General features: G+C 45.9%; 2 protein-coding genes across 2 annotated transcripts; one reads left to right on the top strand and one right to left on the bottom strand.

The window, feature by feature from the left end:
* Positions 1-23,875: 23,875 nt before the first annotated feature.
* On the bottom strand, positions 23,876-62,517 carry LOC122375869 (tolloid-like protein 2). Its single transcript, XM_043355442.1, has 22 exons — positions 62,502-62,517; positions 59,789-60,200; positions 53,750-54,085; positions 52,089-52,267; positions 45,243-45,349; positions 44,615-44,738; positions 44,174-44,245; positions 43,618-43,764; positions 36,938-37,060; positions 36,412-36,557; positions 35,524-35,612; positions 35,096-35,202; positions 34,583-34,705; positions 33,956-34,125; positions 33,312-33,498; positions 32,575-32,704; positions 31,664-31,787; positions 29,495-29,592; positions 29,024-29,139; positions 27,951-28,089; positions 27,320-27,431; positions 23,876-26,921 (listed from the first exon to the last, which is right to left on the bottom strand). The coding sequence occupies exons 1-22, from the start codon at positions 62,515-62,517 to the stop codon at positions 26,775-26,777; spliced, it is 3,204 nt and encodes a 1,067-aa protein (XP_043211377.1). The 3' UTR covers positions 23,876-26,774.
* LOC122375870 (sphingolipid delta(4)-desaturase DES1-like) lies at positions 30,853-43,202 on the top strand. Its single transcript, XM_043355443.1, has 8 exons — positions 30,853-30,928; positions 39,415-39,551; positions 39,962-40,141; positions 40,534-40,673; positions 41,057-41,270; positions 41,722-41,878; positions 42,280-42,412; positions 42,826-43,202. Exons 2-8 carry the CDS (start codon positions 39,467-39,469, stop codon positions 42,901-42,903), a joined length of 987 nt encoding a protein of 328 aa, XP_043211378.1. The 5' UTR covers positions 30,853-30,928; positions 39,415-39,466; the 3' UTR covers positions 42,904-43,202.
* Positions 62,518-65,000: the final 2,483 nt, after the last annotated feature.

Here is a 65,000-nt window from a genome sequence, read left to right as displayed (position 1 = left end):
TAGCGAGGGATCGTATGCCGCCGGATGAGTAATGCCCCGCGAAGAAACGTGTAATGCCGCAGGACGGGGGTAAACATTAAATACCGAGTATTCGAGTCGGGTGATCGCAGTCAGACGGTGCTGGCCACCCGCAGTCAGTCGAGTAGCTCCGGCCATGCTCTGGTCCTTTCGAATAGATCTGTGACGACAGTTTAACTACCAGCCACGGATAGATAGGGCTCTGGGCACCTATGTGCTGGTAGTCGATGATGGATGCCGAGTGCAGGATGTCCCCGAGAGGACCTGCGTGCGTGGAAGACGAGTGTCGTCTTGATAGATAGCCGACGTAGGCTAACCCGTTTAGATCGCCGGTTTGGCCCGGAAACCCTGAACTATGGCTGGTGCGAGATGCGGTCATTAGTATCACGGACGGACCTTAGTAACCCAACCCGGTTTCAAAATTTAATGAGTCCCCCGTGGAAAGCCGGACTAAGGAGTCTCCTGCGAGCCCTGGTCTCGGGGCTGCGGGCCGGAGACGTTTTCCCTTTCTTTGTGTAGGCATTGGGCATGGTCAACTCAACTCGAGTGCCGAAGCATGAGGTGGTTCGTAATATTCTATTCGTGTGTTACGAGTATAACGAAGCGTTCGGCTGATTTACGGAGCATAGTAAAGGAACAAACCTTACGAAATTAAAACAATGACCCATTTTGAAATCCATTGTATGCACTGATACGTAAACGGAAGTTCCTGTCTTCAAACTGTTTTTTTTTGGGGGGGGGGATAATTACGCGTATAGTGATTAGTCTGAACCTGGGTACCACTGGGGGATTGTAGGAAAACGGGGGAGGGACAGGTTTGCCACCTGAAATATTTTTACGATGCATGGAAGAATGAATGAGTGGCCGTGTGAATGGAGAATTAATGGTGAGAGCGTGAATGAGTTATATCCAGTGGGAGGAGGCACCCTCAACTCAGGGGATAACTTAAGAACAATAGACGCACAATTGTGAGATTTCGCTGGAACATTGATTGATAGACATTTTTTGAGATTTCGTTAGAATATAACAGAAGGGAGCGTAGGCAGAGAGAAACATCAGGCAACCTTTTAATATCCCACCGTGAATGCCCACCAACCCTGTGACCCATGCCGCTGTACTGTGTGTAGCAGTCTATGTGCCCGCCAGTGAATGACCAGCCTCGCACACACACTGATCAGTAGCCCGACACCCCGCTACACAATTTGGCGCCCAACGTGGGGTAGGATCAATCAAAGGAATCATGAAGTCGGTGGACGGACGTGCATTGCCGAACCCAAAGCTAAAATTTCAGAGGAAATGCGAGCGTGAGTGAGAAAACGTATTATGTCTGAGCTAGATGCAGTGGGAGCTGGTCACTCAGTGCAGCGTTACTCGGGTTAAATTGATTTGATTGAAATCAGAAAGCGTGGATTGCTGGAGGGTGTATATATCATGAAGTGATAAGGGTAAATCGAGGATCAATTTTAAGTGACGGGCGAGCGGGCTTGGTATATTTTTTCGGCTACAGGTATCGCTAACTAAAATTATGTGGCTCACATCTAGCGAACCCTAACCTTGAGTGAAATCCCGTGATCCAAAGTTAGAGTAATCACACCGAGGATGCCATTTTTAACCCAATTTTTAAGAGATTGTACCCATCCTATACCAAAAAGGTGCAGTGACCTATGTGTGACCCGTGGACTGACCCGCCTCTGGAGAGAACTGACAGGAGACCGGCAACCGTCCACGAGCCGTTCTCCGTGACGGAAACCCCCGTTACAGAACAGGCAGTCATGTATGTTGCCGAACCCAATGAACGTACTAAAAATACGACTGAGCACGACGCTATGAAGAAATTGAATGTGCTGAAATGAAAATCAGGATTGAAGAAGGCAAAAGTCACCAATAGGACGCAGCATACTGAAATGAAGGTGACAGCGCAGATTGTAAATGATTGAGGCACGTTTTAGAAGCAGTATGGAAAGCTGAATTGCGATAAGAACAAGAAGGACAACACACAGCCGAGTGACGGCGAGAAAGAAGACATTGAAGTAGTATACCGATGGAAACGACGTTGATACTAAATGGCAATGGATACATGCAATCACAGAAAGGAAACGACAGCTGAGAAGAGTAAAATGCAAATGATTGAAGAACTGTAACATCACGAAGCCATTTGGAAGAGCAAACGTGCAGCACAGAGAAGAAGAGACGCCGACAAAAGAACAGAAAAAAGGTAGTCATCAACAGCGACTGCCTGACAGCCAGTGCCCAATGGAACTCAAAATGAAGGCAACGCCGGAAATAAATAACAACAGAAGACCGGAAGAAGGAGAAGGAGACACGAATAGAACCAAAACTACAATGTTGTCAGCAGTTACATCGCACGTCTGTGACGACAAAATCAGACGGCAACCGGAGTAATGGTGACGACAACTACAACCATGAAGCATCATTAGACACGACCATTCAGGGACACTTCAATGCTGCCTGTTTCAACCAAAATGGACAGCTGTAATGGACCGGGTCAGTCTGCGGGCCGATTTCTGGACCGCCCGCCGCACTGGCAGGCGGTGATCCGCCGTTCATCAATTGCAGGTGGCTCCCATTTCCCAAACTTCGAGACCGATCATGTGATCTGCAGCAGGCCGGAGCGATGTTCTCAACGTCACAGCCAAGTAATCATGGAGCAGGCTGCAGTGGAACCACACCTGCCGCCAGATGTGACAGCCAAACCATCATCGGCAGTCTACACCAGAGCGCAGCCTCTGCGGCCACCAGACCAGCAGAAACAGCTTGGAAGCCACGTTCAACCCAGGCTCAGCCACAGACGACGAGTTCTGGGCCGATCATAGCCAGCCCTGACAGCTCACCAGGGCAGCTGCGTACGACATCGATGGTCGGCGAGGACTACGACTACAACTACGAGACTGGGGAAATCCGGAACTGGGACACGACTACAGCAGCAGCCGGCCGGTTCGAGACCAAATCGCGGACGACCGCCAGTCCGTCATCGCGGCCATCCCGGACCGGAGCTGTCGTGGCTCATGGAGCCACCATCAGGTGCCGGGCTCACTTCTTTGGCATACCACAATCTGCACCGGTATGTTATCGCTAATTTGATCGAATTATAGTGACCAAATGTACCAATGTTATTTTTTTGTATTGTCATGTGTTAATTATTTCAATGGTTTCATTCAATTTCCATTGTTTTGCGCGCAAATAATTTGATGTGTAGTTGGTGGTGTATTACGGGATAGTACGTGAATGTTTTTAATTCTGGAAATGTAAGGATGGCCTGAAATACTGTGCAATGACACAAAAACCCGCACTCCTTTTGTCCCAATCATCCAAGCTCGTATTATGCCATCCTCCCCAACCGAACACTCCTGTTGAATTAGCTACCAATCCTTTAGAAGACGGCCACCCGCCCTCGTCACAGAAGTCACCAAGAAACACGACGAAACGGCACCAAATAGCACGGCAGAAGCGGGCTCTCAAACGTTTAGTCGCGGGGCGCGACTATAAAAAGAGGTCTGAAAATGTAACGCAGATGCGTTACATTTTTTTCATCTTTCATGCTGAACTGCAAGCTGTGCCACAAGCTGAAACACGGCCATCTGCGAGCGCCGCACAGACACGGTCAGCCGGCTAAATCGGCTGTGATACCCTCTCTCCGTCCCAGCTGCCGTCCACACAGACGGCGCAGTAGGCTCTGACAAACAGGGGTCCTCTATAGATGACCACCCCACTTCATGAGAACCCGGATCTGAAGCCAACAAATAGCATACCGAAACGCGCCATTCTGCCAGCCTCGAGCCATTAATCAGTTTAGCCTTTGGAAAACAAGACTCTGTCCCACGCTCGGCACCCCGCCAGAGAACAAGGAGAGGGGAGTGCAGACCGGCCCTGATTTGAACCAAAACAAGAAAGGGGAGAGACGGGGTCGGGCTGATTCCGGCTCCGAGTGAGCGGCGGTAGGCCGGAATTGGATTATTATGAATACTGCGCATGCTATACCGAACGCTACAGTGCGGCACCTCATGGTGGAAAGTGGATGACGTCACACGAGAAGGTGTTATCCCACCGACAGAGGATCATGATTAGCACCTGAGTTAAATAGAAAGGCTAGTTTAAAATTAATTATTTAGCGTTAATATGTTCAGCGACACGCGTTCGATGGTGAATATTAAATGAAAATTAAATCTTAATTATTAACCAATCTGCACCCATACATTTTACATTTTCATTATATTTCGTACTCAAGGTCAAATGCTAGCCTGATTTCAGCTTGTAAGCCGTAAGGATAGTAGCACTCCACATCTTCCCATTGAGACTAGAATACCCGACTTTGACTCAGATAGCGAGGCCGTAAGTCTATGCATGTCGCTCCCCTGTGAGTGATATGCCTGCCAACGCGACTCTCGCACTTACTTTAGGTATTGGGAACAGGGCATGGGTTGCAGTTGCCTACTGATAATTTTTTATGGGAAGGGAAACATTGCTGACTAAAATATTTGCCTTATTTTGTTGGGTTACCGTATGTTTTTGAAGACGGTCGTGCTAATTGTGGGTTTCTGATTGAATGACGGGCTGGTGAGATAATTGCCCTTATTATCAGTTTGTTCCTCGAAGGCGCACATGGTTCTAGCGAATGTCCAAGCAATAGGGTTAAGGAAGGGATGAGAAGCGAATGAAAGAGGAGGGAAAATATGCAATAGAAGAAATGGATTTCCTGAATGATGATCAATAGGGATCGACCCCACTAAATGTTAGGCCTCGATTGAGTTAGCCCTGGGGGGCGATAAGGTCACGCGAGCCGTCGCTTGGGATGTGTATCGGCGGGTTGGTCGCCGCGAAAGGATGGTGTTTCTCGGATTGACAGCCTCGGAGGCTGGGCAGATTTTAGGCCGCCGGGTTGGCCCGGAACCCCTGAGCTATGGCTGGAGCGAGATGCGGTCATTAGTATCACGGACGGACCTTAGTTACCCAGCCCGGTTTCAAAACGTTAGGTATAGGTCCGCTATCGGTCCCTCAAGTGAGCGGCGCAGGACGTCATTTGAAGAGCGACGTAGATAGTTTCGGAGGTGGTTAGGACCCCAGGCGTTCTAGCGAGGGATCGTATGCCGCCGGATGAGTAATGCCCCGCGAAGAAACGTGTAATGCCGCAGGACGGGGGTAAACATTAGATACCGAGTATTCGAGTCGGGTGATCGCAGTCAGACGGTGCTGGCCACCCGCAGTCAGTCGAGTAGCTCCGGCCATGCTCTGGTCCTTTCGAATAGGTCTGTGACGACAGTTTAACTACCAGCCACGGATAGATAGGGCTCTGGGCACCTATGTGCTGGTAGTCGATGATGGATGCCGAGTGCAGGATGTCCCCGAGAGGACCTGCGTGCGTGGGAGACGAGTGTCGTCTTGATAGATAGCCGACGTAGGCTAACCCGTTTAGATCGCCGGTTTGGCCCGGAAACCCTGAACTATGGCTGGTGCGAGATGCGGTCATTAGTATCACGGACGGACCTTAGTATCCCAACCCGGTTTCAAAATTTAATGAGTCCCCCGTGGAAAGCCGGACTAAGGAGTCTCCTGCGAGCCCTGGTCTCGGGGCTGCGGGCCGGAGACGTTTTCCCTCTCTTTGTGTAGGCATTGGGCATGGTCAACTCAACTCGAGTGCCGAAGCATGAGGTGGTTCGTAATATTCTATTCGTGTGTTACGAGTATAACGAAGCGTTCGGCTGATTTACGGAGCAGAGTAAAGGAACAAACCTTACGAAATTAAAACAATGACCCATTTTGAAATCCATTGTATGCACTGATACGTAAACGGAAGTTCCTGTCTTCAAACTGTTTTTTGGGGGGGATAATTACGCGTATAGTGATTAGTCTGAACCTGGGTACCACTGGGGGATTGTAGGAAAACGGGGGAGGGACAGGTTTGCCACCTGAAATATTTTTACGATGCATGGAAGAATGAATGAGTGGCCGTGTGAATGAAGAATTAATGGTGAGAGCGTGAATGAGTTATATCCAGTGGGAGGAGGCACCCTCAACTCAGGGGATAACTTAAGAACAATAGACGCACAATTGTGAGATTTCGCTGGAACATTGATTGATAGACATTTTTGAGATTTCGTTAGAATATAACAGAAGGGAGCGTAGGCAGAGAGAAACATCAGGCAACCTTTTAATATCCCACCGTGAATGCCCACCAACCCTGTGACCCATGCCGCTGTACTGTGTGTAGCAGTCTATGTGCCCGCCAGTGAATGACCAGCCTCGCACACACACTGATCAGTAGCCCGACACCCCGCTACAGATCCATCAACCCTGACCGAGGAAGGGCCTGCTATAATTTGAAAGTCACCGAACCAATTGACCTGGGGAATGGACGAGGATATCCATTGTTTCGGTGACTAGCAGTCCTTCCTCGGTCAGACTTGATGGATCCACTGTTACTTTGCGCGGTACTTTTAACCCTCGCCGGACCTATTGGTTTTCTACATACGCGCCGGCCGAGGGGGGGGGGGGGGGGGCGGGTACGACCCCCCCTCGCCGTTTCGCCCCTGGTGGAGCTAGCGCGTCGCGGAAAAAACGAGCGTGTGCGCCGTTACGAGACGCAGAGATTGGTACCCGATTTTAAGGTCCTAGGTCAACCGGTGACCTCTGAGGTCAGGTCAAGTGCCCCAAGGTACGGCTCAGTTTTTGGTGAATAACTTCGCAAAAAACGGCCGCAGAGCCGCGATTTTGGCAGCATCGTGTTCGCCTCGCTCAGGCGCGTCGAATGATATACTTTTTGTCCGGGTCAGGTCAACTTGGGGTTTTGACCTCAGGTCAAGGTCAGGTCAGCACCCCCAGGTCACGAAGTTGGTCGAAAGAGGTCATGTCGCATATCATTCGATTCGGCAGGTCTTCCTGAGTCCATTAGTTGCTTTCCCGACTCGCTAGCTCAATTTGATCAAGAGTTATTGACAAAAAACTAATATGACCTTGATGACGTCATAAATGACGTCACGGAAGGTCAACATTGCAAAAGTAACGCATCTAACCTTGCAAGGAGTGCATCAAATCACGATTCTGTGTGCTTGAGATAGTTGGAGATCGTTCCCGGCGCCAGAATAGCAGTTTTCATTTTTCCCCATTGACTTATAATGGTGAGGTCACGAAAATGACCTGACCTCATATGACCTTAAGGAAAAATCCGAGATATACAAGTTGTGAGACTTATAATGGATACTAGATCCTGCAAGTTTCATTTCCCTGTGACATCTCCTCTGGCAGTGAGGGCGTTGCGAAGTTGCGACATCTGAAGACCGTGCAGAGGTTCACTTATGACGTCATAGGTCAGTGACCTGACCTGACCCAAAAATGCGGTTGGTGGCAAAAGATCCGGCTTGAATCAAAGGTCAGGTATGCCAAATTTCAGCTCTCTATCGCCAGCGTGTTTGGAGCTATCGCGAAAAAACCCTATGGGGGGGGGGGCGGCACCCGCCCCCCCCCCCCACCTCGGCCGGCGAGGGTTAAGACATACTGTGCAATGACGTAAGCTTTAAAACCTACCACGTGGAGGCTTGAGATCGTAAATAAATAAATATAGATAAATACCTAAAAGTATATGGTCAAATAACTAGTCTAGCGGTGACACACTTCCCCTCGCCAGTATTGGTGTTTTGACAGCCGCAAACGTATAAGGGCGGGGGAAGTCCGTTGGACCCCCTTGCCGTCTCACCCCTGATCGAGCTAGAGCTTCGCGGAAAAACGAGCGTGTTTCCTGTGACAAGAGGAAGCCGATGATACCCAATTTTAAGGTCCTAGGTCATTGGTTGACCTTCCAAGCCAGGTCATTGGCCCAAAAGTCGGGAAAATCGAGACCAGTTAGGTCGTAAAGTGTGGCTGCTACGGGGTTATTCGGGGTTCTGATCACGAATATCATGTTAGTTTTTATCACAGATGATGTCTCCACATGCTTTTAGGCCAGGTCGGGTCAGGTCAGTTCAGGTCAACCAGTAGTGGTTTTGCCGGGTATTCGTAGTAGGTGTCAACCGCCTCTGACAGCTTCGTAACATGTTACGATGGCACCAAAACTACTTCGTAAATGCTTATATGGTTGCTAAATTCGAATTAAGCTTAAAAAACTAGCCTAGAAACATGTAAAAGTTAACCGAGCTCATTTAAGGTCAGTGGCCTGCCCTGAGCTTCAAGTGAACTTGACACCCACCCAGGGGCGTCGCCACGGATTTTTGAGTGGGGGGGTCGGGTTTCCGGTCTTCGTCTTGATGGGTAGGGGTGTTTTTAGCCACACTCCCGGTTTTTTCGTGTGCCCGGAGAAAAACCTCGGCGCGCAGCGCCGCGAAGGCAGCGGCATATCTTATTGCACATCAATTTTGCATCGTGCATAAAAATCAAGCAGAGGTCACCTGAGGTCAGGTCACAATGTCATGTCAAGTTCAGTTTTAATGCCTCTTAAAACTGCAATCTTGTCATTCCTATAGATTATCTCCTGACTCCTATAAGTCTGAAATTCGGTGTAATGAATGGGATTATAAGTGCCAACAGTTCATGAATCTGGGATTTTACATCTGAGAAGCGAAGTCAGGTCAAATAGGTGTGTGACCTCACCAATCATGATAAGATATGGGAAAAAGCACGATGCCCTCTGCTTTGAAAGAATATGCTAAAAACGCTAGATACTTTTGTAGCCATGGCACCTTGTTCATTTTAGAGATAAGGTGCAGCTAATGACCAGTGGTGACTGAAATGGTCAGTCATTAGGTCATCAAAGGTCTCTAACACATTTTCGACAACAACTTTTGATGGAGACGTTGTAGAGCGATGACAGCACCTGGAGTGTGTTCAGCTTAGTAACACAGATCGATCCATATGCAGCAGGTTCTTTTCCGGTCAGGTCATGACCTTTACCTGATGTCAAGTTTTCTATTCAAGTTTTTAAGTTCAAATTGTAAGCCATGCGACGTGTTTCGACGAAACAAAAAACAATGGTGATAACATGAATATCATACACAATTACTGAATCATAGGTTGTTACAGAACAAATGTTTCGGCAAAATCCGTCCGTTTAGCTATTTGGACTCTATGGTACACAAGCCATAGACCCGAGTCCCGAAGTCATATCTGAGGCGAAGTTGGCGAAAGAGCTTTAAAAAGCTATCGAATACGTTTTCTGTGTTGCTGTAGCTCTTATTCGTATTTTGCAGGTCGCTAAGGTAAAACGTTTACCAACGTAACGCATAAGGCATGCTTTCGGCCCCTGATCGAGGTAGAGTTTCGCGGAAGAGCGAAAATGCTGCCCGTGATGAGAGAAAGCCGATGATGCCCAATTTCAAGGTCTTGGCCGGGTCATCTTAGGTCAACGCCCAAAAGTAGGAAAAATCTGGCCGCCTGCTAGAACTTAGTGAGCCGTAGCTGTTATCGGGGTCCCGAGTACGAGTTCGATGTTAGTCTTGAACAAAGATGATGACTCCATGCATTTTGGGTAGATCGGGTCGGGTCAGGTCAGGTCGACCAGCAGTGAGCAGGCTTCCTGCCGGCCATCTAGAGTGGGTGACTGACAACCACCAACGATAGCTTCGTAACATGCTACATAACCATCATTTATCAAAACTACTTCAAACGGTTCAAACGGGCGCTAAACTCGAAATCAGCCCCAAAAACCACACTTGTAAGTGGAAGCAAATAAAACTTAAAAAAGTTAACCAAGGTCATCCATATTCGAATCAGGGCCAATTTTTTTTTAGAATAGGTGTAAAATTCATTAACTCGAGGTCACTGGAAGTTTCGTTGCAATATACTCCTTTTTTGCGCGTCTTATTAGGAAAGCCCCAGAGGGATCCACCATCTGACCCCATTTCCCCTATGCAGGCAGGTCCGAGGGTAGCAGGGCTGAGGCTAGCCAGGTACCTCGTAGTTACTGATACGTCATCCGACGAATCGACTGCAACCATTATTTTGACAATCAGACGAACGCTTGGGTCAGTTTTGACGCGCTCGCTCATTTGAGGAATAAAAAGGGACTAAAATCATATTGTCATGCTGATGTTCTAGCCCACAGCTTATTGACCTATAAGCAATAGGGACTAGGGAGCTCTTGATGCGATTCTGAATCTGACGTTGTATTTGTTGATGTTGCTGACGCCAACTTCCCTGACATGATAGCTAAAAAAAGCATACTCAGCATCGCCAAAAGTGGGGGGGGGGTCGACCCCCCGGTTCTGACGAGTGGGGGGTCGCGACCCCCCCCCCCCCCCGACCCCCCCGTCGGCGACGCCCCTGCACCCACCCTAACGCATAGGAGCAATATCATATCACATGTTTGAACGCTTGAAATCACGAAAAGAGTGCAAACGCGCGGCTAAGAGGAGACGATATACGCCGAATCGCGATTCCGGCCAAACATGGTCTCGAAAAGTAGGTCACAGGTCAAGGGTCATTTGCGTCAGGGTCATGAAATTGTTAGGGTAGGTGTAAAATTGATGAACGCGAGGGTAATGAAAGTTCCGTCGCGATCAGCGGGTTTTTACGCGAGTTATTATCGAAAACCGAGAGGGGGCTGTTCGACCCCCCCCCCTTACACCGGCGAGGGCTAAGGGGGAGGGGCGTTTCTCACGGTTCTTCCTACCTAAGATCATTGTTAAGATCTGAAATGAGAAATCATAAAACATGGCTCACAGCAGGGCTGAAGCGTGAAATACGCAAGCATGGCTACTCAAGCTTGATCAGCTCAACGATAAAAAAAAAGCAGTTCAGGCTCTCCGCCGATGATGACAGCCTGGTCGGGTAGTTCTCTCCGCGACAGGGTCCGTCTGCTTTGTGCGGCGCGGCACGGCGCGGTGGGGGGGGGGGAGGCGGCGATGCGTCTGTAAGGCGACGCTCGGACGTCCCGGGAATCACCTGTCACCATGCGGCGCGGCGGTCGGTCCCTCCGACCCTTCCCATTGTTACCTGACTGCGGGTGCCGGTTCCCCCGGAAGGGTCACTTTGGTATGCGAAATCTTCACTCGTTAATCGGACAGGAGGGGAGCAGTAGACATTCGATGGAGTAGGCGATTCGGGCGTAGGTCAGCCGGGCGTAGACATTCGATGGAGTAGGCGATTCGGGCGTAGGTCAGCCGGGCGTAGGTCAGCCGGGCGTAGACATTCGATGGAGTAGGCGATTCGGGCGTAGGTCAGCCGGGCATAGGTCACCCGGGCGTAGACATTCGATGGAGTAGGCGATTCGGGCGTAGGTCAGCCGGGCGTAGGTCAGCCGGGCGTAGACATTCGATGGAGTAGGCGATTCGGGCGTAGGTTAGCCGGGCGTAGGTCAGCCGGGCGTAGACATTCGATGGAGTAGGCGATTCGGGCGTAGGTCAGCCGGGCGTAGGTCACCCGGGCGTAGACATTCGATGGAGTAGGCGATTCGGGCGTAGGTCAGCCGGGCGTAGGTCACCCGGGCGTAGACATTCGATGGAGTAGGCAATTCGGGCGTAGGTCAGCCGGGCGTAGGCCACCCGGGCGTAGGTCACCCGGGCCTGAGCCGTTAATTTTATGTTTCAGTATCTACTCTTTATAACGGCTATTTCTCACTTGAAATGACTAAATAACAAACATTAAGGTGGCGTTTACATGAGTCAGTAGCACTATCTCATCTACATAGTTATACGCTGCAAGTAGGTGGACCACCCAGGTGACTCGTATACCTACGTGACATCACAAATCATCACAGCAAGCATCCTTGTCACCATACAGTAGCCACACCATCCCAGCCACTTTCACACACGCGCGCACGTGGAGTCTGAAGAGCAGCGAGCGAGAGAGCATCTCTTGACCAAAGGTGGAGCCTAATCTACCCAAGTCACGTAGTCGCCAGGAGCCACGGAGGTTCAGAACGCACGCGCTACTGCGGTGAACGGAAAGGAAAATCATGGTTAATGTCCCCGCAGTTCACTTGGTGGTCATTCACCAATTTCACTAGATACACGATTTCTTGGCCGAATAAATCCGCAAGTTTTTTATTACCGCATTCGAAAGCGACACGACACGACACTTGATAGAATTGGTTCCCATTGTTCATGATAAAACCACTCAAGATCGTGGCTAGACAAGTCACGTGACTGGGGATTCTGGGTTGTATTGAGGTCACGTGACTAGCGGTTTAAAGGTAGTGTGCCACCTTTGAAAGATTTCCCATTTTATTTTTCCTAGGATAAGAAGCTTCTGTTTTTACCTAATATCGCAAAAAAAATCAAAAATGGGCCTGGAATAGTGCCTTTTTCGCCTAAAAGTTTTTCGGTTTTTAGATATGTATAACAACTGTAGTGGGCTCACCTGCAAACAGGCGTCGGGCAACAATCGCGAATGCGGCGCACTTGTGACAATAAGCAAAGGTCATTATAGTGTTACGACCATACGACGTACGGGAATGAGTTATCAGCTGTCTAATCGTAGACAACACAATGTCGAGCCTTAAACTGTAAGCCCGTATTGGTATTGTTTCTTTTATTTGGCTGTCGAACATTATTTATGGTTTGAAATATGATTTTATGTAAAATAATTGATATGAAAAAGCCGTCTTATAAGTTATGACCCCATTTCACCACACGCAAGTGGCAGAAATGACAATGATCAGCTGACGCATTTTTCTTGGCCGAAGTCAGAGCGCGCGGCCCGACGCACCACGCGTATTTGGAAATTCCGACCTCGACGAGCATCAGAAGCCACCTAACAGGCGTGTTCGAAACCGCAGGAGATGATGATGAACGGGTTTATCGAAACTTGATTGGATGAGCATATCGGTAATAGCGATTTCAGTGTGTGCATTTATTGTTCATAGTGGTGTGAAATGTGGTTGGGGTACGACCGACAACCCGTCGGGGCGAATTTCGCACTGGGGTACCCAAAATTTGAAGAATTTAAGACGCTTCCATGAGTTTTGAAGGTATGGATAAGTTCTAAAAATCCGGTTCTCCTTATCTGGGCCATTAACTCCATACGGTCCAAGAAAGCTGGCACACTACCTTTAAGTCAGCAGAAAAGTCACGTGCCTTCAATGGGTAAACGTTGAAGAATATCGGTCACCGATGTAAATTGCGGAGTCATGTTTACAAAAAGGGCAGGGCTGCTTTCTAAGCAGACCGAAGCAGACACAAGTGTGACTTATTTGGCCCATGGCTACACTCGACAGCTTACTTTGTTGATTTAGCCGTTTTACTTCTTGTGCAACTGAAGCTTCCAGCTCAGCAACTAGAATCCTCGTCAGTTCCAAAGTTGCTGACCTGTCAGTTTGGTCCACCCATACCGTAAGCTGTGGTCTATACTGTCAGCACGTCTGGTTGGACCAGATCCAAAGGAACCAGCCATAAAAGGCGAGAAAACTGCTGGCCGTTATGGACCAGTCATAATTAATGCTAACTGGGCAGCGACCTTTTCCAGCACAACACCGCGCCGGTTTGAGATGTTATCTAACTCGCTCCCGAATTTCACCACCCCAAAGACGGCCCGTGAAGATTCATCTCATCTGACAATGCTCTAGATTCTCCTGACCTCAGCACATCACCAAACATGAGATAGCACTGAGTTCGTGTGACCCAGCTATGCCAAAGCTCCTTCTGGGATGAATCCAGAATCGGAGACAATAAACCGTGCTCGAAAACGCACGAAGAGACACACGGGGAGATACCAAGAGACACGAAGAGAGACACGATGACGGAAGTGACTCCAACCAGAGCAGAACGGCACGGGAACGGCCAAAGCACGCCACCCTAACAGGCGTGCTATGCCGTGCCCGAGCCAGGAGAGACGAGAGACCCCAGTTTATGGGTCTCGGATGCTCAGCTTCACGATAGTTCACAAGTTTCACCTACATAGATCCAGCCTGGCCCGGTGAGCCAGCACTTTTCGTCGGCGTTTTCCTCATCACGAGGTCTGTGCTTCTGCAGCGCACGTGATCGTTTTATTAGCCCGCAGAAAAATGGCGAAATGTAGCACAAGCTAAATCGTGCTGTTATTGGCACGGTTCTTCAAAGAGAAAAAGTGCGGCGATAATTATTCCCTCCCGATTGCATAGTTGTTCAGCGAATAACTAGCCGCGTACCAAGCGAAAATAATTGGCATATCTATTTCTACCAGCTAAGGGAAAGGCCGTGAATAATTACCGATAGTTTACTAAGGTTTGTTGAATAACACACATGATATGCCAGATGCTGTGTCTGTTGTGTTGCTCAATTTTCAACACATATTAAATTGGTAAATGCATCATGGGTAGCGTTACATAACGGTAAATTTGTGCCACGAATGCCACGAATTTCCTCAACGTAGTATAAAGCTCACTCTCGTGATGCCCAAGTCCAGTGTTTGCATGTAAGGGTGCATACTACTGCACTTTTAACTGTGTCATAGTAAGCGACCCAGGAAGTCTGTTGAACGCGGCGTGCCCTCAGCACATTAGCACACCAGAGCGGAAAATAGCACGTGCAAAAAACGGAAAGTGAAAACATCCCGGAATACAGGAAACATGACGAATGGGTCATCAGGGTGTGTGGAAAGCAAAGAGGAAAGTGTAATATAGCAGTTGTCATTTGATTTGGAAGCATAAACCATGCACTCAGGGCATCCCCTGAAGGCTGTGAGCAGTACCTATAGGCTATAGATTTGCCATCCGGCAACTGACCCGTTGTGTTGAAAATGACGATACGCATAAATATGGAACATGGAATAAGTAATAAAAGCTAATGCCAACTGCCAAGTAGGTAAGCTTTCTCAAGAATCCTTTCAAAATAAACTGACTGGATGCAATTCTAACAAATCAACAATGCTTACATCGCACATCAGCTGGCAAATGATAATTAAGCATTACGCAATTAAGCATTAAGCAAAAGATAATTAGCATGGTCCAAATATTTTCGTTAGGCGCAATGCTCCTACCCAAACCATCCCCTCCTCCGGTGTAGGCATGTAGACATGTAACAGCTCTGATTATAATCAATAATCCATGTCCCCAGTAGCGCATCCCAATCGCTCATATTCACGTAATGAGCGCACAACCATGGCCTTTCGGACTGCAGCTATTTGGGTCAACTGCTTCTTTGACGAGACAGCCATGTCTTCTATGACATTTATGTCATCTATGTTATGTATGTCATGAGACATCGGGAATTCAAAAACGTGGAATAGGGTAACTATTGCTGTGAATTATCGACGACATTGCACGTCTTTTATCAGCCAGTGATATTGATCTTTTATTTCATTACATATAAAGCAAGATTCGGTTCTAAGTCGGTAATTGGTTTCCTTCACTTTCACCTATATTATTAATTGTTTTCCTAATATTCTGAACAGTGTAGCTTAGCAGTATAGAGAAAGCGCTTCAGGTAAATCTAGCACCGCTGATATCTTTTATCTTCGTACTCTAGTTATAGCTCATCCACTAAGCTCGTTTTCCACCACATCAAACGATCATTATTCATCGACATTGGTAGATGACAGCTCCCGTGGATAAGTCTGAACGAGCGCTTGTTATCTCAACAGAAATAATTTAACATGATAAATTATTTCTGTTGAGATTTATGCATAAACCACATTCGTTTTGCAATTGAGCGACGGTATATCTTGAGCATTATTGAATCAAATTCTTGTCATTAAACTGAGATTAAGCGTTTCTCATACACGCAAATACTTATGAGAAACGGTAACATATAGATTGCTGCGCCACTCAACAAACGTTTTTCCCTTCCACCACCCTTTTTAAACTTCGTAGCTTCGGCCTTCGGTTAACCACACCTCTAACCAAGGACGATACACCTTTGCTGGCATTTTCCAACAAAGAAACACGATTCACACAACTCTACGTCAGCGTCTCTCAACAGGCACTCCAAGCCTCGTGACCTCGATTTCCGTGAGCGTGCGGGCTCGGCGCGTGCACAATGCGTCGTGCACACTACTCACCCACGGAAGGCCAGAGATGCGTGACGGAATGTCACGAGCGTCACTCGCAGTCGATACTCCTTTGAAGGAATGGCTTACCTAGTTATTGTGGAAATAAAAAATGCACCGAAATACTTTGGGAATGTACCTAAAAAGTGAAGCAATTTTATGCGATACAATAGCGATGGTGTGAGCCATGGTTTTGCTTACCTTATCTACAAATAAATGTTGAATATTGGATTTGTTTTCCAACAAAACGACAAAAATGATGATTAGTGAGGGTGGTCACTTACTATTTGAACGCTGTAGGAATTTTATGAAGACCCAGAACGTGATGCAGGGGTTCTGATCAAATCCAGACATACGAGCTTCTAAGATCCATTTTTACCTCGTTAAACAGTATAACGTAATGTGGAATCCCGGATTAATTCCATTATGAGGACCTGTTTAATCGTTACAATCTAATTAGTTAATTCACTAAAATCCATCTCGCTGCCAGGATCCAGCACGATAACAACAGAACTATTGAAGGTCATCAGATGCAGTCATTTTTACGTGCGTACTGATACACAATTCTCAGAAACTATCAATACTAAAACCAGTTTGTGTGTAATTCAACAAGCGAAATTCAACTGTCATAAATCACTGAAGCTGGTTTTCACATTGATTCTAGTTCACATGGCCGTGAACTCCCGATATTCTTGATTCTGACGTTTCATGCTACTCGGCCGTGGTAAATCCTGCAGCAGGATCCTGGTATAGTGTCCTTCATGGTGACATTCAATGGAATGCGGATTACTTAGAAAAATTCAGCCCTGCGACACATGAACACAACTTCAGCCAGATAAGGAGCAATACAAATAACTGAAACATTGTTGTTCAATACCCGGCATCCTGAAACTGTCGGCAGCCTTGATAAATCGGGCAGGTGACCTTCTGATTTTGGCCAGATTTCCTGCAAAGGTCCTCTCGGCTAGCACGCAGGCTGTGATAACGCTAAAATAGCCATTGTGATAGCCGTTTGACAAAAGTTCAATAACTTCACCCTCACTTGTCACCGGCACGGCATATTGGGCTTCTGTGATCAGAAATGTCCTCTGACCAAATGAGGCTGAGTTGCAAAGCCCATGGTGTTCGTTCACAAATACATGAGTTTCATGCTGCGTTTCAGTGAGGGAATGTAGAAAAAGCTTTGGATAATGGCTTGTTGAACCATGCACTTCAATAGGCTTGTGTAACGCCCAAGAAACAATGGCATACAAAGGACGGATTTAGTCCTTGGTACGAGCAGGACCAAAAATTTTGACGACATTGCGCTACGTCACAAACTCAAGGTAAATGCTTCCCAGCCCCTTGAACAATCGTGAAGAAGTCCTGAACTTTTACCCATCCGCAAATCGTGTAGAAGCTTCTAGTTCACAAAACGCATTAAGACGGTGACACCATGCAGCATGAGCACAGCCAATTTTTCAGAAACAATTCATAATAAAACAATCAAAACATGGCACAAAATGCCCCCAAGAATAGTAAAAACATTGTTTTCAGATATTAATCAAAAGCAAGTATCGTGCTGCTCCTCATTTTCTATTTACCGGATAATGATACCACGGAAAACGTATGCATGTGCGTTTCCTCATTGCATGAGTGGATGCTTTCATAGTAAGGCTAGGTATTACAACCGTGCACCGGAAAAGACAAAAGGAAAACGGCCAGGGAAGATCAAATTCATAATCCTCTCGATGCTAATTCGATCAGATTAATTAATAAGTTGTATGTTACTGGGACTTTAGTAGTGAGCAAAGCTGTCAGCAAGTTCCTCATTCTCATGATTCTCATATAGGTGTGCTTGGTTTAGCCAGTAGTGTTATGTTCAGTACTTTTGGGCAAGATTCTTGCATTGGCACCAGGACCAGGATATGAATCGGCTGGGGTCAAATATGCTGTCATCGAAGTCTGCGATTATGTGGGAATGCCTCTTGATCATCGAGTGTAGGATAACAATCGAACGATTTAAGTGGCTATTCCCATTCAAGCTATAATTCGTATAGTTCGTACATACCTCTTGAAAAGTGTAAAATAGCGTCTAAAGACAAAACAAAATCACCTCCCCTCCTCATTATCTCCTGATTTCAGGAGCTAAAACTCACCTGTCTCAGGATCGATCCTTGCTCCTGCTGTCTTCACTGCCTCCCTCTTATCCTCTGTTCGCACACTCACGAGTTTTCACACGTCTCACTCCACTACTTGAATCACACTAACTCGAACTCTGGCCACAGGTACTGGTGACATACACTTCTCAAAGCCCTGACACCATTTACCGACACTCCTTGGCTGTCCTCGCCCTCTTCACACACTCTCCGAGCCCCTTCTGTGAGCACCTCTCACACCGTCTCAGAGCGGAACTAACGCCCCACGAGGTCTCTCACACGCCCTCGTAGATCTTCTCACACCTTGCAATCCTTCCGCAGTCACAGCGAGCACGGAACTCCGAGTTACTTCCGCGGTGTGACACGACCAGGTTGTCTCACAGTGACACGTCGCAACCGGAAGATGTCTGCAGATCAATTATGAAACCGTCACAGATGCGAAAATGTTGTTGATGTCTTCTGTGATGTGCTCGTAAGTCTTATAGGACGTGATTTTATTGCTTAATAACTCCGCTTAAGAAGAAGCTTAGTGGTTCAGTTTTCACAGTAGCTCAGAACTCAGCTCAGCTCAGCTCAGCTCCGGAGCTAATCCTCAGCTCTCCCAGCGGTAGCTAACAGCCGTCCTCACCTGCCCGCCACCAGAGACCGGGTAGTTTCACGTGGAGCCAGCGGCGGTGGATGACCACACCTCACAGGACCTGAGAGGCTGGACCGGGTCCACTCTCAGTTTCACCGAGACGAGCCCCAGGCTGCGGCGGCTGCTTGCGGCACGTGGGAGAGGGCCTTGGAGATGGAGACCTCGAGGGAAGTGCAGGTGGAGATGTCGTGAAACCACACCCAAGTTCACTTCAATGCCGTCTTATCTTTTTTACGGACAGCACTACAACCATTCAAGACTATACGCACCGTGTGGTTCACCCGCTGGGTTCTTGACTTACTTGGCTATTGGCTCAGCTCCTTAGCTCGCATTAGAATTTAGAACTGACAGATATTTTGGTGTTTTGATCAGTCGTCACACGTAGACTATCCGTTGTCACTTGCCAGGTGATTAGCTCACTTTTCACTCGGTGATTGTCACTTCTTTAGCTCACATAATCAATCACGATTCACGAGTGTCACTTCTCTCAGCTCACGTTATCACCAATCGCCGAGTGACAGACACTGGGTCATCACCGAACATCACTCCGTAATACGGGCTCCCCGACCCGACCCGTACCGAGCCCGGTACGATAGTGAACACGGGAGCCGGGCGGCTGCCGGCTGGACCGGCTCGTACCGATAGTCAGCCGCAGCGGCCGTCAGCTGACGCGCAGTCGCGGGGGTACTAACTGCGATGGCCAGTCAGATGCTCTAAAATTCGATCGGGTTTGCTCAACGTGGGGAGCTTTTGATGGCAATTATTCTTCTAAAAAGAAGCAGAAGCGTTGGTTCCCTTAGCAAATGTTCTATTTAGTTACACTTCTTACATAAAACAAAAAATGAAGAAAAGGAAACGGGGCTGACACATTCGATACTTTACGAATGGTCCAACTTCAAGGATCTGTCTTTCAGCTAACGAAGTAAATGGATACATGACTCATTTGGAGTCATTGATCCCACATATCCAACATAGCCAGCTGAACAATTAAGCTTAATGAGTCACGTACTTGCAAGTAAACCGCACCATATTCCAACAATTCTCCCATCATCAGAGACTACCTCGGTAACCCAGACATCCCCACAGTTCCCGTGCTTTGGGTCGGTCAGGCGGCGGAAGTGGCCGACAAGGGTCCAGGTGCGTTGGGGAGGGAGGGGAGGAAGGGGAGGCCTCCCCTGAGCCCCACAGGAAGCGAGTAGCGACCCCCGACCCGTATATACCAACGGACAACGGAAAACACCCGGCCCGGATAGGCCCGGTGGGAAGATGAGTCATAGCATAGGCGGCGGAACGGGGAGGGCACCGGGGCACCGTGCCCTCCTTTGATTTTGGCATTTTAACATTAGCCCTGTGGGCGTTGCATGGAAAGAGTGGGACCAAAAGTAGGCAGTGCCCCCCTTTGATTGAAGGTGTTCCGCCGCTACTGAGTCATAGTTCAAATACTGAGGACGCAAGGGCTATGAACTGTGGGGCACAAAGGTGGGAAAATGGACTGCTCCAGAATGACCCTTCGGTCTAAGGGATGATTCATATTAGAAAGAACTGTGATGCATTGCTCCAGAAGGTGTATATTATATACTTTTTTTATTTCACTTCAACCACTGAATCATTTAACCTATAAAAACGTTTAAGCGGTGGCTAAAATGCCTCAAAAACACATTCAGCTGACATTTCGCTGTTCGGTGGGGTGTGGGGGGGGGGGGGGAGGGAGATCATACAGTTAACCCGAACTCACTGACAATCACGATCGCCTAATCATTCAATCACCCAAACACGATACATTCATCACATAATATATCACGAGCACCACACCAATATCCTTATTAGTGTGTAATTACCCGATTACCCGCGTGAACAGCGTCGTTACGCAATTTTGACACCGATTTGTTAGCGACGTGAAAGTTACTCGTGTTAATCATGGTAGAGTCGCTCGTGAAACATAGTTCTGGTGTTCCCTAAGGCGAGGAATGTGCTTAAAACGGAGCACGTTTGATGGAGAAGGACAAGTGTTACAACGCTCGTCGCATTTGGTGTCTGAACTGAGTGTTTCGGTGTGAAGAGAGAGAGTGAGAGAGAGAGAGAGAGAGAGAGAGAGAGAGAGAGAGAGAGAAAGAGAAAGAGAAAGAGAGAGAGAGAGAGAGAGAGAGAGAGAGAGAGAGAGAGAGAGAGAGAGAGAGAGATAGAGAGAGAGAGAGAGAGAGAGAGAGAGAGAGAGAGAGAGAGAGAGAGAGAGAGAGAGAGAGAGAGAGAGAGAGAGAGAGAGGAGAGAGAGAGAGAGAGAGAGAGAGAGAGAGAGAGAGAGAGAGAGAGAGAGAGAGAGAGAGAGAGAGAGAGAGAGAGAGAGAGAGAGAGAGAGAGAGAGAGAGAGAGAGAGAGAGAGAGAGAGAGAGAGAGAGAGAGAGAGAGAGAGAGAGAGAGAGAGAGAGAGAGAGAGAGAGAGAGAGAGAGAGAGAGAGAGAGAGAGAGAGAGAGAAAAGACTTGGAAACAAAAGACAAAAGACAAATTACACTGACGCTGCTAGACCCAGACCATGACCGCATGAAACTCCGGCCCCATTGTGTTCCAACGCGGCAATTTCAACAGTTGCTCCCTCCCGGTGGCCTGACCTTGTGCGCGTTGATGGGTTAATTACTGGGTTCATTACCGGCCCTCTGACGGGACAGTTTTCGTCAGGAGCTGCCAGCTCTAAGTCACGATCCTCCAGCGCGTCCAAGGACGGTTACAAAGCTCGAGGGCTGGGAAAATGGATGTGACATGAACAGGCGCATTGTCGAGCAAAGATGGATGGGGAGGGAAGAGTCGGGCTTGTTGTGGTCAAGAGAAAGCCTGCTGCCTAAGCTACGAGTTAAAGAACCAATATCGTTTTTTATACAAGTTACGAGTGATCTTGAAGTGATTTTATCCTTAGTTCACCGAGTATGTCTTTGGCCCTGACACCCTTTCTTTTAGCCCCTGCCTTAGTCTAAGCATTTATACAATCATTAGGGTAAGATGCCTAATTAGCGACCCCCTTAATTTGAACCGTCACTGGTCACGCTTTGTGGGTGCCACTGTAAAACTGGGAATTGATTTTCGGAGTGATCGTTCATTTTCCTATCAGGATCTATGCATTTTCTGCCCCGATATCCACAAATTTTTTATAGTGAGTATTTTGGCAAACCATTGCAAAAAACGCTTATAGGGAACATGTTCAAATTAGCGACCAGTGAGAGTCGCTAATAGGTCTATGGGTTTCACCATGGGTAGTACAAATGGCAAAAAATGTTACGCTCGAAAACAGGAAATAAAATACTTAGACATAGCATATACGTCAATGGAACAGGAGCATTTAGCCAGCGTTTGTGGAAGCTGATCACGTAATGCACCAAAGGCGAAAATAAGGCGAAAAACCATTTTTGGAGGTAATCCCGCATTGTATTCGAGGACCGCGCTGGATTCGGCTCCTCTGCAGTCTGCCATGACATTTGGTATCAACCGCTACACATCGCAAGCTTCAGCAACGCAACCCATCACATTTTCCCTTTTTTGAAGCTTTTTGAATGAAGCTTTTGAATGAAGCTTTGAATGAAGCTTTTTTAATTTTGTCGTGTGACCTTGCTATGCCACCGATTAAGGCGAATCATGCCTCAAACGAAAGAGAAAGAACTGAAATTTTGTATTTTCATGCGTAGAGCACCACTTTAGTCAGGTGGCCCTCGTTGTGAGTCGCACAAGATTGAGCACGAGAGATCACGTTCTTCGCTGCCGCCAAGATCTCCCGGTTTGCGAAACACCGGTGTCGCCATGCCCGTTTCTTGTCAGCTTCAGAGTCTTATTCCCTGAAGCGAGCGACATAATATTAGCGACATATATTTCCGACGGGTTGATATTTGTTTTAACCCCATAATAATGCGACGAATCAAAGGATTACAACGGGCTGTTGCTTAGCGTGCTCAAGCAGCTGAGCCTTATTTCCGTAATGGATGCATGCAAACATGTCAGGAGACTTTCTGATCAGTAAATCATTATGTTGCTAATGTTTTCTCGGAGATCCAATACTCTGTTTCCTGGCGGCTGGCTCGCTTCATGAAATGAGGCTCTGAAGCTGACCAGAAACGGGCATGGCGACACCGGTGTTTCGCAAACCGGGAGATCTTGGCGGCAGCGAAGAACGTGATCTCTCGTGCTCAATCTTGTGCGACTCACAACGGGAGCCACCTGACCAAAGTGGTGCTCTACGCATGAAAATACAAAATTTCAGTTCTTTCTCTTTCGTTTGAGGCGTCATTTGCCTTAATCGGTGGCATAGCAAGGTCACACGACAAAAATAAAAAAGCTTCAAGACTTCTGGGACACCCTATACTCGTATATGCGACCATGTCGGGGGCAAAGAGGAAATATGGGCTGCGATACATTTTTAACAACCATGCAGTGGACATTCAAGAGTTCACTACGGGAAGGCTGCAATCAATTGAAAAATGATTGTCGATTCAAAGTAAAAAAGGTGCATCATCTAAACGTGCATCGCTTTCATCAGACATGGCACAAAAATACACGGTTTGGATAAGAAAATGGGCATTTTTATTTAATTGGGTAGCTAGTAAGCAACCTCACCCTACATATCTTTGTATTTGTCTTGTCCACATCAGACCGGTAGATCTCGTTTCCAACAGCAACAGCGACAACGCAGCAATCTGGCAAGTCTTTATTTGTTCTTTGTTGCAGATACTGTCCTATTGTGTAATGTGTGTTGGGTGGCCTACGTGAATGCGTTTTTGTGTTATAAATTTCGAATATGTTTGTAAATGAGTTCACAGTCAAGCACATTTTAGGTAAATGACGCTCTTGGCGAGCAGGTGTTGCAGTCTTAACGTATAGACAATTTCGTTGGTGTTTTTCTACATTGCCATTCCGCCTTTTATTCGCTAGCTTTTAGTATGTTTTCATTATCTTTTAGCAATTAAGGAAAAAAGTTTATCTTAGTTGGTTCTGACCAAATATAATAAAAGCTACCTTTCGGGGGTGAGTGCAGTACACGAGCTGAAGGGCCAATCCCTCCGACCTTATTTCGATTTTGATTGCCTACCCTTTTCATCCCAATAGAACAGCAGCAATAAAAAATCGAGCTCCAGGTGAAGAATAGCACGATTCGCGCAATACCAAAGCGGCACGCAAGTCAACAGTAAACACACAAAATCGAATTATTAGATTGTATTTATACAGCACAAATGACGACCAGCAGAGGCCACCGACGACTAAAATTAACCCGCGCCCGGCTGTGGGTCCTGGATTTCCACGCCCTGCTGGGGGGGGTGTTTGAACACCCCCCTTCTAACTCGGCTCCTGGGCCACGTAGCGATACGCGGAAGGCGGCGTTCGAAAGAGCGTCAAAAATAATGAGGAAATCACTTCGGTCAATTTTTTGCTCAGGTCAAAGGTCAGGTCACCAGAGGTCATTGAATGCAAAATTTCGCCGATTTCCAGGTCGAATGTCGAAAATTTCCAAGAAGCCAACGCATAACTCGGGAACCAAAAGAGCTACAGCGCCGCGGAAAAGCGCATTCGATAGCCCTATTAACGCCCTTTCTGAGTAATTTTCTCAGATTTGACCTAACGTCAACGGTTTTGCCTGCAGGGGGCAAAAACTGCAAAAATAGCCGATTTTTTCGGAAACAGTTTTTCTGCAATAACTTTTGACCCAAGCCTTGTACGAGCTTACTTTTACCGGCATCGTGTTCCTCTCGTCAAGACGCATCGAATGAACTATAACTTGACCTTGAAAGGTCAACTTGAAAATTTGACCTCAGGTCAAGGTCATGACCTGACCAGAAAGGGTCATGTTGCATATCAGTCGATCCGTATCGTCGAGCTGAACACATCTAAGGCGTTTTCATCGCCCTAGCATGCCTCTATCAAAAGTTATTTGCGAAAAACTGTTAGATACCATTCGTGACCTAAGATGACCTCAGGGCATAAACAGGGGTCACGGACACCATTTTCATGTTCAGTGTGTCTAAACTACTTGTAATTCAGTGTTTGGGAGTGTTTATAATGTCTTTCGTCCAAAAGAGGCGCATTTCAATTTTCTCCCATTGACTTATAATGGGGAGGTCGCAAAATTGACCTGACCTTAGGTCAACGATATTAAAATTCTGAGATATACGTTTTGTACATGCCATTGCTCTTAGCAATCGCTGAAAGTTTCAAAGCAATCGGTCACTCGGTGTAGCTATGACAGACATTGAAACTTTTTATGAGGTGAGGTCACTTCAAGTGACTTGGTGACCTGACCTTGAATGACCTTGGTCTGAAATTTTCACAACATGTGTAGAATTGATGTATGATAAGGTGTACCAAAAACGGCGGCGCTCCGCGCCGCCGTTTTTGAGATATTCGCGAAAAACCACAAGGGGGGGTGTTCAAACACCCCCCCCCCCAGCAGGGCGCGGGTTAATGTACTTGAACAGCCTTGTCCGTGACATGTTTATATGAAAAACGGAAAGGAATACCAGATAAGTCACACATCGAAACTTGAGCGAGTGGTTTACTGAAAATATTACATAGGCATTACACGATTTTCGTAAGATATTTTAGACGGGCGTTGAACATACGAGAAGGCATACTTGTATACTCATGAGAGCCGCTTTTCACCAATCGACATAACAAACAGTCTCTCTAGGACAGAGGATTGTTATTCACGCAAAGACAAATTGATAATGATGTTGTGCATCTTGAATCTACCGTTCCAACCAACCCGTGAGGCGAAGATTCACAACTATGACTGCCTAGTTTAGGAATATTGGATACAAAAGATCCTCAGCGCAGGAAGGAAAGAGTGGTTTAGGCCAAATTATGACGCCACGTTTTTGAGGAGGAACTCTTTTTCAGAATGATTATTTTCTTATTTATTTCTTTTTTTGACAGAAGAATGTCTTGCACGGAAAAGCGCAATAGTTTGAACGAAGAGACACCACTGCAATATAACCGAGCCTTGTCGATACGATCTTCCGATCTTTATAGTTCACATACCCCGCTCGTTGCGGTTAAAAGATCAAATAGTCGACTCTCATGACACATTAGTACTAAACATAAACATGACATGGCACAGTTATCCACTAAATCTATATCGATATTACCTTGTCGACTACACACTCAGTCGATAGGGTTTGACACAGGGTTTGGCACAAACCTGGTACCTCCTTACCCCATCCCATTACACTCCCCCCCATCTACCACCTCCCCCAGTGTCTCCCAACAGCTGACTACCAGCTAGGGAGTCGCAAAAACGAAGCAGGAGGGTGGTAATACCGGCTTAATTTTGATTTAAAACATTGATCAAACATTAGCGAATACGCTAAGTGGCACACAACGGAACAAATGCGACGGGATTCGACCCGCGAGGGTCGCAATTGAACGCAACACTCGTCACTGCTAAAAATAAACTCCTAAAGACGGAGCTCATCAGTCCTCTAAAACATCAGCAAAGAAGACAGCGTTCTTATCTCGTCTCATCAGACCAATATATCTAGAAGACGTGAAGTGACCGTGAAACTGCTGACCATGGGCTTACATACATCATCACGTCCAAATCCACTCCCACCAATAGACAGCGCCATCTGTGCCGTTCCGTGTTCGCTCTTTCCAAGCACTCATCATGGTCTTGTTGGACAATAAGTACACTCACGACGCATCTTGCGTCTCCGATTCTTTCACGTGCGATGGATACAGGACTTTTCGGCGAAGTACCACAAGCGACCGACAGAGGTCAGCTTGGTGTTTACAGAGTCCAGCATTGAGGGTTTCACGCAAAAGAACTTCCAGCGTCCTTCCGCATTCCGGAACAGCGTCGCTTTTTTCAAACCAGTGACATCATCGGAGACTTCAATCACATGGCATCACTAAAACATCAATCCAGTGACGTAATCAAAACACCGAACTTAAGATGTCATCGTTGCCAGCTCGGTTCCAACTCAAACCTCAATCAGATTTCCAAGTTATTCCAAAACCTCAGTTGTATACCATCATGACAACAACACATCACATGTCAGAATGCGCATTCCAGCAAATCCCAGCACGACCCCTCCAAGCCAAATCCTCAGTGTTTCTTGCTGCCCTCCAGATCTGGTCGCTGGTAGGCGTCGATTATCTCGTAGGAAGCCGAGAATCCTTTAGCGTTCATAGTGTCGTCCGTTTTGAAGATCACACGTAACACCTCATCGGTGGACACGATCGGAGGTGGAATCTGGGGAAGAAAGAAAAAACGGAGGTGGTGAGACAAAATGGAGGTGAGATGGTGAGACAAGCTGTGAAAAGGCGTAACGAATGAAAGATTCGTGAGAGTTCATTGAACGGAGTGCGCTGGATGTATTCGAGACAAAGTTAAAAAGTTGGAGAATTCCTATAATAAGGGTACCTACAAATTATACATTACTAGCTTCTCTGAACTTTTACAAACTCCAAAACCCCGCATTCTCTATCTCCCCCTCCCTTTCTCCTGCCCTTCTCACCCTCCCATCCTTCTCTCTCCACCCTTCCTATCACCCTCTATCTTTCCCTCCATCCCCTGCAGCTCCCTCCCTCCCCCAGTTTCCTCCCGCCTTCTCCTCCCCAGCTCGTGTCATCCAATGACATCACATTTACCTCGTTACCACAGTACTTGTGCGGCATGTGGGCCGTCTCGTCAAAACCGTCCACCACTTTGACGTTATCGTATCCACAATCCTGTTCATGCTCCAGCTCGAACGTCAGGAACCTGTCACAAAACCAAATGTAACGTTAAAGTAACGTATGACTATGCAAACGTTAAAGTAGCGTATGCATACGTTACTTTAACGCATACGTTAAAGTAACGTATGCGACGTTACGTGAAGCCTACAAGGAAGACATGGTAAAAAATGCCAGCTATTGAGAGAAGAAAAAGCATTGGTGAAAAACAGCGAAAGGGCAATACTTGGCAAGATATCATCTGATCCATCAGTGCACCCTGCTTTTGTGCTGAAACTTCATAAAAACAATGGGGAATGCTCAGCTTTACGGGAAAAGTCAAGAAAATCGCAAACAAAAGCAATGATAAAAAGTTACAAAATCCTTAATATCTATTGACATCCCAATGGTATTCGGTGATTTTAATATCAAATCAGAAATGCTGTAAGGTCAGGGTCAGGGAAAGGTCAGGTCAGGGTCAGATCCGGGTAAGATTGGGTTAGATCCGGTTCAGGTCAGGCTCCAGTCAGGTCAGGGTCAGGGTCAGGTCAGGTGATTGTTATCGTACCTGAGTCGCACATAGTAGCCCACTGGCGCCTCTATGGTCCAGGTACACTCTGCTCGATTGCCGTAGTTTTCATCTCCGTACTTGGCGTGAGAGTAGAGATGTTGTACCTCGTGCTCAGCAAACAGATACCCGCCGCACACTGCAGTACAAAGGGGTACACAGTGGTCAGTAGAAATACTGGTACCCGGTACACATGGGTACGCAGTGGTCATTGGAAATACAGATACCCGGTAAAAAGAGGCAGGGCTATGCCCGTACCCCCGTGTACCGGGTACCACTGTGTACCCCCGGTACACAGGGGTACACAGTGGTCAGTAGAAATACAGGTACCCGGTACACAGGGGTACACAGTGGTCAGTAGAAATACAGGTACCCGGTACACAGGGGTACTCATTGGTCAGTAGAAATACAGGTACGCGCCGTGGTACACAGGGGTACACAGTGGTCAGTAGAAATACAGGTACCCGGTACACAGGGGTACACAGTGGTCAGTAGAAATACTGGTACCCGGTACACATGGGTACGCAGTGGTCATTAGAAATACAGATACCCGGTAAAAAGAGGCAGGGCTATGCCCGTACCCCCGTGTACCGGGTACCACTGTGTACCCCCGGTACACAGGGGTACACAGTGGTCAGTGGAAATACAGGTACCCGCTGCACACTGCGGTACACGGGGGTACACAGTGGTCAGTAGAAATACAGGTATCCGCCGCACAAAACCTTATTTCGAGGTTATTTATTGATCGGCCAAAATTATGGCACAATACGCGCTAGCAGACTTCATAAGCATTGCCTCTAGAAGGTGACACATTAGGCCAAGGAAGGTGATACGAAGGTTAACGACTAACGTACATAGCGTGTGTTTCCACGGACTAACACAAATAAAGTCAACAATACAAATTTCGCTAATTGCCAAACACATTTTTAAACATATTCATAGGTCTTTGTTGCTAATATTACATAAACAGACACATAAACATGCGCTGCAGAACGCAGTCACTACATGTCCTGTCCAGGTCTTTGACCACTACCTGAGCTGCGGATGCCTGTTTCCGTCTAACATAACGTTACCTGTACTGTGAGTGCCGATGAATCCCTTCCGCTGCACGCTGGCATCCGATGTGAAGGTCATGTACATCTCATTTCGGGAGGCGATCACTGGGTGGGGCGTCTTGGCGCCGCAGAACCTGGCAATGACACAGAAAGACAGTGAGATAGACCCTGGCAGTGACAGTCAATGACAATGAGACAAAACCTTACAGACAATCGGTTATAATGAGACAGAAACCGACAGTTACCGGACAAACATGAACAAGAAAATGCACATTACCCGATGAGAGCAGTAAAAAGAGATCATCTGGCAAGACAAGACAAAAAAAAATGAAGATCGCACACCAAACATATCATAGAATGATACGCGTCAATAACCCTGCCCCTCCTTCACTGAGTGAACGCATATAAACACGGTGCAAGACAAAGGGCCCACTCAGCCCTCTTTCTGTATGAGGTGCTCTCTCCCAACTCAGAGTAGGTGTTACTCACGTGCCCAGTACGGTAGAGTTCTCAGAGTCGCCGTCGTAGACTGTCACGTGGTCATAGGTACACTCCTGGTGATGCTCCAGGTCAAACTCGTTGAACACCTGAACGGAAAAAACAAATGACGTCATTAGTTGACAGATTTTTCGTTTGTTTGTTTGTTTTGTTGGGTTAGGCCCTTTTGGTCTGACAAGACCATTTCAGAGCCGGAAGGATGATAGGATATAGGGGGAGACATTGGTCTGGGCAGGCACCCTAGTGAGTCGCCGGTAGAGGTCTGCACCGGCCGGCTGCAGCCGCGGCTGGCTGCAGCCCCACGGCTGTGGGCCGGGGCGGCTGCAAATATCTCCAAGAACACGGCTACGGCTGTGGCCACGGCTGTGAGATTTCAAGCTCAATCTTAAGTACTCAAATATAAAATTTTAAATCCTTAATCTTACATTCTTATAAGCAGTCTAGCCTGTAAAAATCATGCAAAGGATGCCCAGCAACATTGAAAGTGGTGAAGCCTTTGAAAACCTGTAATGGTTTTACCATTTGCTGTAGGGGAGTTTGCACTCTGGTACAGAATACTAATTATAGGTACCAAATGTTCCTTCATCACCAAGACTTTACAGTTTCAGAAAATGCAACATGTTGCATTGTCACATCCCTCTCAAATCAATCTCACCTGGTCATTAGGAGAGCACCTTACAGCTATTGAAGACGAGCGTTCAATGATTCTTTCAGGTAATAAAAAAAGAAATCACGCCTAGGTAAGGGCAGGTAAAGGCTTCATAAAATATTATCTAAAATAACTCTTAGATGTAAGATGTATTTCTGGATTTTCGGCAAGTCCAATTACATAATATAAAACTGGTGCTTTATGTTCTAACTGGTGTGTGAGTGACCGCTAACAGAAAATGCTGATCAACGAAGCCAATGAAATTAGATAATAAGTGAGCATGAACCTTACTTACGGCTAATTTACATGATGGTGAAAACCCTGAACACGTAATTCACATGACGGTGAAAACCCTGAACACAATATTTCTTACGCGAGCTGTTGACTTTACTAATACAATGACGTCTTCTTCTGAAAATGTTAAAATTTGATAATTTATCTTTGTTTGAGAGCGAGTTTTTAACTGTACAGCATTATTATTTATTAGTTATAATTTTTATGGCTGTTTATAGTGACACAAAACAATTTATTGCCACTTCTTTGCTATTGACGTCATTAAAAACTCAAGTAAAATTTTTAATTGAAAGAGGCAATTGTGGCGCGCACGTCCTTGGGGATTTGAGCGAAGATCATTATTTGGAAAAATCAAAATAGATGAATGTGGTTCTTTCTTGGATGCTCACTAGTGTTTTGATGCCTTGCATATCAAATTAGTTTGAGACTTGCTCAGAAGGCTGCTTCAAGCCTGGCATATCACACCCCAGAAAAAATGCAAGGTAAGAAAGAAGCAAGAGTTTTGACCAGACAATCACTGTTTGACAGTCCATCAACTTCAGTTCAAGTTTCATTTTCCATACCTAACATTGATCATGAAAAGCATCAGAGTCTGTTGTTCTGTCCCACAACCATGCTTCAGGATTTGGCATTAGATGTCTACACTGCTAGTGCTTCTATTCTGGTTCGTTGTTTGTTTTCTGTTGATGTAGGTATACCTACCTACCTACCCATCTTTCTTAACCCCTTGCAAGGGCTTGTGTACCTAGGTACCTATGCGATGCGCATCAGGCTTCAGGCCTTCAGCCTAAAGCCAGATACACAACCACTTAACCTATGATGCTTCATGAGCTTGAGAATCTGTAGCCCATTGCAATGTGCTTTTAGCTAAATGTTTCAACTAAAAACAACTTATTTTGTACTATTTGGTTGCATTTCATTGAAAGTATCCACGGCCGGCTGACGGCTGGCTGCCCACAGTTTGCCACGGCTGTGGGCGGCTGTGGCTGTGGAGCCACGGCTGCGGGGCGGCTAGGCTGTGGAAAATTGCAGCCGTGCAGAACTCTAGTCGCCGGGGCTGAGCCGGGGCTGAGCCGCTCCAAGGGAGCAGCCCGCGTGAGAAAAAGTTGCCTGTCCAGCCCGGAGGGGGGTTGCGGCGTGGAGAACAAGGATTTGAATGTCCTGAGGATGGAAACGACGGATGGGTGTGGCCACTGTCAGTATGATCCGGTACGTACCAGTCTGATCCGGTGACCGGGAGTGGTACTGAAATGCCACACGCAGTCCTTTTTGCTCGGATATGTCTCCGGATATTCCGGACTGGATACCTCGCCAGACGGAGTGTCGATTTCGTGCTTACACCTGGCGGCGAATGGTGGAACTAATTATTACAGATGTCGCCACCTATCCAGGGTCAGGCTTGGGTCAGGCATTGTAGAGCAGATTGGATACCACAAAAAAGGTCTAACACATGAAACCAATTGAATAGCGAACCATCTACAATTTAATCACTTCAGGTCATTCACCATCTGTCTCTAAGCTGTCTCTTATTTTCATCAAAATATCCTTCCAAAGCCCATCAAAACCAATACAACTAGAGCCACACATCATGCGTGCGCTCGGCATCCCGATAATCAGGGATAATTTTCCGGGATCACCGGGATCATTCAGTGTTTTAGGCTGACACCGTGCACAACGGACATGACAACGAGTAAAATAGCCGTTCGTGAAGCAAAATCAGTCTAAAAAAGTGACTAATTGTATCAATGGTCCCTGCAATACCAAATAATTACCGGTGATCTGGGATAATTATCCCTCATTTTCCAGATGCCGAATGCACGCCATTCACTTGGCATACACACCAATGTACAGCGCACCGCTAAAGTAATGTAGGGTTTTACCAATCTCAACGGTTGGCTTTGACTGGCGATTGTTTAATGCGGAGTGATCGAAAAGAAGATGTCAATAGCTAAAGTTGCAGCTGCAAGGGTGACGATACATATAAGCTACATTCAAAGTTTCATTGTAGTCTGGCTAATCGTTCCTAAGCTTCAGAAGCAGAACATACCCATGACTGAAAACCCACATTACTTCTGCTGTGGACTGTAAGTACAGCCACCGCCGTAAAGTACGGTTCACGCCGACTCACCCGCCTTCCTTGCAGTCCTTGCCGTTCTCGTGCAGCATAAAGCCGTTGTCACATGCACACATGAACGAGCCGATTGTGTTGATACAGCGGTGCTGGCAGCCTCCGTTGTCGTCCCAGCATTCGTCCTTATCTGCGGAGGGAACAGAGCTTTAGTGAACGGGGGGCTCAGTACAGGAGGGATGGGGCTTTAGTAGAATTAATTGCGGACAAAGGGATCCAAGATTTAGGATCGACCTAACAGTGTGAACGAGACACTACTGGTAATTCATAGGCCTCCAATGTTGCTTTCATACACTAACCAACTTCATGTAGGTAATCATAACCGTTAGTTGCACAACTTCTGTTGATCCGGCATTATATTTATAAGGTATTCTCCCGAGCATTTGAATAGCTTTACTATAAATCACACCCTTCCTCTCTTTTCGCTTTTTTCCTTTTAGTTTGCCTACCCCTCCCTGTCCCTCCTTCTTTCCGATCGTCCGTCCCTCCCTATCTCTCCTTTCCTCCTCTTCTCTTCTCTCCTCTCCTCTCCTCTCCTCTCCTCTCCTCTCCTCTCCTCTCCTCTCCTCTCCTCTCCTCTCCTCTCCTCTCCTCTCCTCTCCTCTCCTCTCCTCTCCTCTCCTCTCCTCTCCTCCCCTCTCCTCCCCTCCCCTCCCCTCCCCTCCCCTCCCCTCCCCTCCCCTCTCCCTCTCCTTCCCTCTCTTCCCCTTCCCCTCACTTCCCTCCCTCCTTCATACCAGTGATGAAAACTCCGGCGAATCCCGTCTTCTCCACGGAGCTGTCAGTTAGGAAGGTCAGCTGTAGTTTGTTTGTCTCGCTGGAGATGGCTGGGGGAATATTACTACCGCAGAATGTGCCGTGTGGACGCAGCTTACCGCCAGGGAGGACGCTGGACACCTCCAGACGGTCGTAGTCGCACTCTTGCTATAAACGACAAAGGGGATACATTTAGAGGGTGCTTGGTGCGTACTCTGCGTAGCTTCGTTCGGTTATAACCTAGTTACAGCATTTCAAACATTGATGTCGTCTTTCATAGCAAGTTTCTTGCTTTACATTTACTACTGAAAACGCATTTATGGGTTACAAAACAGCGATGTTGGGACAAGTTGAGCATCTAAATTGTAATGAACGAAACGGAGATTCCTTTGCTATTCCCGTCAAAAATGCGTTCTCGACGACATGCTCATAAACTTACACAAGCAGCAAAAGCTGAAGGGTGGAGATTACTAGAAGTGAAGGGTGAGTGTACAAATGAAGATATGACTGACAAGAGAAGCCTTAGCCAGCAATCTGACATCAAACCTCGCCATGTTTGTTGACATCATGACACCTATTTCATCCCATGTCCAACTAATTCCTACCACGTCGCCCAACAACTCACGTGACTGACGTTGCTACCCTCCAGGTCGAAGTGCGTCAGGTTGAGTGTGATCCGGTGGTTGGGGGCGGCAATCAGCTCCCAGATGCAGTACTTGTTCCGAGGGTAGAGGTCCGGGAAGGAAGGCGATGTCACCGTGCCGTTGTCGGCTTCGATTGTACCGCCGCAAGCCTCTGTGGGAGGGAGGGTTGAAAAAAGGTCAGAGGCTGCAGTACTCATATAACTTATACTCTGTTCGAAGGAAACGGTGTAGTAGGGTTACATAGTGCACAGACTAAGACGACAGTGTCAAATGCACTACACAGTTTGAATCTGACCCTTGACTTTTTGAAATTGTCCCTAAACAGGTGAAATATAAGTTCGTGAGCTACGAATGAACAAGACGTGGCTAGGAGTAAGCTTGTGACGTAAGAAGTTGAGTTTATAAGTGAGTCAAGAATGCACAGAAAACAAAATGAAAGCCAGACTTGACTTACAGACCCAATGCGTCCTTATATGTCAGGTAGCTACCATATACAAGGAGTCTAGATGCTTCCTGTGCTGTACAATTGCATTATGTCAAATGACTATCAAGCGTCTGACTACAAGTACCCCACTTATGCACTACATACTTCTCAAAATTTGTCATACCTTCGCAGCGTTTTCCATCCGAGTGGAGCTCGTACCCGATGCGGCACGAGCAGCGGAAACTGCCGCGCGTGTTGACGCAGTTGTGTTCACAGCCGTGGTTCGGGCCCGAGCACTCGTCCAGCTCTGTGGAAAATGCGGGGGCGGTGTTCAAGACCAGTGGTCGGTGGTCGGTATTGCATTGATGAGATGATAGACGGATCCTTTTCCCACTTCTGCAATATGCACGATAATCCTCCAGACCCTTGCAAAAAAGTTTACGAGCGAATCCCATGCAAACCTGGAGTTTGCATCTGCCCATCCCGTTTTGCCCTTTCCACCCCATTCTGACCCACCATGTCCCACGCCTTCCAGCCCTATCTCGACCCATTTTCACATCCCGGCACGTCTCATTCCATCATATCCCGTTCCCACCCCATCGCCATTCCATCCCATCCCATTGTGTCTCATCCCATCCCACTTCATCCACCCCATCCCATTCCTTACCATCCTACTCATCCCATCAGTCGTCCTCACCTGTCATAAAGTGTGCCGCGAATCCCGGCTTGGGGACACTGCCATCCGACACGAACCGCACCCACAGGTGGTTACCAGAGCTAGTAATCGCTTCCGGTACCTGGTAACTGGGGGGATAAAACAAATGACGTCACTGGAGGCAAAATGGCGGCATGGAGGAGCGAGACTTGTGCTATTGGGTTACGAATTGTTGGCTTGTTTAAAACGGCGAGACATTTTTGGTATGAAAGTTTGCCCTCTTGACTGATGTTGTTTCTTGTATTGAATGCTCATTTAATCATAAACATATATCGAAATAATAGTATATTAACGTATTATAAACACGACGACGGATTCTAAATGAACGACGGATTAATAAAGAACGAATAACGAACGATCAAACAGCAGAACCAGAGAGAAGTCGTGAACATTTAGAGATGCAGTCTTACCCGCAGTATTTGCCCACGAGCGGTGAGTCGCTCGTGGGTCCATTCCGCACCTCCACATAATCGTACAGGCAGGTGTCATGGTTTTCCACCTGTGTGGGGACAATAGGCGCTGTCAGAGGGTGTAAAGGTTGGTGTTAAGTATGTCAGAGACAGTACACATTCAGTATGTAGAGTTGACAATAAGATTCCATAATTCGATTTCTTCTAGTGAGTAGTGATAATCTGGTGATAATTTAAGGAGGAATGCAAGTCTTATTCAATAGAAGATTTGATTGAACCACGGCATGGTAATTGACAATATTTATAGTCTTTTTTTGCCAATCAACATATCACGAATGCCCTATGAACGGCCTACGAAATCTGAATATAATCTGCATGCATTCATGAACAATAGCACGAACGAGCTCATAACCATGCAAGCGTCGGAAAAACGTCAGTTCTGACTATAATACAGGACGCTCGGTTAAATAATACCACAGACAGAGACTCAAAACATGCATCAAGCAACGCGGTTTTCGGTCATTATGTAGATTGCAGCATCACAGCATGAACCACCAACTCCAATAAGCAAGGCTACTTGGAATCCACTTCATTGCAAACATCCACGCAAAAACTCATCAGATATTCGCAAAAAGTCAGAGAGATCACTCATTCAGTCTGTCACCGTTAACCAAATAACACCCATCCCGCATAAAAACCTTATCAGTCCATACTTTTATACAAACTCTACGGTTTCCTCACTTTCGTCAGTTTCCCACCTACCGTTCTGCGAGCATCCACCACGAAGGCAATGCACTCATCACTTAACAAGCAAACTCAAGGCATTTCTCAACTCTACGGCTTCCACACTATCATCAGTTTTCCACCTACCGTTCTGCGGGCACCCACCTCAAAGGCGGTGAACTCGAAGGCCACCTGGTGTCCCTCCTCGACTGTGATCAGCCACACGCAGTCCTGGTTGGGTCGGTAGTAGTCGGGGTAGTTGGGGGACTCGAGAACGCCCTCACGCAGCTTCAGCTCGCCGCCGCATACGGCTGGAAAAATGACGGCATAGAATGAGAGAATTGAAATACAATCAACTGATTCGCTTAATTGTCATAAATGGTTCAGAATGATCCCAGCAGAGGCGCTACTATCTTGCAAAGTTGATCAGTGTAGTTTTTACACACCACTGCATTGAGATATGTGTTTAAACCGTGAGCTTGTAGTTCACAAACCGCGCTAAAAATTCATTGTAGAAGAATTATTCCCTACCATGGACTCAAGGAATCTGCAAGTTGTGTGGAACTTTAGTAACAACGGAAAGGACAAAAAACGTCGATGGCTTCATGTTTTAATATTTAGTTTGCTGTGAATCACAACAGCTCCACCGGTTATTCCATGTCCATATCATACCCCACAATTTCCACCATACCTGTATAGTTGGCGGTGAACCCCTGTCGCTCTGCCGACCTCTCCGTGACCACATAGGTGACTAGCAGACGGCGGCCGGTGGAGACGACCAGTTCAGGGACGGAGCCCGAGCCGCAGAAACGACCTGAGGGGGTAAGAGTTGGGTGGTCAGATCAGAGAGGGTCGAATTAGGGCTTAGGCAGTTAGTTAGGTAATGCCTGATGTGGACATCACTCTGGATGGATAGTGGATGGAGATAAGGAGATAGAGGAGGAAAAAGACCAGTACGAATAACAAGGCATGCAGAGGAAAACACGAACTAAGGACTATCTTATAAACAAGAATGCAGAGTAATGAAAACTCGAGTAGAGTAAATTGAAAATAGCTCAGCGGTTTATCAATGACAAAAGCGATCACAGCACAAAACAAATACACGACGACAGTAGCAATAATATCCAACATTGACCCAGCATAGACACTGGACAGCCATTGTGTAACAGCGATCAGCTGACTGACAGCGCTGAAAGCGATGCGCTTTGAATGAACAACTTTGATCCACCTGTGCTACACCTGAGGTCATTAACGCTAAATTACTGACGATTGATTCAATTGTACAGGCATGATACCTATACCAGTATAACGCCTTTTGGGGCGACTAACGGAGCGAGCGGAGGGTGGGCCTTGCACGTGCGAAATTGTGAGGGGTACCTCCAACTGACTTGTGCACGGCACCCTACTAGCCGGTTTCTACCGACGTGCCAAATTTGGGCACAATCGGCCCAGCCGTTCTCGAGATCTGGAAGCGGCACCCTGCACGTGCGCACGTGCAAAATGGGTCCCAACTGACTTGTGCACGGCACCCTACTAACCGGTCCCTAACCTTGTACCAAATTTGAGCGCAATCGGTCGAGCCGTTCTCGAGATCTGGAAACGACCCCTGCACGTGCGCACGTGCAGCAGCACCCTAACTCTGGCACATGGATATGCAGTGCCTAGTGGGTGCCTACGTACCTACATGCCAACTTTCAGCGCAATCGGCCAAGTAGTTACCGAGATATTGCAACAATTACAAAACGGACACCTCTTCGTTTTGCACGTGGCACGTGCATAAGGGGTCACCCACATGCATCAGGAATAGTCCAATACTTGGTAGAAGGAATGAAGCTACCCTACAAAAATTACCGCGTGTAAATCGGTCAAGTGGTTGCTGAGATATAAGCCTCGCAAAAGCGTGACCACGGCCGGCCGGCCGGCCGCTCATACTCAGAAATTTCCGTTAATCTAAGGAAAGACTACGCTCGCTTCGCTCGCTCCGTAACAAGTAACAGCCGGAAGGAAGTACAACGCATATCGTCAAGTCATTCAATCGACTGAAAATCAGAAACATTGAACGGCTATTCTCCGGCAATGAAGTCGTTCAGAAGGTTCATTCTTCTAACGCTAGATAACAGGAGTACTAGCGCCTGGAGGTAGGCTGTACCGCCAAGCTTACAATCTTGCCGCTAGGTGGCAGGCAGTGACGGCGCCTGATGGTATGCTGTACCGCATTGCCTATAGGCTTATTGCGTATCAGCCGCCAGCTGCCCGACGGAAGGCATAACGGCTAATGCTTGGTGTCATGAATAAAGCTAATAAAATAATGTATCATCAATTCATCAAGCGGAAAACGTGATCAGTGGGCTTCGAGAATCGAGACGGTACTGCGAGAAATAATTAAGCCACACATTGTACGTAATGAACTATTATCAAATGTGGTGAGAATATGAGAAAACCTTACTTTAAAAAAAAACACCATTGGCATACTAAATTTATAGAATGAGCAAATGATGAAAAAAGTGGTGCAACTGTTTTCAAAACATCAGTCGACCTTTTCTCTCGCCCGTTGTATAACAGTTCTCTGCCGTTGTATAACCCTGCTCCACTGCCGTCTGCTCGGCGCCACAGCTGTCCCTCTTTGACCGGCTGTGACGGCCTAATGCGCCTCTAATGGGTGTCACAGAGGTGATAAAGAGGCCACTCGGACCGACCCTGGCTGTGTGTCAGAGCGGTGAGCGCGGCGGTGGGTGACTCGGGTCGAAGGGAACGGGACGAGGCGTACACAGTGAGAGTATGATGATCGGTCTTTAGGAGGTGGTAGGTAAAGAGATAAGAGAAGAAGCCGTGCTCCAAATGAGTAAGAGAATCGTACGCGCTACGCATTTGTTGGCTATTCTTCAATTGATTACTGGAATATGTAATAGTGAAAAAGGATTACGCTTTTCCTGCGCCGTGGATTGTTACAATACAAATGCTAACTTTTTCATTTCCATCAAAAAATATAGTTCGCTGACCAAAAAAAAAACTAACTGAAAAGATAGATTTGAAGACAACGTCTAACCTGGAGGTAAAAAGCAGCGTTGTGATAATATCGTATCATCACCATTTAGCTGTCCGTGTCCCAACTCCAAATTTTTACCATATCCCCCCCCAGAATATTCTCACAAACATTTTACATTCCAGCAGTGTCAGCCACGGCGGCAGCCCTCGTTCGGAGGACCACCACGGCGCCACCATGGGTCAGTCGGTGTCTCTGACGGACTTCGACTGGCAGCTGGACAGCGAGGAACCGCACGCCGTCCGACGCAGGGAGATCCTCAGTGAGTGTCGGAGATTCAGTGAGAGATTTTAGTTTCTAGACAAATTTAGATTAATATTCTAGAATTTCTAGAATCTTCTATAATCTAGGGATACTTTTGTGCAGTGAACAATGGACGGGCAAAATGGTCGAATAAGATGCACTGCTACAGAACGATCTGCGGTGTAACGTAGCGGATGTCACGCATTTTTAAGAGTTGATCATTAAAGATCGGATCTTCATTTACCAAATGAAATACTACCCCTCTGCAGTGGACCAATATTTTCCCTAGGAAGAAGCGCGCCTAACTTCAAATAATATTACAAATTTCATTACATCTTCAATTATTGTAAAATTGCATATAAAAAATGTCAGCGCCGTTCTGGCGTTAGATCCAAAACCTGAGCCTCCCCTACCTGCCCATTATCACAGAGAAACACCCCGAGATCAAGTCGCTGATGGCCAAGACGGACTACAAGATGGTGGTGATGACGTACGTGTGCGTCATCGCCCAGCTGGTCACCGCCTACATGGTCAAGGACTCCAGCTGGTTCAACGTGGTGCTGCTCGCCTACACGTTCGGCGGCTGCATGACACACCTGCTCTGGTCCAGTAAGGAGGAAATGAGAGTTTCGACGGCGATTTAGATGGGCGATTACATTATGAAAGTAGTCAAACTACGTCTTGTGTCCCTATAATAAGACCTAAAATGTGTTTTACTCGGACAGTGTGCTTATTTCTGAATGATAGCAGACTAACTAACTTTCGTGCTAACTCGCTTGAAATGTTACGACTTCTTAGCTTATGCTTCGTGTCGGTGAAATTTATTGTCACATTCAAGTTTTTTTTCTCATCCACCACCTGTGCGCGAGGCGTCCCACTGGACCTTATTTACACCCTCATTGACCCATTAGTCTTCCAAAACCTTTTTAGGCCCACAGTGATCATTTTTACTACCTCACTGACCCTTTTCAGTCCCCCACTGACCATTTTCTCGCCCCCAGTCGTGCACGAGGCGTCTCACCGCACCCTGTTCGGCCGGAGTCGCCCGATGGCCAACACCCTGACCGCCATGGTGGCCAACACCCCCGTGGGATTTCCCATGGCCGTCACCTTCAAACGCTACCACATGCTCCACCATAGGGTGAGTGAGAGACGCCGGTAGATTTATATCTGACAGACATAGAATGTAAACCATCAGACAAAAAAGGGCTAAAATCATCAACTATTCTTTTGTAGTTTTTTAGTTATCTGAATTTCTATATCGAATTACTGGACGACGGCATTAAAAAGCGTTTGAAACAAATTTGAAATAAAACGGTTGATTTTTGCTTGTGACTGTTTTATACCAATACCCTAACTTTGTGCCTCTAAGTACCCACCAAACCTTTCCCCTCATAAAACTCCCTGAGTTACATATGTACAGTGTTTCACCTCATAAGCCTTCGCAATTTCCTCCATTTGATCAATTCATCGTTACCACAGTTTCACCAGCATATCCTTTCTCTCCCCATTTCTCCCGTTCAGTACCAGGGCGATGGGCGCTACGACGTCGACCTGCCGACCTACTTCGAGGCCAAGATGTTCTCCACCACTCTGGGCAAGGTGCTGTTCTGCATCCTTCAGCCGGTCTGCTACTACGTCAGACCTCTGTTCATGTTGCCGATGACACCCACACTGCTGGAGGTCGTCAACGTTCTTCAGATTCTGGCCGTCAACTACGCCGTGGCACACTACTGGGGTAGGGGAAAATGGATGGTATTGTGGGGGCCAGACGGAAAGTGGGAGAAGAGGGATAACGGGTCATGGGCAGGAAAACGGATAGCAGGGGTAGCGGATATGAATCATGCGGAGAAGGGGAGAAGAATCGTGTGGTTAGGGGAAACAGACTATAGGGGGGTGACAAAGAAGTACTGAGACAAGGAAAACGAATCGTGCGGTAGATGAAACGGAAAATGGGGCATGGCGATGGACGATGGAGTATGTATGTACAAAGAACGGGTAATACGATAAAATAAATGGATAATGGGAAAATGATCCTGGAAATGAGATTGGAATAGAAGAGACGATAATAAGGTACGATGGTTTGCTACTAAGTCAAGAGGACTGGATTTGTTGAATTTGTAGTGTTCCTTCCTTACTCTCTGACCAGAGGAGCCTCAGACCTAACGACCTCTGACCTGTACACCCAGGTGCCAAGGCGTTCTTCTATCTTCTGGGCGGCTCGCTGATGACTCTCGGTTTCCACCCTCTGGGCGCACATTTTATCGCCGACCACTACCTGTACGAGAAGGGTAGCGAGACGTACTCCTACTACGGATGGCTCAACATGTTCGTCTTCAACGGAGGGTGCGTGGGGTATTACACTACACAATAGGTGCACCACATCGAGATGTGAAGATATTATACTTTGTTTAGGGTAGCACGTTACTCGATATGGTGAGGTGTTTTGTAGTCGAGAAATGGACGATACGATCTTTGATATAATCTAATGACAGCCATTTTGAAATTTGGGAAAATGACAAAAGAATTTCGATAGACCATCCTTCAAACTGCAATGCTGTTTTTACCTCATGTAGCTTGCTACTGTCTGTAGTTTTCAAATACCCGCGGGCTGGCACGGGGCCCTCTGTAACCATTTTTTTTTTTTTTTTACTGGGCTGTTGGTTCATACTCCCATCCGTGACAATGTTAACCCTAAGAAAGTGTCGAAAATACTTTCTTAAAATCGCCCTTCTGCCTTCTTTCAGCTACCATAACGAGCACCACGACTTTCCATCTGTGCCCGGCTCCTACCTTCCGGAGGTGAAGAAGATGGCGCCCGAGTTCTACACCAACTACATCCACGACAGCTGGTGGACCTCCATGATCAAATTCATCAAGGTCAGGAAGAACAGGAGGCATGGAGGTGTCTGATGATAGGAGAATGTGTTGAAACAGTTGTAGTTACACTGAAGCAAACCGGGTAAATTTGTCGTAAATTAATGTAAGTGAGCGTAGAGCTAATGTGAATTTTACTTTAGTGTTGACCTATCTCGGAACTCCTAGTGATATACAGCTACTTATAGATGAATAGCATGGACTGCCAAGACTCACGTCTCACACGATCCACGAAGCACAATACTATTTCTCAATGCATAGATAGATAGCAATGACATGGTAGCCAACACTTGCGTGGGATTTCCAATGGCTGTCACTTTCAAACGCTACCACATACATACTCACCTAATAATGCCTGATAATATTTTCTAGATATCATTGATGTTATTGTTCACGGCACTTTTTTTGCATTTCAGGACAAGGACATGGGCATGTACTCGCGAAGGGTTCGTGAGATCCCCAGCGCCCTCAAAACCAACAGCAAGGACTCGTAGTGGACCAAGACGCCGTTAAGTCGATATGAAGGAAAACGAAGAACAAAAATGATATTTCCATCACCTATTGCCGTTTTGAAGACACCGTGGCATATGACATTGGACTGCATCCTGACAATAATACTCAGAGATTGAGCGTGTTCAGGGATGTTGAAAAGGAGCATGATGCATTGTTGTACGTGAGTTATGCTAAGTCTGTGACTGCAAGAAAATAAAATGCACCCTAGCAAACTGTTGTAAAATATAATAGGAAAGATTCCTTGGAACGACGCATCAATAAAACGTTCCATATATTTTAATACGTGTTTCACACAAATAAAGAAAAATATTAAAAGTGTACAAATCCATGGCGCCAAAGTTGCTACGCATTTATCTTATGCGAACTAATCCGAATAATGCAGGGAGGACATCAGGTCATAGTCTAGCAGAGCGTCATGAAGCCAATATCTCTCCTTTGGTGTAAATTAGTAAGGTTTGTTTGTAGTCAGTACCTCGCCTAGCAGGACACTGTTGTGCCAGTATAGCTCACTTAGCAGGGCCATGTAGTGCCATAATGTCAATAACTCATCTAGCAGTGCCCTGTGGTTCCAGTATATCAATATCTCACCTACCAGGGCCTTTGTGGTGCCAGTAAAACTCCTCTCTGGTGTAAGTAACTCACCCAGGAGAGAACAGTGGTGCCAGTGTAACTCCCCGCCAGAGTTGGTAACTCACCTAGCAGTGCGCTGTGGTGCCAGTAGCCGTCGCGCACCTCCAGATAGTCGGTCTCACAGCCGTCACTGCTGTGGATGTCCAGGTCACTGATGTTGAGCACGATACGCTCGCCGTGGGTGGCAGTGATGCGCCACTCGCAGGAGTGACCTGGGGAGAGGTCAGGTCAGGTCAGGTAGTTGAAATATCCAATAGACACACGGCCACAGTGTATTCAAGATTAAAACAGCTTGCACGAACCAAATATATCATAGCCATCTTTGCTCGAGACCTAACCAAATTCAAGAGTTACACAAAAACACATGTTCACTCTTGTATGTTTTAAATCGAACTCCTTGCACTACAGAAGACTACTGACTATCCACAAAAATATAGCTTAATTTAAACGATCACCCTACCGCCAATAGTTTGAAGTTCCAATGTCACACGTTCCTTGTATTAAGAGTAGCTGCATGAAATTCCACGAACAGGTACTCTCAATACAATACTTGACCAGATTATAATTACAGTCACCCGTCCCCTCTCCTTGCGGCACTTGTCGCCCGAGTACCGTCCTCACCGTGGTTAGGCCTCAGTTGGGGCGGAGGGGCGCTAAAGGTGCCGTTGCTCATTTGAAGCGTCTCTCCACAGGCTGAAACGGTAGAGAAGGTCCGTGAAGAGAGCTGGTTGAGCTCTCAGACAGGGCGGGAAGCAGATGGCAACGCGAGATAAGGCGTAAACAATAGTAGATTTGCCGGACAAAAAGTGGTGCATTTTAGCACATAAGTGTAGCGACAAATTTGTATACCCATCAAAACTTAGGGAAGGTATTAATACGATTCGCTGTGAAAAGTTAGATAAGAAATCAATCAACATTTTAGGCGTGTGAATAACAGTTATAGGAAGAAACAATCAACTAACGGCTATCACACTCAGAGAATCTAGAGTTCACAGAGCCAGTCTCTTCAAAGCTTCAGTTCTCTAACACATCGCCAGGTGGCAGTAATGTAACCGCACTCACCGGAGCAGTTATACATTCTCATTGTCTGAGCGATATCCCCTTGGCTGAGCCTCAGTCGCTGGCCGATCTGGGGCATATTGGGTCCGTGCCGGACTCGTGGCAGAATTGTGTCCAGGTAGCTATTCTGTGGGAACATAAATTACCTATGGATAGGTAAAAGGGGTACATAAAAAGTTGTCTGTCAAAACCTACTTAATCGTAGAAATTGAGATGCGTAAGAAGTTACAATAGTTGATGATTGCGAACGATATTGATGTCGCATTACCATTGCTCAAAGTCTAAGCCATGACTCCAAGCTTGTAGGCCTGGATTCTAGAGACATCTAAACGAAAATTACATTAGAAAATTACGAAAAATAGATAAATGAAGCATGCGATAGCCCGCAGGTAAAACATTGGCTGTTATGTACAGAACGGACATGTAGGCAGCCAACGATGAGGCAAAATGGTAAAAATAGATAAAAACCCATTAAAATTTTATGGCAGCTCACGGTTACAACTCTCACAAATATGTAGCTGAAGTCTCATCAACCAGCACCCATTATCGATTCTCAACAAAATTGCACCTCGACTCTACAAAAAGCCAAGACATCCGACCGCTAGACCCAGCGGATGAACAGACTACAGACCTTGGAGAAGGTGTTCCTCGCGTAGTGCATGATGGACTCGTAGTCGTAAGGAAGGCCGCGGCTGTCCACGTCCTCTCCCGTCATCTTGTTGAAGTTGAAGTCCTGACCTGTGGGAGAAGATGATGTTTTAGTTGGACGATAAATACGACAGATATGACAAGCAGGACAGATGTGTCAAGCAGAACCGCCACGTCGGAGAAGCGCTTCTTGGTCAACAAGATAAAATTCGTGCCGTAACGTTAGGCCCTATTAAAACGTTAATTTAAAATATAATTCGTTTACTGTTTCTTCAACAAACTGATACCTTAAAAGGTCACCATATTCTGCAAGCTTTTTGGTTTTCAATTCGGTTCGTACAAACAGGAACAAACCGTGCGACAAAATGTGCCATTGTGAGACTGTATTGAGCAAGGTAACCAAACATTTCCGCGTCCAAGTTTCTGATCGGCTCCGCACCGCTGATTAAAAACCTTCTCCAAGTGCAGCGCAATCCAAACGTTGCCGTTTGAAATTTCCGGGTTTGAAAGAGCTGGGCAGCAGACTGGCTGGCCTGCCACAGACAGAAACAAATAAGAGCTTTCAGCAAGAGATTTGAGGTCAATCGCTTACCCTGAATGGGGGAGTTGTTCCTATGAAGGTAGAACAAACTAGTAGGAATGAATAGATCGAGGAATATAGAGGCATGCAATGTCGTTCAAGGATATGCACAGTTTCTTTGATGTTTGGGGTTCTCTTGCTTAAATGATAAATACAGTAATGTTAGCTTCTTCAAGCTGGATGCTTGTTGCCAAACATTTTATTCGGATATGCCAAGCAGATTATGCTGATTGACTCTCCCTTCAGACCTAGCGCACTTCGCTTACATCCGAAACACACATCGTTGATCTATCTCTACGAATTTGATTTTTCTTTCATCCCACTCCACTATCAAAGTCACCTGCAAATTATCAAAGCACGCAAAGCAGCTCTGCACGGAAAGACAAAAAAAAACTAGCAGGAACGATCATCACCCGATTAAAACCTCACGCGTCTGAATTCCAGAGAGAAGCAAGTGCGATCTATTGAAGCATGACTCATCACACACGTCATCACTGTCCCGATTCGTCAGCGATATTGCCAAATATGGTGTTGATTACACGCGGTTCTCACATCTGGAAGCGACAGTATCACTAATGAAATCAGTTGCGGTCGTTAATCTTGTCATCGCCAAATGCCAGTTCAGTTTCATTTTACAGTGATGAGCTGTTATTAGGTTAGCTTCATTGAAGAGTGTCACTTAGGATTGATGTATGATAGTATGCATCAATCATACTTAGCGAAGAATGCAGTACCTGAAAGATCAGTGATCAATGATCACGCATCAATGCGTGTTGCTATAAAACTGGCTTCCTTTGAGTTGGACTGGTGGTTTCAGATAGGCATATTTACGGAGCGAGCGAAGCGAGCGTAGTCTTTCCTTAGATTAACGGAAATTTCTGAGTATGAGCGGCCGGCCGGCCGGCCGGCCGGCCGGCCGTGGTCACGCTTTTGCGAGGCTTATATCTCAGCAACCACCTGACCGATTTACACGCGGTAATTTTTGTAGGGTAGCTTCATTCCTTCTACCAAGTATTGGACTATTCCCGATGCATGTGGGTGACCCCTTATGCACGTGCCACGTGCAAAACGAAGAGGTGTCAATTTTGTAATTGTTGCAATATCTCGGTAACTACTTGGCCGATTGCGCTGAAAGTTGGCATGTAGGTAGGCACCCACTAGGCACTGCATATACATGTGCCAGAGTTGGGGTGCTGCTGCACGTGCGCACGTGCAGGGGTCGTTTCCAGATCTCGGGAACGGCTGGACCGATTGCGCTCAAATTTGGTACACGGTTAGGGACCGGTTAGTAGGGTGCCGTGCACAAGTCAGTTGGGACCCATCTTGCACGTGCGCACGTGCAGGGTGCCGCTTCCAGATCTCGAGAACGGCTGGGCCGATTGTGCCCAAATTTGGCACATCGCTAGAGACCAGTTAGTAGGGTGCCGTGCACAAGTCAGTTGGAGGTACCCCCTCGCAATTTCGCACGTGCAAGGCCCACCCTCTCGCTCGCTCCGTTAGTCGCCCCAAAAGGCGTTATACTGGTTTAGTAGATGTTGGTTATCAGTAAGTTTAGAACTCGACTACATCACATACCTGCAATATTCTTCATCAATTTCTTTCTTAAGTTTGCGTAATATTGGCGTTGAATAGCTTAAGCATTGTCCAGTTTAGACTTATTCAGTGAAACAGTGCATTGGTCTAAGGCTCATGCCCGATCAATGAAGCGTAAGCCGGTAGCCCAGATTCGGCCAACTCAAATAACACAAACAAGCATTGGTTGAGAACCAGCAAACACACGTCCAAACGGCAAACAAACACCCGCTGAAAGCCAACAAACACATTGGCCAGACACCTCCCACCAATCGACAAACAAACCGGTGAGAAGCCAAGGCCGAGTGCAGATCTTGAGACCGAGGTGAATGCAGGCAATTTTAGGAGCGAAAGGACTAGAATGGCTTTAATTTAAACGACAAGAAAATGTCATCTACTTATCTATTTTATTTTACCTACGGACATAATGATTCTTTGTTGTTCCATCCTGATGGGTTACGATAAAAATTAACTCACTCATATAACGGAACTTCAGTAAGGGACCGCTGTATCATCTTCAGGGCGTTTTTGGACGTAACTGTAACGTCTTCAATAGGCGATGATCAATGATCTTTTGCGATAACGTTCATAGCTCAGTATTGCAACACCAACAAATGCGCACTGGAAATCTTGAAAGACTTTTCTCCAGCAGCCTCGAATAGTTACAGTGGATTTCCGTGAGAAAGAATTCGATTAACCGGATCGGAATAGGGTTGGGACCTATCTGCATGCTCTGTATGTTTTGGTAAAATAAAAAAGCTCAGAATTTTTAATGATTTAATTTAAAATCACTTTGTTAAAAAAATGCCTAGTTAGTTCAGAAATTAATTATTTGTGGCTAAAAACAACTTGCTTCTGATTGGTCGGGCTAATCATGACGTCACATGTAGGTATATAACTGTCTGTATATTTGGCGCAGTTGAGACATACATTTTCTATGTATTTTCCTATGGTAAATCGGAGTGATTGGTCGTGTTTTCAGTGTCTCTTTATTTTGCGCTGGTATTGCGTGGCTAAGAAGTTTTATCATGAATGGCATATACTAAAATGTTCCTTTAATAATGGAGCTTCAATATCTGTGAGTTTTATTGGCAAGCGAAAACTGATTTCGCTGTTATTTTATCTGGAAATTACTCATTTTTTTAGGTCAATATTCAAAATATTTTACGGGAACAAGTTGGCACTTTTCTTGATTTTTGCACTCAAATCGCGTGCGATTCAACTGTATTGGAACTTGCAAAGAAGCTTGGTGATTAATTAACCGTGTTGTTATGGCACTGTTTGCAAAGCATGGATAATGAAACTGTGCCAAAGACTTAGCTACATAGCAATGCCTCAAGTAATACGCAGGAGGGACAGAATTCAGAGTCCGATCGAGAAGAATCGGTGCAAATGCTACGAAGACCAGGCAGCTCTGATACAATAGCTAGTCGTCTCACTACTCTCACTCCATTAGACCAGCTGATTCCTGACAGCACCGACTCGGATGCAAAGATGGAGCTCATCTTCCAAGCCAGAAACCAGTTCTTTGATGGAAGATGTGATGCTGCCTCTGTCTCTGCTTTGTTGGCCACTTTGGACGGGGCGGAGCTCCGCTCCTTGCGTGAGCGGTTATTCGCCTGTCATCCAGAAATAGTTCCTTCGTTTGCTGGCCGTTCCCTGATTAGTTGCAATACGGGGAGCTGTAATCAGGGCAGTAACTTTCCATATGAAAGGGGTGCAGGTGCACCCCCGTCCCCCATCCACTAGAAGTGCACCCCCATAGGCTAAGCGGCGCCCCACACGCCGCCCCACACGATTAGCTCTAGAGCAGATGGCGAGGGTGATTTCCCGGCTACATTCCATCTCGGCGTCGTGATGCTTGTGGGCTTGGAAAGCGTCCAGTCGTATGTAGGGTAGTGTAGGGGTAGGGTTGAGTTCAATAAGGTCCTTACATTTGAAAGGTTTGAACAACCCGCAATCAGCACAACATACCACAAGTTAAATAAAAAACTACCAAACTCCGCCCAACTAATATTAATAAACATTACAGCCAAACTAATGGCCTAAAAAAATATATCTCAAATCCTAACAGTTATCGTGGGTGATGGCGCCATGAGTTGCTATTATCCAAAACAGATGCAAATAAACATGTTTGTATGTCCTATGTATGTTTGTTTTAAAAACGTTGCAGCGGCGCTGGGAACTGCAGTCTTAGATCTGGGTATGTTTGGCATCTGCAACTCTTCATATACACATTAACCCTATTTCGGACGGGGAGGCCTTTCAGGATTTTCTTGTACAATTGCCAAACGCCGCGAGACATTCAGCTCATATTTGATGACTTTTCCTAAATGCTCATTGCGCACATCTCATAAAAAAATGCCGGGTCAGGTCAGGTCAGGTAACCAGAGCGGGTTTGTTGACCCCACCTCAGAAAAGTTTGCAAACACGTCAGAGCTTGAGTTTTTCACGAAGTTATTTCCTCTCATCAAGTCTTCAAAACAGTACCTGCAGTATGTGTCGTTTGTATATCTCAGAATTTTTGATCTGTGACCTGAGGTTAGGTCAGAGTCGTGACCTTTACATTGCAAGCCTATGGAAAAGTATTGAAATGCGACCTGCACCTCGAGTAAACGAGTCAAAACCACCCAATTCTTTAAGAATTATGACAAATTATCTTATCTGTAATGATCCAGGTGCCATTTACTGACAGGATCACCGGGGAGGGTTATCTGAGCCGAGATCATGTGAGGTGATATCTACCATACATCAATGCTCACAATACTTACAATATTGACAATGCTTTTGCTTACAACACTTACAATACTTACGATGAGACCAGCAAGCACTCTGCCGTTACAGTTCTAACTTCTGTTTCGAAAACCGACGTTACACACATTCGCTGCCAGCATAACATGTATTGTTTGACAGTAACAAAATACAATTGACATCTGAACCCCAAACGGACCGCCATCCACTCAAATTTTATAACCCTGACCGGTCAGGGGGCGAATGGAAGTCATCTCCTGGGTATTACACTCAGCCCTTGCACAAAATATCTCACCTCACAGTGATCATTACAACAATAGCACCGACTTGATAGTGGATTTCAAAGTACTTGCATCAGCTCTTCCTGCTATTGCAGACGATCATCTCCTCAGGGTAATGTTGTTCGGGACATGAACGAAGATCGTTTTCGGAGTTTCATAAGTGCTACTGCAACAGCCTGGCACAAAACAGGACTTGTACGCTCTTCTCTGCACTTTGCCCTTCAGTATATCACAAAAGAATTGTTTAGAATCCATCTTACGCTTCTTTCACAGTCTCCCTTGCCACCGTAGGGCGTAGATAGATTGCTGTTGCTGGTAAGTTAAGGCACGGTAGATAGAAATTACCTCGGTTCTCAACGCCTTAAGTTATTTTCATAAAAAAGAACAAATAAATGATCAATAAGATGACAGGAATGTAAACATTTTAATCGTAAAGTAGTCCAAATATTGGAATGAGCTTTTGCTTTTCAGCATCCTCCGATTCATCATCTTTATCATTTGAAAATTCGAGGTACATAAAATGTTTATCACGCGCTCAATGTTAAGTGGGAATATAGTACACGGCAGACACATCAATTTTTGACACTGAACATTTCATCCGTAAATGTTTTAGCATAATTTAAAGTGAAAAACAGCGCGAATGGCAGAGTGAAACAAACAACATCTTTCACCCATTGATATAACATGTAATCTGTGGTGCGCCAGATGCGCCATTATTTGTCAACCGCAGAAGGTGACATGTGACGTAACAGCATCAAGAGCATCTTTTTCAAGAACTTTTCAAAACAAGTTTCCTATCTTTCTTCCCCCATTTCTCTCAGCATATTGATTTTATGAGGCAATGGTATGCACCATAAATTCTGTGAAAATAGTTTGATCATTTTAATGCATTCTTAAAAAATCGAGTTCCCAACCCCATTCTAACCAAATCTTCCACTCTAAATCGCGCCGTAGTAACTTGGTTATCAAGCATTTTGACCGTTCTGGTGTTAGCCAACTTCCGTCCGAGTCTGGTCACCACGGAACAGAGACAGCTTGTCCTGCTGGCTTTCTTTTTAATCTCCACTGGTGTCCAGAACAAATGGACCAAATTAAAGCCGTCACCGCCTCAGCCAAAGGCTGAAAGCGCAGTTGCAGCCAGCTCGTAAGATGCGCCAAGGCCATAGCGCTCGAGCGAATGCCACAGCCGACTGGGAAAATAATAACTGAATAAAGGAATGCCTCTCATAAAATTATTGAAAGACTGACCACAGAGTTGTCCACAAGCTGACTGATTGATGCTAATTACGGTCTTATAACGCATCTACTTGCCCATGACACGTCAGGAATTCAATTTGAGGAGTTGAGTGGGAGGAAGATGGGTACCATCGTGTTTTGGTCAAGAATCATGCCGGTATTCTGGGAATAATGGCATGACCTTCCCCTATAAATACCTAACGAATGTGTAGCTATCTTTAGAAACCACTTTTAGCTACCAATAGTTAGAGCTAAAAATAGCATAATGGTTCAGCTGGCCTTCTTCCCAGCAATGTTGACGAACGCATCATCAATGCCATTCTGGCTGAAAAGCACGTGTTATGTTGAATAAACACATTCTCCATGATACTTAGAGCAAAAGTACGTGCCTCGTCAATCACCCACTCACCTTCCATGATATTTTCGGTGAAGATTTCCACATGGTGGTCACGATCAGGTCTCGTGTGCTCGTGCCAAAAGCCGACCACGTGGCCCAGCTCGTGCACCACGATACCGAACTTGTCGCAGTTCTTCCCGATCGAGATGGCTTGCTCACCGTTGCCACGACGACCGACAAATGAACAGCACCTGTGAGTATGGACAGCGGTTACAGGTCGCAGAGACATACGCACTGCAGAAAAATGACTCGTAAATACGCGATCCACTGCGGAAAAAATGTTTTGTCACGCAAGTTCCGGGCCACAGCATATTGGTGTGTTATTTATGTGATGTCAGCTATTATTGCTGGGAAACCAAAGTGAATTTCTGACATAAAACTAAAAAACATGATAAAAATTAGCAGTGTTTTATCGGTGCTTTGACAAGCGCGTGATTCACTTTTTTACTGGACATTGAGACGCGGTATTGTCTGAAATTAACCCTCATCGGCATACACGGTGCGAATAAATCAGATGGCAATCAAATCACTACCACTGAATCACCGAACATCATCCCTAACCTTCTGAGAAATCCAATGACTCTCCCGCTATACGCGTGGGCGTTTATAGCCGCCAATTGCAGAGAATTAACAACCTAACCGAGACCGATTCCCCGTCTGGGACGGATCCTTTGACAGACTCCCCGGGAGCCTCCTCCCCTGACGGGGCCCGGGGCGGGAGCAGTCGGGCAGACCTCCGGTGTGGGGAGGGGACAGCCGACGGGAGCGTCCTCCCCACTCTCCCCAGGAAGTGTGATGACGTCATATCAATGGGAGGCAGCTGACTCATCGGAGGGTTCTCTCCGGGTTGTAAAGATTGGGAGAGGGTGGACATTGAACGAAACAGCGAAAGGAGAGAGAGCATGTGAAAATTATGCAAGATATTGCGGTGAGCAACTACCTCGTAAAACCACAAATGATTCAACTCTCAATTTATATCTCAAAGTAATATGGAAATAATATAAATGGGTTTACCTACATTACGCATGACATGAAAGAATGTCATGAAATAATTTTACGTAACCATATGCAATTTATTATGTTCTTAATAGATCCCTCAGAGCGGTTGGCTCTAAGATAAATGAATTTAACAACACAACAATAGGCTTCATTCAATTACACCTTAGTTCATTAGTGAGCTGTTTCATAAGATGGTATTATCTAAATGCAAATGATGAACAAACATACAACTTACATGACTTTAATGTTTCATTACAATTTAAGAACTGTTATCTGTAATAATGCACGACACCGAGGGCGGTGTAAATATAGTTTGGCATAAATTCCAGGTGGGATTTCCGAACAATCTATCTTGACTTGGAGTGATGAGAGCCAAGCATGGACGAACGAAGAGCACGAACTTAGGAACGCAGGGTTCATCTGAATTCTTGCGTAAAATTCGACTTATGCGACAATCACAAACACGACCGATTTGTGAAACATTTCAAACTATTGAATAAAACAAATATTCTTGAGCATTCAATGTGTTTAGCCACAGCTATGGATAGCAGTGCTGGTTCGAACGCACAAGTCTCAAAATAAATGCGAAAAGAAGTACACACGAAGCAGCGCCATCCATTCTAGTTATACAGTCTACACCCCGTCCCCATACCTCCCTTCCCCCAAGTACTCACCCGCACTCCCGCACCGCAAACACGATCCAGTCGGGATGCAGCTCCGGCTCCCGCTCCACAAACTTGATGCACGTCGCGTTCTCCCAATGCTGCATCGCCTGCTTAAACAGCGCCTTGTGCTCGGCGCTAAACTCATCATCAATCTGATAGGGGATCACCCCGTGGGCCCAGATTCGGTCCAGTCGGGCGGTGGCGGCCCTCTTCTGTCGATGGTGAGGAGCGGAGGATGGGAGCTGGACCACGCGGCCGGTGGTTGAGGTTGGTGATGAGCCGATAGAGTTGGTGGTGATTTTGGTGATGGGGTTGCTGCCCCGCTGCCGAGCTCGAGTGGTGTTTCTGTGGAAGACAGAGAGGGTGAAGGTCAGATGGTGGTGTTAGGAGAGTAGCACTTGATCACCAGGTTTGTAATTGACATGGAAAAGGCTCTCGTAAAAGATTTGATTATGGCATATAATGTTTATAGAGTCACACGAAAAAGACGATTGAAATCACATCAAAATGTATGCTTCTATTCTCTCTCTTCTCAAGGTTAAGAGAATGCATAAAACAGATTGAACAAATAATTTATCTCAATAAGTCGAGAACTAATAACTGAAGCAGAACAACAGTAGCTGTTAGTGTTTGTGTGGAATTCCAAGGACAGAATCCTGTTGAATCAAGAGCTCACTGGAGTTTTCTTCCTCCAAAGCGTACAACACCCAAGGTCATTCGACTTCTCCGTCGTTTCACTCAGGGCTTTGAACCCGGCCACCAACGTAACGATAAATGACTAATTCCGACACAAAATTCAGCAGATTTACATGCAGGATACGTAACCATCCTTGTGTCTGATTCCACAGCGTGCCTGAAGCGTATAACTCAACAGAGAAAACCGGACCCAATCATCACATATTCTGTGAGTGGAATTTCCAATAAACACAGGCGCAAGTGAACGACGGGTAAATATGTTAATTTGATGAGCTTCGGCCATGAGTAAAATTCAGACAGGTACTACGAGACAAGCATAACTTTGTAATGGGTGGAATGCACGTGTAGCTGAAGTCTGATGGATGTACTGGCGGGGAGCGTGAGACGTGTGTGGACGTATGATTCAGAGGGACATCTCACTGCGTAGGTTGGGATTGATCTCACAGAGTGAGTCATTGGTAAGATCCAACGGAACGCGGCGTTGGTATGATGGCAATGTTTGAGGCTAAGCAGCTCAGGAGAGGAACTGCGTGGATAAGAGTGCTTGCAACTTCCGTTTACAATCATTTAGAAGAGATCATGGAATCGTTATCATGGCGTTTTAGAGTTGGCGAGGGCAAAAAAAAACTCGTAAACGAGCAAAAAGGGTAAAATCAAAATGATAACACTGATGACACGCCCAAAATGATAACACTGACGATAACAATAAGCAATAGATAGTGTAAAATCAAAATATGAAGCCCCCGTCAGCCACCCCAATCATGCCATTCATCTTTCTTCAGCAAAGGACGATGTGAGCACAACCAAATCTGTAACGCTTCGCACGCTCTATATGTATCAGTCCTCTCACTTCTCCCACCTTCCAACCGGGAGGACGTAATCCGATCACAGCTGAATTAATTAGCAGAAACTCTGCTATCTACGGCAGCCAGGCATGGCGACGAAACTGCTCTGCCAATAACAGTTCCGAGACAGTACTGGTGCTGACCAAGTGGGGAAACACGGCGAGACACGCATTTTTGGGAGAGGAAGTTGTGAGTAAGTTGTGAAAGGGGCAGCGTGTGTAACATGATATTTCATCAGCTGTTGAAGTAGGCAATATATGTGATGCCTTGAACAGATAAGCGTGCAACTAAAAAAATGACAACGTTTAGCAAGCCCAGAGAAACGGCTACATCAAGCACTGCCCAAAGTAGCGGAACAAAACCACTGCCAACACCACAGCTCGGCGGCTCAAAAACAATAACGGAAGCCGCCGGCTGCGACAAAAAGTGGCGCACATTTGTCGCAGTAACGCGCGCCGTTTGTCGCCGTCATTGTCGGCCATCACCGACAAACGGTGCGGCCAGACAGGGAGAAAGTGCTGCCATATTCGCAGCCGTGCTTTCAACTCGTTTGAAGAGCCGACAAAGAGAAAGCCGTTCGATTCGAAATATCAGCTTTACCCAGGAAGAAGGGTATGCAATGCATACGCATACTTCCCGGGGATTTGTTAACCCGCGCCCCAGTGGCGGTATCAGCCAACTTCGCACTAGTGGGGGGGGGGGGACATATGTTACCACCCACCTCTGACTCAAAAACTAAGAGGGCTAGAAAGACACGGTAAAAAGCAGTCGATAGCTCTTGATGCGTCCGTTTGAAGGTATTTCAATATTTTTCATCTTAGAGCAATATTGGGGTCAACAGAGGTCATCAAAGGTCAAAATTTGCGAATTGTCATAATATTTTTCAGAAAACATGCCACTCAGGAACTATAATAGCTAGAAAAACGCTTAGAAAAGCAATCGATAGCTTTTGAACTCTTCTTTTGATAAGGTCATTATCAAAAATGACCTCAGGTCAGTGGTTTAGCCTCCAGAGGGCAAAAACTCCAAAAATAACTGTTTTTACGAAAAGTGTTTTTCGACAATAACTTTTGACTTAAAAAAGCCACGACATTTCTATTGCCAGAATCGTGTTCCTCTCGCCGAGACGCGTCGAATGAACTATAATTTGACCTTGAAAGGTCAACTTGAAAATTTGACCTCAGGTCAAGGTCATGACCTGATCGGAAAAGGTCATGTTGCATATCAGTTGATGCGTCTCGGCAAGACAAACACAATGAGGCCATCCCAAGCGTTCTATCTCTTTCCAATCGAGAGTTATTGGCAAAAATGTGTTTGTAGCCTCAAATGACCTCGGATGACCTCTCTATGTAGAGGCTATCAGCAAAAAAGACACCTTGGTCGTCACGGGTGGTTCAAATCATTGTGATTCTGAAATATTTGGACTGTTCCTATGCGTACACACGGATCTAGAGTCATTTTCGTTTTCTCCAATCTCCATTGACTAATAATGGAAAGGTCAAGCTACTGACCTGACCTTAGGTCACGGATATGAAAAATCAGAGATATACAAATTGTATGCGCCCATAACATCATGCAATCCACCAAGTTTAAAACCTTTCTGACAAGCACTGCAGGCTGGTCATGATTGCAATTTTTTAGGCTTGGTCAGTTAACTTGACCTGGTGACCTGACCTGACATGACCTGGGGTCAAACATTTCACACATTGTTCAAAATTGATGTACAAAAAGCTAGCCGCGGTTTTTTATTCACACGCAAAAAACGCGACAGGGTGGTAAGATATGCCCCCCGCCCGCCCCCCCCCCCCAATGGGGCGAAGGTTAAATATAAATAATTATACTGCTACCGAAGATCGCGACATTATGTCTGACCCAGATCTAGCGCCATACTTGTGTCGCCGTCCATGCTAGTTGATGGGCTTCCACCTACCATACTGGTCTGATGTATGTACCTATGACTTGCTTTGTGTAATATAAACTAAACGTGAAACGCACGACAACTACATTTTTATTACGCTCCTTTCAGCGTCTCTGATTGACTTCAAAATTCGTAAATTATCTTGGTTTCGCGATCAGCGTTGTATTTCCAATGTTCGTTCACTGCTAAAATCTCTTGCTTTAGATTGAGATATGTACGGTTTAAGAAATATGAGACGAAAGAGCATTGAACGTTGTTACAAGAGCAAAACCTCAAGACACGCACTTAATATGTTGCACAATGCACAACGCTCTTTGAAGTAACAAAATTCGCACCCACCATGCAAAAAGTGGGTCAATCGATAATGATTGGCCCCATAGCCCGACTCCTAGCTTACAACTTCGAAGTAAGCGTGTTTTGTCTGCAAGTCAGCACTATAACAATGCCTAGCGCACTCCCCCCCCCTCCCCCCGCAGGGCATGACTCGGTCACCGACCAAATAAACACACAGCTAGATGACGTCATAGGCGCACAGTCCCTGCACAGCGAACGGCGCAGAAAGAGGCTCACAGAAGATCCAAGGGGTCACCAAAACAGCGGAGTGAAAACTTGCGCCTTTGTCTGCATGGTGGTATTCGAATCTCATATAAGATCGGTTTCACTGAGAAGGCGCGGTTCATACAAAAGCCCGAAATAAGTAATGATGTTGTTTTCTAAGCAGGATGTATATCATTTTTCGGGCAGTTTAAAAATTTGGATCAATAGATAAACAAAAGGAAGATCTTGTGACCGACGTTCAAGTAAAAGTAGACTTATGCAGCATATTTTTAGAAAAGTATATATCCTCTTGGTTCTTTTTGTATACTGGGGTATACATCGTCTTAAGTCGATCTCTACGGAATTCACTAATGGCTAGGCTATTTCATGGCCATGCGTTGCATTCTTCATGCCATGGTCCGCCACCTGGTGGCTGAATTTATATCCTCAAGTTGAATTTGTTGACGCCTCAGCGTTTCAATCTTCCCGGTATCCCGGCGGTCGCAGCATAGAGGTACGTCTCCTAATTATTTTCCTGTTATTTCTTTTTAAGAGAATGACTCATCGACAACTGTTGTTTTGCTAACATAACCATTCGTTGTTGATCATTGCTTGCAGGTTTTGTAAACAAAATTGTGTGTTTGGAACTTTTCCAGAAAGAATTAAAGTTCATGTATACTAAGGTATACAAATGTCCTTGGCCCGAAAAATTTTGAGACGTGCTTAAGAAGTAGCACTACAATTATTCGGAGGAATTGACCTCTGAAAAAATAAATGTACACCCGAGTGACCAACGGGATCCTGCACGACGAAGAAATGTAAACGTCAGTATACAACGGACTGTGCCTAGAACTAGTCATGTATATTGTAGTATACATGGTTGCTGGGTCAGTTAAAGCCATTTTTGTGGCTCACAAACAACATTATGCCTTCAAATGGCTCTGTGGTTGAGCGTTAACATTCTTCGAATCGTTGGCGACCTCAATGACCGTAGATCCTCACTCAAAGTTTGATAAATCGCCCGATGAATTAGAATCCGACCCCTAAGCACAATGACATAGGCAAGCACCTCTCTAAAACACACCATACGGCGAATTTTTTTTAGAGATGTCGCTTCAGATAATGCTGCAAGGTCTTCCTCTACTGTTTATCGATTCGCAACAGGTGCTACAAGTTCTATATCTTCAAAGGAAATGGCAACTAAAGACCAAAGAGCAGTGGGCAAGGGGCAGAAGAAGCTGAAGTTAAGGGCGAGTGGTGTTGATAATTAAACGTGTCAGTACTATTAGCCATTTTACGTCCTAAACAAACGAAAAAATACACTTTGGTGTTTGTATGGAAGTTTTCATGGATTGCATTTCAGTCAGATTTTATAGGCTTTGAGTATTTTTGTATATCCCAGTATACATGTCACTGCGCATGCGCGATGACCTTCACGGCTGAAATGTCACCAATCTGGTCATTATTGGCACCAAAGCTCTCAGCCAAAAAAGTTTCGTTGCTCTCCATTCATGGGCGAATTGGCGGGACTCAAGAGGATATAGTAACTGTCTTAGAAAAGCATCACCGTTGTAAATCAGTCTACTCGATCCAAATAGTCAGTTTCTGTCCCTCCCCCCGCCCCAACACTTGTCCAGTCACCATTCCAACAGGACGAGTTGGGAGCGCCGTGAGTCAGACTGTGCCGCAGGGCATACGTGTACCGCGGTACAGTCTACCCAGCCAGGATGCCTGGAGGGTAGACTGTACCGCATGACGTGAAATCGAGCATAAGCAAGTGAATCGATGATGAAAGGGTAGCGATAGGACGATCGTGTAGTAGTTTGTGCTGGGGATGAGCTTCTAAGAAAGCCGGCAAACGGAAAGCGATGATAAAAAGCTGATGATACGGGGATTAGAAAAGTGATGCGAGACTAAGAGCGCGCCATGATATCAGTCATTATAATGATCCCATAATCACTCGGAATGGCTTACAATGGAAGGGCAGGTAGAATGTCAAAATGAGTCACTGAAATGTCCGAGTCTGGGGGTGTGGAGATGAAACCAACTCACCTTCGTGCATGTTGATAGGCCCATTTCTTCTGGAGCCTCCTATTTTTCCGGCGTCGACCACCCTTCCTCCTTCCCTTTTTCCTCCACTTTCCCCTCCTCCGGCTTTTATGCCGATTCCTCTTTCGACTTCTCCTTTTATGTGCGCACTTTTTCCGATGCCTCCTGCTACCCCAGCAGTCCGGATCACAGCGCACACATTTGCCCCTCGCGGAAAGGGGCGTCGCTGTTAGCCCCCTATCCACTCCCGAGGGCTCGATGGCGGCTTCCAAGTCCCCCGGCCCCTCTCGGGCCGCCTTGGAAGCCAGTGACGTCACGGCGGCATCAGCCAATCGCAGCTCGTCGTCGAGCCGCTGCTGTGCCAGCTCTCTCTCATACTCGTCGTTTGGGATGACGATGTCACCGTCGATTTTGTCTGCGAAAGAAAATATCGACTGTTAGATTCACAAAAAGGTAGTGGTATTTTATGTTTTTATGTCGTCCTCAGTGCATTTTTCCCACAACCACGCAGGGGTGAAGTAAGCGTCAGAAGTTTATATTATGATGCAACCAAGCCAGTCACATAGGTAGTTGCAATTCGCAGCACCAGTGCTTGATCACTTTCGATCACATTCGATCACTTGATCGAAAGCCGGTAATGCGACACGTCAAAATTGAATAACTATAGGTATAACAGCACTGTTAAGACCAAGACCCTCAAGGCTGAAACAGACTCTTTCCGCGTTCAGGAAATCGCATGCGAGAGCCTATTCAAATACATTGTAATTCTTCTCGCATCAATCGCTTGCGGGAGGTTCGTGCGATTGATGCGAGCGTGCTTCCATAACATAACATAACATAACATATATTACAATGTAACAACAGGCTACAGGAGCCCAACAAGGTTACAAGGATGAAATACACAGTGATGTACACATTCATGCACACTGAACAAGATTTACATGACAATGAATGCAATGAGTGTATCCTAACAACGAAACCTATCAGAGTTGTCTACGTCTTCAATGGTGTCAAAGACCGCACCACGCTCCGTAAAATACAAATCCACGTTATGTTTGAATTTGTTAAGGGAGGAACTATCAATAACCCAAGGAGGTAAGCTATTCCACATATCAATGACGCGGTTAGTAAAAAAGGATTGCCTTAAACGCGTTTTTGAAAATTTCTTTACCAATTTACATCCATGTCCTCTTGTAGAGTTCGAACTTATCGTGAATAAGCTCTTAAAATCTAGCTTATCAATACCTCTATAAATTTTGAACAATTCAATCAAATCACCTCTCACTCTCCGGTAATGGAGTGAAAACATATTTAACGAGACAAGCCTTTCTCTGTAAGTCATCCCGCGAAAACCATGCACCATCCTAGTGGCCTTCCTCTGCACACGCTCTAGAGACTTAGCGTCTTTTTTAAAGGGCGAGTACCATGCCTGTGCACAATACTCTAAATGTGGACGAACAAGAGAACAATAAAGTTTTTTCATAACGTCTTTACTTTTATAATTAACGTTTCTATATATTACTCCCAACATTTTCAGAGACTTTTTACGGGCTTCTTGACATTGATGACTGAATTTTAGATCATTTGTGATTAAAACACCTAAATCTCTTTCCTCAAAAACATTTTGCAGTTGACTGCCGTTTAAATAATATCGATCATTTTCATTTACCCCAACGCTAAGAACTTTGCATTTCTCTACGTTAAATTCCATCTGCCATTTTCTGCTCCAATTGAAAAGAATGTTTAAATCTGATTGTAATGTTTTCATGTCCTCGTCTGATGTAATTGCTTTTGCCAGCTTAATGTCATCAGCAAATTTCCAAAGCCTATTATAAATTATTATCCATGTATTTGAATAGGCTCTCGTATGCGCATGTGAACCCTAGCCTGAGGTTTACTTTTAAGCCTGAAACAGACTCTTTCCGCAGTCAGGAAATCGCATGCGAGAGCCTATTAAAATACATGGAAGCACGCTCGTAACTATCAATCGCACGCACCTCCCGCAAGCGATTGATGCGAGAAGAATTACAATGTATTTGGTCTGTTTCAGGCTTAAAAGTGAACCTCAGGCTAATCAGGGAAACATTGTAACAAAATCACGCGCCAGAGCTTCTTCTCATTTCCACATATAACAGTCATTGACCTTTGTGTAGCGGTGCTGCCGCAAAGAAGAACCCTGAGCCCTCTCCCGGCTGTACCCTGGTTAAGAGGTCAAGCGTGTGTCATCACCTTTATAAGCTACGACGTCACAAAACGTCCAGTTTCATAAACGGACGACTGCGCCAGATGCCACCCGTTTTAGACATGCAGCATATTCAGCCGTTCCCAGAAACCATTCAGTTGGAAATGAGTCTCAGCTGAGAGATGGAATATGATCCAGACAGTCCGGGGCAGGGAGGACAGGGTTCCAGCCAGCAAATATATGAAAATTGACAGGATGCGCCTGCAGGTAAATATTGGATTCGTCTGCAGTTGAAGGAGGTATACAATGCACATGACATTTCAAAAGGAGGGGCATTTTCTATCTTATCAACAGGCATGGCACAGTAGTTTCGTTGAAACGTGTGGCAGCTATCTAGCATAAGACAAAAGAAAAACAGGGCGTGCCAGGGCCAAAAGGAACGACGAATCTAGAGTTCGGATGGTAGAAAATGCACTGTAAAAAGATAAAGTTGTGCTGCTAAGGTGATGATTGAGGGACGCTTTGTGTGCCTACCTGTCTGCATCTGCATGTTTATATGTATCTAAATTGCCAGGCCAGCACGAGGAAACAACTTCTGTGGGTGGTTACTGGTTACGCTTGCTTCAACTGGTCACAACATATTTCATATTCAAGCTTCTTGAATCTGGTTTCGTCAGGCATGAATGCATAATTGAAATCACAGGAGAACATCAGCATTGTAGCCTTGAGTGGCTTAGCGAATTGCCTGATGCTTCAGCATCCTTCTTTATTGGAACAAAGCAGTCGTCATATTTGAGAGGAAAAATGAAGCACGTACTATTTTCTATGTTCTTTGTGAAAGGTTGCGCCCATCAAATGATCAATGCCGCCGCGGCTACAAAATGTTCACCTTACGCATTAAATCATCTTCGCCCTGCTCGAGTTAGGTAAGTCGTTCCAAGGATCAAATCATTAAGCTCTTACAATGTAAGGTCGGCATGCTGGAAATGCGTCTGTTCAGTGCTCACTGTTCACTAGCAGACTGTCAACTTTAGGCATCATCAATCCAGAAAATTTGGTCACCAGTCAATAGTTGTAAGGGCTCACAATGTTGGAAAAGCATCTGCACTAAGCGCTGACGGATGGAGCTGCGTAGATTTATCAATAATATGATCGAAGCAAGGGGCTGCTTACAAAATAATATTCAAATTAAATCACCACAGGTTGCAGGCCTCTAGTCTATAAGTCATTACATAAAAGCAGAGGAAGGGCGATGCACAAAACAATCCCTGTCATCTGCGCCTGATGTCATCAAAGATTCACATGACTCATGGCAGCTGCTAGCAATTAAAAACACCCTCCACATACCATATTCAAAGCATCTCCACAACGCTCTCTCTACCATGGGTAATGACAATAAACATGCGCATAATGTCAGTCAACCACGAGACTAATGCTACAAACATTGCAATGAGGTCATCGCTGATTCCTTGGAGTCGAGTATCGGTTTACGTGACGATTTCAACGCTCAAGAAGAATGCTGTTGAAGGCGTTTGTAAAAATAAATATGAATGTGAATATAAATGTGTACCAGGCGTTAGCATGTCCCAAAATATACCAGCAGCTCTTGGAGGCCTGGGCTTGTGGGTTGATCAAGGTAAAAAAAAAAAACAGGTCAAGAGAAAGCCTTCGCTGGACGGGATGGCTCCGGACAATTAAGCATCCCTAGCTATCGACGTGATTTCATAACTAAAACATTGTTTAGCTTAAATGCTATATGCGTCGAATGGTTGTCTTTCCTTCAAAATATCTTACATAAAAACGTCAAAATATCAGAACTTAACAAAATGAAGATATGAAAGCATCATAAAGATTCAACGGCCAATTATTCCGAGGAGGACTCCACTGATGATTCACCTCAAAGACGGTACGCCAAGACACCGCGACATACGCACTACTTGGGAGCGATTCGAGACGACTGTGCTCTCTGGAACACGTAATGACGCAAACGCCACAAACATTGTCAATGTGTGAGATCATCTCAACAGAGAAAAGTTCAGCCGCGTCTTGAGTCACAGGGGGTAGCCATCCGGCAGTGAGATAGACTCGACGTGGTTAGGATGAGATAAGACGAGAGTCAATAACTGCGAATGAATTTGAAGCATTGATTAAAGTGGATTAGCATGGTGTACAAAACTTCTTTGAAATAAAAAAAAAATCCTCAAGCAAAACTTTATTGTATGTATGTATGTATGTATGTATGTATTGACACCAAAAGCCTTCCACATATGGCGTGGCGATTACGGCTTACGACATTTTGGCTTTGGCTTGAATGGAAAAGGCAGTTGGAAGAAAGTTATGTGCGTAAGAAGACACCCTGCAATGGCGAAATAAAATAATTCAGCGCAAGATATCGATGCGACACAATCCCGCTCAACATATCATTCCGATAGAGCACTGCTCTCAGTTATCAGGGAAGACATTTCCAGTGTGCCACTGAAATAAACGCTAAGCCCACTGAATGAGAAAAGGTTCTCTCCGTTTTGTAATTGTGTTGCATTTCTGCAACTTAAATGTGCTGAAATATGGCACTCATTTCCACTGGCATTATTCTGCTGAGTTGTGGCCGCGATGCAAATGAAGATGAGTCGCCAGGCGTTTTAGAAAGAGTAATAATGTGGCCACGTGTGATGAGAAACAGCCAACTGGGTGCTAGCGCAAAGAGAACAAAGCTAAACAGACACGGCGAGCCATTCTTATTTTATCATAACACAGAAAACGGATAAAAGCACGTAGAAAATGTTTATATAAATGCACACTCATGCACACTCAGTATGCTCATCTTATCCTACAGACTTCTGAGTGGTATAAGTGAACGAAGTATGAACATTGCAGTTTCAACTCTTCCATCCTCTCACTCGGTTTCGTTGAACTATGCTCAGTAGCCCGATAATCATTTCCATGTTTACGCCAGAGACGTTTAGAGCTCGCGTTTATATCCTTGACTGTCCCGCTTATCCTGTGGATAGTATAGCTGAGCCCGGAAATCCGTTA

Source organism: Amphibalanus amphitrite, unplaced genomic scaffold (genome assembly GCF_019059575.1).
Source record: "Amphibalanus amphitrite isolate SeventyFive unplaced genomic scaffold, NRLGWU_Aamphi_draft 001943F_arrow, whole genome shotgun sequence".
Taxonomy (NCBI): Eukaryota; Metazoa; Arthropoda; class Thecostraca; order Balanomorpha; family Balanidae; genus Amphibalanus; species Amphibalanus amphitrite.
Note: the sequence above shows the minus strand (reverse complement) of the source record. Positions and strands in the feature narration are given on the sequence as shown.

Bases quoted from the DNA above. Each gene is read 5' to 3' on its own strand.
- LOC122375870 (XM_043355443.1), top strand. From the start codon at position 39,467: ATGGGTCAGTCGGTGTCTCTGACGGACTTCGACTGGCAGCTGGACAGC. The intron at 39,552-39,961 runs GTGAGTGTCGGA...CCATTATCACAG, and splicing joins CCGACGCAGGGAGATCCTCA to AGAAACACCCCGAGATCAAG. The intron at 41,271-41,721 runs GTAGGGGAAAAT...CTGTACACCCAG, and splicing joins CGCCGTGGCACACTACTGGG to GTGCCAAGGCGTTCTTCTAT.
- LOC122375869 (XM_043355442.1), bottom strand. The intron at 45,350-52,088 runs GTGAGTGGGTGA...CTTCTCCCACAG, and splicing joins CACCGAAAATATCATGGAAG to GTCAGGACTTCAACTTCAAC. The intron at 27,432-27,950 runs GTACGATAACAA...GTTTTGTGACAG, and splicing joins GGCTACTATGTGCGACTCAG to GTTCCTGACGTTCGAGCTGG.